Genomic DNA, 57,547 nt, shown 5'->3' on the forward strand with positions numbered 1-57,547 from the left:
TGAAAGTAGAAAAGACCACACAACAGAGACCTCCTAGCCTTCATCTTAAAATGACTGCCATTTCAATAATACTGTAATAACTGTGTATGCTGCCAGGTGGGTACTAGACTTATCAGGGGGATCACTCTGTAATTTATATAAATGTCTAGCCACTCTGCTGTACACCTGAAACTAATATAATATTGAATGTCAATTGTAATTGGACAAAAATAAATAAGATTATGCCATGAGTATGATAATGTAAAAGAATAGTTGCATCCACACTGTGTTTCTGGCATATGAAATAAATTAAGTTTAACTATATAGATGGTAAAAGCTTTTTCTTATTAGTGTTTGTGGAGAAAAAAAATTAAGATTCGTATTTCTCCTTGGCAAGAGAGACTTGGAGTCAGAGAAGCTGTTTGTGCTTGGAAAAAAAAAAACCCTCTAGTTTCCCATTTTCTTCAGCCTTAGGAATTGGGGATGATAAAAATAGGTGGCCTTTGCATTGCTTCTAGAGCTATATTTCTGGTTTTGCAAAGATTTGTAAGAAAGGAATAATTGCTCTTAAAATTGGGATCTAACTTAAGTGACATCATAGGTCGATCTATTTGTCTAGCTCAGATTTTTAATTTGCATCTTTTCCTCTGAGTACATAGCTTTAGTTTAGCTTGAGGAGGAGGTTCAAAGACTCTACATACATGAGAAGTTTAGGGACAGAAAGTTAAAAGGAGGTATATATATGGCGTTCTGAGCTAAGGATGAGGTGAGGTGCCTTGGAGACTTCACAGGGTCATTGCAGGAAGGTAAGAAGAGCAGATGTTTAGAAACTAGAGGTTTGCTTGCCCCATAGGTAGGTCATAAAAAGTTATTTCTGGTAAAAATTCTTATTGTGGGCAAGGCCCCTAATATAAATTCTTCAAGGGAGAGGTAAAAGTTTCTCATGAGCCTGCAAGGTCTTGATTGCCTTCAGCGCAAAATAACTCACATGCCAAAGTGGCATATTTTGAGGCGGCCTATTCTAAACCCCTACACCAGGGCTCCTCAACCTTCAGGGCCTCAGACGGGTATAGGTTAGAGACCTGTTAGGAACTGAGCTGCATAATAGGTGAGTGGCAGACGAGCCAGTGAAGCTTCGTCTGTTCTGTTCGTAAGCTTCATCTGTATTTGTAGCTGTTCTCCAGGGCCATCATTACTGATCTCCATTCCCTTTCTCCAGTCCACAGTAATATTGTCTTTCACGAAACCAGTCACCAGTGCCAAAAAGCTTGGGGACTGCTGCCCTACACATGCTGGGCTCGGAAGGTACCTTAGAGATCATCCACTCATATAAGAAGAAATCAAAGCAAGAGAGGGGAAATGATTCCTCCAATCACATAGCATGGAAGTGACAAAACTGGGACTGGATCCCAGTCCATGTGACTAGCTATCAGTTTGCCCATGAAATTCCCATGATTGTGGACACTCTCAGTTCCAGATGTGCCTGTGTACCTTTAATCTGTGTAATATCAACGTTAAATCTGCTCAAGTTGTATTTTTGGCAGAGTTCACATACTCCCTTGGGTCCTTAAGTATGCTTAGGTCTGCCTGTGTGTTCTTGTGTGTGTGTTACAGTCATCTCTGAGTTATGAGAAGCGTGTGCTTAAGGGCGGTTGAGTATCTGTGTTTGTTATGGCTCCGTGGGCTGCTGTGTGCTCATAAGTGTGTCTGTGTTTATGCTGAAGGATGTATGTTGACCTGTGGTTGTTGGTTTTGTGTCTATGTACCTATTATGCCTAATTGTAATTGTGATTCTGTATGTGCTTGAGTATATGTTGGGATTATGGGTCTATGGGCTGCCGTGTACCTCTCTGTGTACCTTTTTTTTCATGCTGACAGTTGTGTGTTTGCTAGCTACCACTGTGTGTCTATCTCGATGCGTTTGTACACAGTGAAGGTTGTAGGTCTACCTATGTCCTTGTGGACCGCATTCTTACAGGCTGAAGGAAACCTGTCTTTGCCTTTTATACTAGGTTATGAGAAAATGTGTGTAGCCGTGTGTTCAGGAAAGGAATGTCTGTCTCTCAAGCAGTCTCGGTCCTCACCCAGGGAATGGCATTACGATCACTTTCTGGGATGCTTTGGCATTGCTTTCCCTAGAGGCCCGGCCTTTCGCCCCCTAGGAGCAGAAGCTCCTGCGGCCTGGCGGGCGTTTCCAGCAGTCCCCGCCTCCCCATTCCAGCCCGCTCATTGGCTGTGTCTGCGGTGACGTCGTGGGGAATCGCAGAAAGAACCCCCGGCGCCCGGCGCGCGGGAGGTATCGTTGGTCATCCCCGGCTTTGTTACGTCGTCGCATTCTCACCTAACCGCAGGCGCGTCCTGGCAGCTGCAGCCGGGAGAGGGGTACCAGTTGCGGTCGCTGCCACCGTCGCCGCCATGGTGTCCCCGGTCACCGTGGTGAGTGAACGAACAAGCGACCGAGCCAGTGTCCGGCGCGGCCCGAGCCCACCGGCCTGGGGACTGGGCTGCGGCAGGCCAAACTACTGGGGGCCGAGGAAGGGCAGGGATCCCGCAGTGGCCGGCGTCCCTGGGCGGGAGGCGGTTGCTGTCAAGCCCCCTGTTCCTCAGACTCGCGGCGCCCTTCTTCCGCGCGCCCCAGCTCGCTCGCGGGAGGGAGGGGCACAGTGGGCACGTGACTCGGAAGCGTGACTTTGTTGATCTCCGTGCGTCTGGCGCGCGGGTCGGCGGGGTCGCTGCTGGGGACTAGGACAGCAGCGGCCCGCCGGGTTCAGCGTGAGCAGACCATCGGGAGGCGTGAGAGAGGGCGAGGGAGGGCAGGAGGGTGACTGGGACCTCCTGAGACTTATGTCCCAAATTCGTTTCCTCCCTTTCCTCTTTTTATAAACAAGTCTGGGGCGGGGTAGGGGATGCTCCTACTTCCAAGCATCACTGATAACACGCTGGAAAGAAAAGGGTCTTTCTCTATTGACACTTCTTCCTATTCAGACTTTCTCAACTCGAACCTTTGTCTCTTTTCCATCCTTCCTCTAGTGCTTGGTTCTCTTTGACTGTCAAAGGCTCCCCAACTACTTACTGCCTATTTTTCCTTCTAAGAATTAGGAGACTAGGGGAGAGGTATAGAGCAGACGTTAATGCTTCCAAGGGCTGGCAGGTGGATGCTGGGGAGATCTGGGGACTGTGGGGGATGCATGTCTCCTTCAGTCTCCTCTTATGCCCCCTGCTCAGCCCTGATGAGATCATCTCTGGACAAGGGGCTTAGTCATCTCTTCTCCCTGCTCTCACCCTGGCTGAGCAGGGGCAGGGTTGGACCCCGGAGCCACCCATCTTCCTCTTCCCAACCTGCTGCATCACAGCCTGATCAGTCCCCAGGTAACTGGTGGCCTGGGAGTCAGAGTATGTCCCCAGAGCCTTGTGCTAGACAGCTCACCCAGTCAGATGTACAATCACTTTGAGCAGTGAGTACACAGGGCATCGCGGTTGTTCTGAATAGCTCTCAGAGACCCTGTATCAGAAGCCCAAGGAAAACAGTTTCAGGGGATTATATATTCAAAATATTTGCAGCAGTCCTCTCTCTCAACGTGGAGGATGCCCACAGTGACCTTGGACACAACCTTTCTTTAGCTGCCCTCCACCCTAATCTGGCTGAGACCAAGTCAGTTGCTCTAACTTCCCTCTCTCAGTTCCCCATCTCCTCCCAGCCTGTCTGCTGGCTTCAGATAAAAAGCTAGGAAGAGAACCCCCACCCCTTCCTGCCTCTCTTTCTGATGTGCCCTGAATTGTTCTTATTCTCTAGGAAATGAGACTGACTGACCCGCCCTCCCCCCGAACCCCCAGATCCCTGAAATCATTGGTGTTTCAGGGACAGTTTTCCTTCTCCCAACTCATGGGTCCATTTCTCTAGACAGCATCCATATCTCCTCTCCTTGCCCTCCATGGTTACCTTTAGGTTGGGGCAGCTGAAGTGGAAGCTGAAGAGCAGACTGGCTGAGGAGAGAGCCTGTGGGGGCAGAGGTGGTTGGCAGTGCCCCACCTCATGCGTTCCTGGCACTCACCTGGTGTTACCAGGGCCTTAAGCCTGCCTGTTCCCTGGCCTCACAGCTAAGGATCACGAGTTGGCCAGTTGTGGCATCTCTGTGGTTTCCTGCTGTGGTTCCATTCCAGACAGCCGGGGGCTGATGCTGGCAGAGAGGGGCTAAAGGGACTTTGGGGAGGGAGAGGAAGGGAGCAGGAAGGGAAAAGCATTGGGCTGCAGGAGGGGACACTATCCCAAGGTCTGTTTTCTACCCAGTGAGTGACCATTCTGGTCCTGTTCCAGGGCTAAGAATGGACATGGCCGGCAGGAATGGTGCAGCCCTTCCCCTTCCTAATTAATTAAGCCTCTGGGTGGTGATGGGCTTGTTCACATTCTGCTGGCTGGTTGGGGCAGACCAAACTGGTTTGTGTGTGTCAATCATCCCGACCTGGGAGATGGGCCTATCCCTGGGGTGGATGTGTGGGCTGAGGGTGCTGGCTCTGAGCTCTCTTACGGGCTCTGATTTCCCAAGCTCTGAGTGCTGCCCTTGTCCTATGTCCTCCAGGTGAAGAGTGAGGGACCCAAGCTGGTGCCCTTCTTCAAGGCCACCTGTGTGTATTTTGTGCTCTGGCTGCCCTCGTCCAGCCCATCGTGGGTCAGCGCCCTCATCAAGTGCCTGCCCATCTTCTGCCTCTGGCTCTTCCTTCTGGCCCATGGCCTAGGATTCCTGCTTGCCCACCCCAGTGCCATTTGCATCTTTGTGGGGCTCGTCTTCTCCGCCCTGGGTGATGCCTTCCTCATCTGGCAGGACCAGGGCTACTTTGTGCACGGTCAGTTGCTGTAGTCGCTACCTGGGAAGAATCCTAGGGTTGGAGGCTAGAGGGTGTTAGGGGCCAAGGATTTGGGAGCTTATGAACAAGAATGTGGGGAATCTGAGGGGTTCTGAGACCAAGAACTGTGGGGGCCCTGTTCGAGGATGACCTTGCAGGTGATCTGGTGATCAGTTCTGGAGTTCCTCAGGGTAGTGGAGGGGGGTGTCTTTACCTGTGTGGATTTCTTCTCACTCCTGTGACTCCCAAAATGAAGCTCCTGGGTCATCCCAAGCACTCCATACCTACTCCCACCCCATTACGCGTTACTCACCTGAGCCTGCCCTCAGCATCCCCTCATTCTCTCACTCCCAGGTCTACTGATGTTTGCTGTGACTCACATGCTCTACGCATCCGCCTTTGGCATGCGGCCACTGGCTCTTCGGACAGGTCTGGTGATGACAGTGCTGTCGGGCCTGTTCTATGCCTATCTCTACCCGGGCCTCTCAGGTGCCTTCACCTACTTGGTGGGTGTCTATGCGGCCCTTATCAGCTTCATGGGCTGGCGGGCAATGGCAGGGCTGCGGCTGGCCGGGGCAACCTGGCGCTGGACTGAGCTGGCAGCGGGCGGTGGTGCACTGCTCTTTATCGTCTCAGACATGGCCATCGCCCTCAACAAGTTCTGCTTCCCCATTCCCTACTCACGGGCACTCATCATGTCCACCTATTATGCTGCCCAGATGCTCATTGCCCTGTCAGCTGTCGAGAGCCGGGAGCCGGCGGAAGACTACAGACTGAGCAAAGCCAACTGAGAGGCTAGGGTCTGGTAACCCCTCTGTCCTCCTGGGGCTGGGGTCCAGAACCTGGGACCTACAAGAGCTGGTTCAGGATGGTTGAAGTACCAGCCTGGGGCAGCAGGGACCACCTGGAAAATGTACAAGTTTGGGGAGGGGGGTGAGCAGGAATGATCTCTCTAGCAAAGCTAGTGGTCCAGAACAATGCTGAGAGCTAAAAAGAGCTGAACTAATGCTCCTTGCCAGAGCCAGAAGTAGACATCTCCCCACCTCTACCCCATCAGGACTGTCAAAGCCCTTCTTTGACAGGAGGGCGATGGTGCTTGGCTTCTTGACCTCCCTGTACTTCTACTAGATGGAAGAGTCTGACTCACCCATTCTACTCTCTGATCTATGTAGAGTTGAAGGGGAGGGGAGAAATCTGTGCCAGGGCTTTAAGCCCCTTTTACAGGCCCCTAATTGGGAAGATTGGATGAGGGTGGGGTCTCTCTTTCCCTCATCTATCCTTGTTACTTGAACAATTTTAATCTCTATGTGGTGGGTGGGAAGATGAAGTGGTGTCTGTGCCAGTAGGCAAGAGAGGGGACTTCTTTGGCCTGGGAGTTTGGGGTCTCAAGGATTCAAGTTGGTCCCATCTCTTTCTAAGGCCAACCCAGAGCTCGGGCTCTACATCACTACCCTCAGACCCTAGCCCCAGGGCTAAGGTGAACCATACCAAAGGAAGGGGCTAGCCTGTGTGTCTGTGTGTGTGAGTCTGTGTACAATCTGTCTGCCAGCCTATGTCTTTCTCTGCCATCTGTCTCCGTTCTGCTGTCTGTTAAAGTCTTATGGAGAGACCTCAGGGAGCTGCTCTAGGGGTGCTGAGCCTGGCTCAGAGGGCTGGGAGCCCCCACATCCCCCTCAGTGCTTTCCTTCATGCCACTCCTATATTGGGAGCAAGAAGAGAGGGCTCCAATGATACTCTAGGGTCATAAGACCCAAGGCACATTCAATGCAAGGGGAACAAGGATGGGACAACTCCATCCTTTACTGCTCATGTGAAAAAAAAATAAAAACCGAGGGCTTTTGGCTGCCCCACTTGTCTGTCTGTGTGGCACGTGCCTGTCCTGGAAAGGAGGGGATGGGGACATGGAGCCAGGGGCCCTGGATGTCCTCACAGCCTGGGTCACAGTCTTGGCCAGTACGTCTTCACGCCTGACGGGCTCCCTGGCTCTCTGGTAACACTGTGCTGGTCAAAGTGGGTCTCACTTCCCTGGTCATATGTGAGTGAGAATGTAGTTCAGGAGGATGGAGGATGGGTAATATTTGCCACCATCCAAATTTGTCCTTGATGCACTCACCTGTACACTTAGTTACCCAGTCCTCCTGCTCCCCACCTCCTCCCAGACCTGCTGTCTGCTTCAAAATGATCCAGAGCTCCTTCAAACATCTCCTCTCTCTTTGGACTCTGAGCTCAGTTGAATAGCTGGGAGGAATGGAATTAGACTGGTGATTCAAATTTTTTATGTGAAACTCTGGCAGAATAACACATACCCTGACTCCAGGGACATCTGCATCTTAATGGGCAGGGCCCTGACCCAGAATTTGAAAGGGAAGCCTTGGGCGGTATTGAATATGCCATTAGAGGGGTTGTACAGTTGTGAGGATGTGATTGGAAACTCAAGTCCCACGTGGGTATTGGATGACTCGGTGATTTTCAAACAAGGGTTTTTGCAGAAATCCCTGGTGGAAAATAGCAAAATAATAAGTAGTGGAGGGAGGCTCAAAGACCCCTATCCTTTGTTTCAAGTCCAGTAGCTTCTTACAATTTTTTTAAAAGGAAGGATTCTGCTGCAAAACATAAGTTGAAACTGGATGACTAATCCTTTCTGGTTCTGAGATGCTCTAGCTCTTAAACAGTGGGAACCCTGGACCCTGAAGAGGCAGGGTCCTGATCCCTTCAAGCACTGGAACTCTGATGACAGACCGACTTGATATAAAGAAATGGGAGAGAGCAGGATGGGGAGAAGGACGAATCTGGCAACACTTGCCCACCCATGCCCCAAGAGGAAGGGGGGGTACAGTGTGGTTGTGGAGGAGAGGAAGGCAAGTCAAGGCCCAGTCAAAAGGGAGCTGGTCACTTCCCATGCGAGTTAGTTTGGACCAGGCTCTCGGAGGTCTAGGTTTTGTGTAACCCCATCCCTCTCCCATTTTCACCTCCTTCGTCCCTGCTGTATACCACCCTCAGGAACAGGCAAGAGTGAGCTTGTTCAGTTTATTGTCCCATCCCTTCACTGCATGTTTACATTGACAAGTACCAGAGAGCAGACTGGGCTTCCCTCACTGGGACCATGCAGAAGACAGGCCAAGAAGCCCACATCACAACATCCTCCTGATGCCTGGGCTGCGCCAAAGCTCACATAAGGTACTTTGATTTCTTCTGCAGATTCTCCATGATTGATGCTAGAATTGACTTGTCATCTTTGTCTGAAAGAGCAAAACAAGTATTAGTGTTAATGATGCTAGGGGCAAGGGAAACTCCATATTGCTGGATTCATAGTCACCAGGAACCAGGTGCTGTACCCTGCCTGGGACTCTCAGTCCTCGCCTGGGGCTGAGCCTGGGCCCGGGCCTGCGCCCCAGTCCCAGTCCCCCAAGATCAGCTTAGTGTGTGGAGACCAAGAGCACTTAATATTTGCTAGGCATTGTGCTAGGCGCTTCCGTGCACTATCTCATCTAAGCCTCACAGCAGCCTTAAGAATTAGATGAGAAAACAGTCTTGCCAAGGTCACATGGCTGGTCAGTGATAGAACCAGGATCCTGGGCCCATGTGTTTACAACCAGAATTAAGTTGTCAGGGATCTCCTGCTGAAGACTAAAAGCTGATGTGTCCCCATAATGCCTTCCCTAGCCTAGTTTTGCCACATAGTTCAGCAGCCACTCTGAAGGTGTCATCACTTATTTGAGTACTTGAGAGACAGAGCAACAGTACATGGTCCTTTCCCCAAGGAAAGGCATCTATAAAGGTATGAAAATGGTCTGTAACCATGGTGACCATGGACCCCAATGGAGTCCCATGGAGAGTTCAGGGAGTGGCAGAGGATGAGGCTAGAGAGGTAGTTGGGGTGGGGGAGGGCCCTTGTTGGTTGGGATTTTCTCAAGAGTGTTATCGGAAAGCAAGAGGGAGTAAGGCAGGTCAGCCTTGCATTTAGTGAGTTCATGCTCCTGGCTGTGTAGCTGTGGAGACAGTAGACTCTGTAGGAAGGAATAAAATATTTCCCTTACATGTGCACACATGAGCAAAAACGTGGCACAAGTGTGAAGAGGGAGGGCCTCCACTAGGTTCTCTTCGGTCCTCCCCCCATTTGTGCCTCCCATCTGTCCTTAAGCTAACCAGTAGTTTGCAATCTTAAATCACTTGCACAAATTTGTAAACAGATTCCTTCCAGGGCCCTTCCAGAGAGATTGTGATTGGTGAGTCTGATTTAGGCCTGATCACCAGTATCTTTTTCAAGGTGAGTCTGGGCCAACCAAGGGTTGCAAACTACAGTCTGCCAAGGGTTTGCAGACTCCCACGTTCGCCAATGTTTACACCATCTGATGACAGATTAAATAAAAAACGTTGCCAGCCACATAGAGAGAGTCAACAGCCCCTAAGACTGCTATTTTGTGCCTCTACCCCAGATGGGAAGCAGCCGACCTCCTGCCCTCACCCCGACCCCAGGCCCCAACCCCCACGGCACCCTCACCGTAGACCGTGAGTGTGCAGCTGCTGCGGTCCTTGCCCAGCTCATTCTCCACCAGCACGCTGTACTCTCCGCTGTCCTTCAGTGTACAGGTGGGGATGACGATTGTGCACACACCACTGGTGGAGTTGTACCAGAACTTGGAGTTGGCTGTGATGTTGACATCACCCTTGTAGAGGGTCACAGTGGGCCGCGGATTCCCGAGGAAGGCACAGGTCATGGTGCAGTCCTGGCCGCGCAGCACCGTGTGTGGCTTGAGCGGGGTCATGAAGCGAGGTGCGTGGCGCCAGTCCTTCTGCTGGTACGGCTTTAGCTTGGTGCTCAGGTCTTCGACTGCGCAGGTGGGATGCGGAAGTCGTGAACACCCCCAGGTCCCCACCAGCTTAGAGCTGGGAAGGTGCCTAGCCCCTGACCTTGAGATGCAGCTCATGGAACCCCGATAACCTGGGTTAGATTCCCAGATACCATCAATTCTGAGGCTTTTCTACTAGTTCCTAAAGTTCCCTTTCCACCACCCTCCCACCCCTTTGCCACTTCAGGGTTCCACGACCTAAGCCAAGTCTGTGGGTTTTACACTTTTCCAGACCTTGGAGTTCTAGATTTCTTTCCAGCCACCAGTTTCCCAGACTTGAGATGTTATCCTGCTTTTAACGCCCCCTCCAAGCTTCCCTGTGTCATCCCGGCCGCCCTGGTCTCAGCTGTCTCCTATTTAACCCTGTATTTCATGTTTCCTGCTGCTATCCCCACCCTTAATCCCTTCCCTCCAGGGTTTCTGGACAGCAAACCTGCTCCGGCTCCTTGGAGACCCTTCCCAGTCCTCAGCACCTTCAGCCCCCTTGGCACAGCACTACATCCCTCGCCCCTCCCTTCCACCCTCCGTCATCACCTCACCCCCAAGGGTACCTCCCCAGCTCCACCTTAGTCCCACCCATCAGGGTACCCTGAAAGTATCTTCTCCCCTAGGCTTCCTGATCCCTACTTTTCTCCCCAGCATCCCTGACCTCAAATCTTGGGTACACCTTGCAACTCTGATGTCATTCCTAGCATTGGGGATCCCAGATGTAACGTGAATCCTCAAATACCCTGACTCACTCTTGTCCTTGTTGACCAGCCAAGTATTCTTGGAGTCGAGCGGGTCGCTGTCACCGACTTCATTCCGGGCCACCACTCGGAAGTAGTACTTCCTGCCAGGGAGCAACCCAGTCACTGTGTACTTGTTGCTGAAGACACGCTCTGCCGCCGTGAACCAGGTGGCAGTGCTGGCATCCCGTTTCAAGATGACGTAGTGGGCCTCACCGTCGTCCTGCACATCAGGGCTGTGGTTCCAGGTCAGAGTCACCGTGTTGGGGACCTCCTCAAACAGCCGTAGGTTTGTAGGTGGCCGCGGAAAATCTGACACAGACAGAAGGCCCATCAGCCACCCTGGGAGGCCTGAAGTATGGTGTCCCCATGCCAGCCACCTGCCAAGCCCTTTGAGTTTCAGGCAGCTGGTGTCTTGGAGTCATGAAGAGCTGTTTCTGAAGTACATCTATGCTATTTACCAGCCCTGAACTTGGGCAAGTTACTTATCTTTTCTGAGACCCAATTCCTCATTTGCGAAATAGGGCTAATAATTACTATCATAGAAATGGTGGATAAAGTACCTGGAATGCAGTAACTGTTTAATAAAAGTTATCCCTTTATCTCTTGGGAGTTTAGGGCTTTTTAAAAAAACTTCTAGCCCTCTCTAAGAGGTCACCCCAATTTTTAATGGATTTTTAATTTTTAATGGATTCATCTCCATCTGTTCCTCCTGTTTATCACCCATTCTCTGCTTGCTTTTTCCGACCTCCTCCGTATATGTCCCGAAGCTCACCAGGTGTAACTGCAGAAACTGAAACCAGGACTTCATCCTAGTTCAATGTCCCTGAGGCTTCATGATGGTGAGAAAAAGTGGAAACAACCCTCCCCATTAAGGCAAAGGCTGATAAACTCTTATTCTGTGGTGCCAAAGAAGCCTTCACTACCTTAAAGCATGGCTTTATAGCGGTAGGAGTTCAAGCAGCAGCGGGGAGCTATATTTTGGAGAGTGTATAGGGATGTTCCTTGAGGCCTCTGCCCACTGTCATACCTGCCACTCGCACATGGATGTCATAGTGTGCCTCGCCAAACTCATTCTGCAGCAAGATGCGGTACACCCCGGAGTCGGAGCGCTTGGTGCTGTTGATCAGGAACTGCGAGTGGTTTTTGCCCTTCGTGATGGTTTCCCTGCCCTTGGTGGGGATACCATCTTTCTGCCAGGTCACGTTGGGTGGTGGTGAGCCCTGGTCATGACAGGAGATGGCACCAGTGGTTACCCAGGTGATATTTGGGGGCAGCCCCTCCCCCAATGTTGAGGAGTCACCCACCAGGCTGTAGTGCCAGGTGTCTGGGGGGGGGGGGCGGGACAGAGTCAGAGGCAGAGACTATGATAGCTACAGTAGTCATCTTGGTTAAGTGGTGGGCATCTAGGGTCAGGATCAGGAAGGACTCACAGAGAAGGCAGCATGGATGAAGAGGGCTGTCCCAGCACGAACCACCATGTGACTCTTCAGCCGGGCACTGAGGTCAAACTTGGGGGCAGCTGAAGTGGAGGAGATAGAGGTGGGGGTAGGGACCTCTCTCTCCAGAAGATATAGCTTTAAGTCTCCTGTGCAAAGCCTTTCCCAACTTCTCCTCTTTCATGCCCCTGCTATAGGACAAACAGACATCTAACAGCCCTGCATCACTGTAAAGCATTTATTTGTTTCTCATCTCTCTCCCTCTACTAGCACATAAGACACTTGAGGGCAAGTCTAGTATCTTATTTCTTTCTATATCCCTCACATCTCCCTTGGCACACAATAGATACTATGTTTTATGAGCATAATGGGTTTTTTCTTTTAAAGGAATGGGCTCTGTATAGGCACGAGTATGGATGACTTTTTCTTTGATCACAGCATCATCCAATTTCCCCCTGTGGGATAAGGTTCCACAGAGGAAGGTTTGGAAGCTATGATTCTGAGGCCTAAATCCCCAGCCCTGTCTGTGTCCTCACCTGGTGGCGGCATGGCACGGACCCCCTCGTCCAACTCCACAGGTTCTCCAACCCCAGCCTCGTTCACAGCCCGGATTCGGAAGAAGTATTTCTGTCTCTCGGTGAGGCCTCCCACCGTGTAGCAGGTGCCTGAGATGGGAATCTTTGTGCACTTGGACCACTCCTTGGTGTCTTCGGCTCGCATCTCGAGGATGTAGCCGGAGGGTGGGTCTCCCTCTGCAGGTTCCCGCCAGGCCAGGGAGATGCTCGAGTTGGAGGAATCAGACACATGCAAGCCCTGGACCAGGCCTGGAGGTTCTGGGGTATGACACACATCCAGTTAGCCCCCAAACTCATCTTCACTCAACCCTTTGCCAATTCCCACACTCAATACCCCTGAAACCTAGCTCACCACTTCTACCTCCAACTCCCACAGTTAACATCCTCAACACCCAACCTTGTACACTCAACACCCTCTCAAACATTTATCCGGCTCCCTCAAACATGCTTCTGCTACCTCAACGAATACCAGAAATCCTCTAAGTTTGATAAAACAAAACAAAACAAAACAAAACTTTTTTCTGCCCTGCCTCCTCATTGTCCCTGACTGACTCTCAATCTTTATTTGCTGGCTTTCTCAGGTGTCTGAATCCTCTGCCTCTGGCAGGCTGGCAGCTCTCAAGAAAGTGAAGACTCTTTGACCCCTCCTGTTAGACTTCCCCCGAGAAGAAATCTTCTCTCTACCTTGAATGGGCTAATTCCACTATGTGTTGGGCCTGGCAACCCCAAACTCACTGACAGGGTCTTTGGCCACCACAGAGCTGGATGGCATACTGGGATGTCCGGGGCCTGACTTATTCACAGCTATAACTCGGAATTCATATTCTGTATCTTCCAGAAGACCATCCACGGTGTACTTGGTGCCTGAAATGGGAATTTGAGGGGTCATGAGGCCAGGAGGCACACAGGGTGGGAGACCACAGACTGAGAGGACACAGAGGAGGGGATCATGGGATACTGTTGAAATCTCCAAAGGAATTGGGAGAGAGAGTATATTCAGAACAGCAGGGGATACATGGGTCCACCCAGCAAAGCCTACCTTGGTCCCTTCTGGGCCTCTGTTCCTAAGAACTCACCCTGGATGGGGTCCTTGTTGACTGGCACCCACAGGTTACTGCCTTTCTTCCTCCGCTCCACAATGTAGCCAAGCACTGGGGCTCCCCCATCCTGGGTTGGGGCATTCCATGTGATGGTCACGGCCTCTTTGGTCACGTCAGTCACTTGAGGCTGGGAGGCAAGACCAGGGGGCTCTATAGGGGTTGGAGAAGGCAGAGGTTAGAAGAGGTAGCATGTAGACAGTTGCCCACTCCATGCTGACCTCTGGCCCCTCCTTAAAAAAAAAAAAACTTAAACACATGATTCTTAACTCTGGTTGTTGCACATTAATATGAAGTGTGAAGTAACGAAACAAAACAAAAAACAAAAAAAACAACAATAACTATTAGTGTCTAGGTCCTACATCCAGAAAATTTAATTGGCCTGGGGTGGAGCCCAGGCGCTAGCATTTTAAAAAAGACATCAGGTGATTTTAATGTGTAGCCAAGATTGAGAATTACCATCTTAAACCTTCCAACATGAATCACCCCCAATATTCCAGTTCTTAATTTACTGTCTTCATACATTGGGACATGGAGATCAGTTGGGAGGAGTGTAGCAATTAACTAGTGATCATAATTAAAATACTGATATTACCAAGGGTTTTCTTTGAAAAAAAAAAATAGCATGGAATCAAGGTTATCCCTAGAATAACATCACTCTCACTTGGACTTGGGATGATTTCTGGACTGGAGGAACAAGTGCAGTCAGTTTCCTGGAGTTGTGCACAGTTCAGGATATACACACAGGAGTATGTCGTGCATGTGATCTGACTGAAAAAAGTTGAGAATTCCTGCCGAAAACGATGTTCTGCTCTTGCTCTGGAATGCATCTATCTCGTGAGGTGGCTAGAGAAGTGACCCCCATGTAGTTGCCCACAAACAAGTATTCCTCCCTGGCTGAAGGCCCACACCCTGACCCCAGGATTCCCCATTGAACACAGGGCTGTCTCACTGACCGATAGGATTTCCTGCAAACACTTCGTCTGTCTCCAGTGGGTCACTCACTCCTTCTGAATTGACTGCCAGGATACGAAACTGGTAGGCTTTTCCCTCTTCCACTTTGTTGGTGGAGAAGTTGGTGACTTTGCTGTCCACTTCACCTATTTTAATCCAGGCCTTCTTGCCAACTGCCCTCCGTTCCACTATGAACTGTGTCACTGGACGCCCACCATTGTCCTTTGGGGCTTTCCACTTCATGTGCACACAATTACCCGAGAGCTCCAGGAACTCAACCCGGCCCTGGGGAGGCTTGGGACGGTCTGAGGATAGAAAATAGCATCAAAATGGGGGCTTTGGAGCAAAAGATCAGAGGCCCTTATCTCACTTGCTGGACATCTAGCCAGACTCAGATATACCTAGATTCTGAGCTTTCTGTATCTCGCTCTTCCCTGTGTGCACTGCCCCTCCTAAGATTGTCCAAAGAGTTTGATCCTTTCCCCTCTGAGACTCCTGCCTGCCTAGGAATGGGTGGACTGGACACCCAAGGGGCCCCTGACTCAGCTGATCCCTCCTTTTCCCCTTACAGACAAGCTCTTCCCCATTTCTGAGCTTCCAAAACTCCAGTGCTTTCTGGTATAGTCACTCTATGTTATAATTACCTGTCTACCAGTTTCCATCTCTTTTGGGTTAAGGGACTGTTCAGGATACTTCATCTCTGTGTCTCTAGTACTGAGAACACAGAAAAGGTACTTAGTCTAGGTGCCGAATTGAACTGAAACACAAACCTTCCCACCCCACAGCTTGATGGAGATTCAGGTGGAGGTGGTGATAGTGTCTGTGTTGGAAGTTGAATATGAGTTTACTAAGGACAGCTTCTCATCTCTTTTCTTAACCTTATGTTCAAACCCATCCCAAATCCCATCTTACCTTTATACCATCTTTTTCTCCAACCTCATTTTATCCTTTACCCTATCTTACCTCCCCTCACTCCATTCCACTTTAAACCCCAATACTCTTACCAATAAATCTCACTTCCATTCTTAAATTCCACTTCTCTTTCACCCTCATTTTCACCTCTTTCACCCTCATTTTCACCTCTTTCCACCTCCAAGTCAATAACAATACTAAAGTAGCATTTGAAGGTCCGTTATATGCTATGACTCTATGTGCTGCTTTAAATTCACTTGAAACAGGTACTAAGAAATAAAAACACCCTGTTCCACAAGAGAAACTGAGGCTTAGGAAGGTTAATTGACTTGCTGACAAGTCCACCTAGTTAAGAAGTGGGGTTCTGGCTACAAAGCCAGCACCCCAATCCTAGTCTCAACCCAAACTCCTACTCTGACCCCAGCCTGCCTCCTAACCGGAGTGCTGGGCAGTAGGTGGCCTCAGCCCAGCTCAGCCAGGGTCTTGACCTCACCTAGCACGTTGAGGTGCACAGTGGCCGTGACTGAGCCGTGGTCATTCTTAAGCTTGAGCAGAACAAGGCCGCTGTCCTCACGCACGCATTTGGAAATGGTGAGCTGGGCCTGGTCTTCCCTGCGCTCCATGGACACACGTTCCTCCTCGGTCACCTCCACTCCATCCTTATACCATGTCACTTTGGGCAGAGGTTTTGCCTTGAATGGCACCTTGATGTGCGCCGTGTGGCCCACCTTCACAGTCACGGGGTGTGCAGCCAGTGCTTCCAGTATGGACGGGTCGATGGCAGGAGGATCTGCAGGGCGGGGCGGTAGGCAAATCTCTCCCAGCTGGCATGGGGGAGGTGCCAAGGGGGTGGAGGAGGAGCCCATGCAGGTAGGGGAGGGGCTATGACCATCTGGGCGGGGCAGGCGTGGTTAAGATTTGTCTACAGTGGGCGGTGACCTTACCTGCAATGAATACAGAGGCTTCGCTCTCTGCGCCTTTGGCCCGGAATGTGTACTTGCCCTCGTGCTCGGGGCCCATATTGGGGAAGATGAGCTTGTGCACCGCACCCTGCTTCACGATCTGCACCCCGGGCAAGTCCGTGATCTAGGGCGCGAAGGGTGGGCGTGAGCAAGAGTGTACGCCCGATGGAACCCTTCCTCCTTTGTCCCCTTCCGTAGCTCCGGCCTCTGACCTCCTTGCCGTCCTTCAGCCACACGCCCTCCACCTTCTCATCGTTCAGCACTACGCACAGCTCAGCTGGGCTCCCGGTGGCGGCGTGCACGTCAGACATCCCGCTCTTCACCGTGGCCAGACGCTCTGGGGAGGAAAGGAGCAGGGGCTCTGGGAAGGGGCAGGTGTGCTGTGTCTATCAAAATTATTTATGATGAGCAGGACGTTTGGAAATGTTCAATGGGCGGTTCAGGAATGGTCCTTGTAAGGATTGGAGCAAGTAGGAGAGGTGTTGGGGGAAAGTCAGTGGCATTGAGAAATGGTGACCAGGAAGACTGGGAGATGGCTAATGGGGGGAGGGGACCGTTGATCATCAGAGGAAGGTCAGTGGTGACTGGAAGATGTTCAGTCAAAGAAGGGGAATAGATGCAGATAGTTAGTAGAGCTGAGATGTTTAGTTGTGGTTATGCTGGTCTGTGGGATGCCCAGGGTTATCAGGAGTCGAGGGTGGTTAGGGTCAGTGGGGAATGGTCAGGGCTAGTGAGTAGGGGCTGGTCATGGTCAAGGGGAGTGTGGGATGATCAGGGTTGCTGGGGATAGTCAGAGGCTGGAAGCGAAAGATAGATGAAGTCAAGGGATTTTTGACAGAGTTTGAGAGATGGGAGATAGGGTCTAGGAAGCAGAGATATTCAGAGCATGGGAGGTCAGAGATGGTCAGAATTTGAGAGATGGGGCTTGTCAGAGTGGGGAGGTAGAAACTGATCATGGTCTAAGGGAGGACTGGAGTCAGTAGGAGGGCTGATCAGTGTCCAGGGTAGGGGACTGTTAGGGTCAGGGGGTTGGTCAGTGGGGACTGACAAGGTGGTATGTACCCTCCACGGTGACCATGGCAGTACTGTAGTATTCAGTGGGGTCCCCGTTCTGCTTGGCCACCACGGTGTACTCGCCACCATCACTGAGCTGTGCATCCTCAATGATAAGCTCTGCTCGCTTGCCCTCATGGTTCATGCTGTACTTGGTGCCACGCTCCAGCAGCTTCCCATCCTTCTTCCAGTACAGTGTCACATCCTTGGATGTCAGCTCACACTCAAGGCACGCACGGCTCTTCTCTTTCACACGTACATTCTTGAGGGTACTCACAAACTTGATGGGGATACCTGTGGACAGATAAACACTTGGACATGCTCCCATCCTCCTATATCCCTTTTCTGCAGTGACCTGTTCCTCTTTTTGGCCCCAGAAAGCACAGGGACTTGTGATATGGAGTATGTTTGTGTGCGAGTGTGACCCATGGAGGTATCCACAAAGGTGTGCAAGTGTGAGCCACGGAGGTACCTGGCAGGGAGAGTGCCAGCTCTGCCCCTTACTTGCTAGCTAACTGTATGCAGTGCATTCACTGAATCTCAGTTTCCTCATATGTAAAGTGAGATAAATGTCCCCCTTGGAACTCTGGCCATAATTGCATTGTCTCTCTGGTGCCTTGGTCTTTACACATGCTGTTCGTTCCCTCTGCTGAGAGTGTCTTTTCTTCTTCCCATTTCTCTGAAGCTGAACTGCTTCTTGTTCTTGGTAAAGCTGGGTCATCGACTCATCATATCCTTTCTGACATAACCAGGTGGTGCCCCTTTTTTGGGCTCCCACAGCTTCTGTGTCTCTATCACAGCAATGATGATTCCATGTCACATGTATGACATGCTTCTTGGTGTACCCACCATCATGTGCAATTCTCCCAGCCAGCTATAATATAAGAAAGTGAGTAGTCTAGAGTGATGTACTGTAATATATGATATGAGAACCAGAAAGGCTAATAATTTTTTGCCTCATGATCTCTTAGCTAATAAAATAATAATAAAATTCCAGTGTTTCTTGACCCCTTGCTTGAGAACTTCTGTTCCAATGTCATTTCCATAACTGCCTCTCCCATTAGACTAGGAGTCAGTGGAAAGGAGAACCTCTTTCTCTTTCTAGTACCCATTACAGGGCCTTGCAAAGAGGAGATGGACTGACAGATAGATGGGTGGATAGATGGATGGAAGCCTGGCTGGCTGGCTGGCTGGATGACTGCTCACATGGAAGTTGCTATAGTATGAAGCCCACCCCTCAGGCTCTGGCCCAACCACTCACGGTCAATAGTGAGCTGGGCCTTCTGTACCAGGTCCCCCGCCTCAGCAGAGAACTCGCCGCTGTCACTGAGTCTGGCATCCTTAATCTTAAGTGTGTGGGTCAGACCATCCTCAGACACTGTGATTTCATACTTGTCGTCCCTCTTCAGCTCTTTCCCATTGAACTTCCACACAAAGTCAGGTACTTTCTTGGAAAGACGGATCTCAAACACAGCTGTCTGACGCTCTGTCACCTTCACTGGCTTCATTTCTCCCAAGAACCTCACTGGCTCATCTGCAGCAAAAAGTAGGAGGAGGCAATCACTGGGCTGCAGCTCCGGTCCCTCTAGGGCTGGTGTGGTGAAGGGGGCATGGAGACTCAGGTGTTATTGGCCTCTCGTAGCCCACAGCTGGAGAGAGTATCCTTCCTTTCATTCCCCTTGTTAATCATGGAGGGCCTTCCCATGCTGTTCATATGGTCTCCTCCACAGTAATGTTAACAACAATTAGAAAGGACTTATGTAGTTTTAGATATGTGCCAGGCACAATTCTAGCCAATTTTCACATATTAATGTATCCAATTCTCACACAGGTGGATTCTACTCTTATTCTCCATTTTATAATGGGGGAATGGAGGAAAAAGAAGATAAATAACTTGCTGCAAATCACACAGCTCATAAGGGACAGAAACTGGGATTTGAACCCCAGTGGTTAGCTCTGAAGATGATGCTTTTAACCACTATACTACATTGCCCACGGCACTTATCTCACAGTCCTCTCCTTTACAACCCATATCTCCTTCCTCCATGAATTCCCATCCCATGCAGTTCTTTCCTGCATACTCCCATATTCCTTTCTCCCATATCCCATGGACCCTATCCCTGGCTATTACTCCCCCCAGACTCTGACTATGTGCCCCTGATGCCCACACTCATACCCAGCACTGTGAGCTGTGCACTCATCCGCTTGTCACCCACGATCAGGCTGTAGGTGCCTGCATCGTTCATATTCACGTTGGTAATAACCAGCATATGCTTGGTGCCCATCTGTTTCACATCATACTTTCCCAGGGAGTACTGGATCCTCAGTGGTTCATTATCCTGCCCCATGAAACAGGCAGAAAAGCTGATGAAGCAGGTTAGCAGGAGACTTCCAGAAGTCCCCATTCCCCAAGGCCAATTAGAGCTGGAGGTTCCATGTCCACCTCTACAGATCCTCAAACACACCCAGTAACCCCTAAAATCTCTCTGACTTCATTATCTGGCTTGGCGAGATCCAGGGTCCCCACCTCCCCCAATGACTGAACTCTTAATATAAATGAGTTTATAAGATGCTTTCTCTTAGAGACCCAGGTCTTCGGTGACCTTCAGGACTAACCCAGCCTTTTCAGGTTGATAGACTGAGGTACAGAGAGAGGAAAGTAATTGTCCCAAATCAAACAGCAAAGTGGCGGAACAGCTAAGAATAGAAGCCAGCTCCCAGCCAGTTTCAACCATACCAGGAGGCATCTTCTCGATGGGATCAAAGAGAGGACACAGCTGATGGATGAGAGGGTCTGGGAAGGGAGGGGGTTCAGAAAGGAAATAATATTGCCATTGTGGGTCCTGCCTAGGTACTCTCCCACCTTGATCCATGTCATCTTGATATTGGGGTCCTTCAGCTCCATGATGCAGTCAAAGACCACGGTGGTGTCAATCTTGGTCTTTATATCTTCCAGAGGCTTCAGAATCCGGATGGTCTAAGAGATTATGATAATGAAACAGCAGGTGTCAGGGGCCCCTGAAGTTTGTGCAGTCTGTGTCCCCAATGCTGGAGGAGACAACCAAGAGTCTGGGGAGAAATGACTAGGCTGATTAGATAGTCGTGTTTCCCCTACCTCCTGCCACTGGTTAACTGGCAGATTTAGGGGGAGATAAATATGATGGGAGATGAGAAAAGCACCGTCATTTGTGGGACGCTCACTATGGCCCTGAACTCATTACATATGTTCTCTAGTTCCAGTGTAGATGCTTAAAAATGATGAGTTGGTTGGGTCAATGAATGACGACAACATGACAGCAAATGAAAGAGGAAGTATAATTTTCATTCTTCAGATGAGGAAAATGAGGTTCAAACAGATGCCCAAGTTCACACAGTTAATAAGGCATTAGAACTAGGATTCGAACCCAGGGCTTTCTGACTCCAAAGCCTATATGTAAATAAATTAGGGAATGGTGAAGAGAGGAGAGGTAGTAGGAAGGTGGCTTGAGTTCCTTTCCTGTTTTCGCGGTAGAGAGTATGCCTTTGAATATGTGTGTGCAGGGCGGGGAGACCTTGCTGTGGGGGGACACACAGACACTAGCGCTTTCGGTGAGACCCAGCCCCCATGCTGCAGACTCCTGCCCCCACAATGGACACTGACCTCCACCTCCACTTTCTTCATCGATTTGAGCTTCTTGAGCAGCCCCCGGAAGTCAGTGAAACCATACTCCATGCAAACCTTCTCAAAGTCCTTTTTGGGCACCTTAGACAAAATCTCCAGCATCTCTTTCTCATCTGTCACCTTCTTCTGCTTCTTCTTGGGAGCAGGGGGAGCCCTGGGAGGAAGGGGGTGCCAAGCTTGGACTGAGCAACTCCCTTTGAAGACAAAGGGAACCTCTCCTAACCTTGAGATGCCCATGGATTCTTGGAGCCTGGGCCATTAAGTCAGCGCCCTGCTGAAAGGCCTTCAAGAAGCTCTAGCCTAGAGGGTTGGGGGATAGCACCCTGGGCAGAGGAAACTTGCTGCCTTACCTCTTCTTCAACATCTTTTTGAAATCCATTTTATCTTGACCTGAGGGCAGAGAGAGGGACAGGGTCAGACAGGAGGCGTTGATCCTTAGGAAGAAAGGCCCTGGGAGGAGGGGGCTGGCTCACCCTCTGTCACCATCAAAGACACAGTGTAGATGGCATCTGCATGGTCATTGCTTGCAATGCACTTGTAGTTGTCAGAGTCATCCGAGGTCAGCGGCTCCAGCTGGATCAGAGTCAGGCCATTAGTAGGGGAGGGGAGAGGGGTTCACTGGGAGACTTTCTGCAGGATGGGAAAGGAAGGCATTTGGGTGTGGGGAGCGGGGAGGAGCTGAGTATGTGTGGAAGTTTGAACAGCCTCTATGATTTGGAGGTACCAGGTAGCAATTGGTGTGAGTGTCTGTGTTTGTAGCCTCATTCTGCATCAATCTCTTCCCCTCAGCTGCCTTCCTGGAAGATAGGGACTTCCTCCTCTGAGTTGTAACTCTATCTACAGTCTCAGGCACTCAGCTGAGCACTCCTTTCTTTAATACATATTTACTTCCTCCTACCAGGCACTGGGCTGAGGCTCTGAACAAACAGTTGTAAATAAGGCTGCCTTGGTGCCTGTAGGATGGTACTTACATCCCAGCAGGTTCTCAGAAAATACTTGCTGAAATAATGAGTTTGTGTAAGGGGTGGCCAGTAGGAGGCTTCTGGGGAAGTTTGTGTGTGCTGGGGGTGGGGCAGGGGAGAGGGAGGGAGGGCTGAGGTCCAATAACATTTCTTTGTGAATAGAAGGAACCAATTTCAGTCTGTAGGGGAGAGGGGAGGCCCTTTGTCTTCCTTTCACAAGGGAAGTTGGGGCAGGATCAATGGGGTCGGGAGTAATTATAGGCCCAAGTCTTCCAGGGCCCCATCCTTCCTTTTCCTCCAAGGGTCTGGAGCCAGAGGTTGCAGAAGCTGGTTACACCTAAGGATTGTAGGTGGTCGGCAAGACTCGTTTTGGAAGGCTCCCCTGAAGAGCCCCAGTACCCTAACTCTTGCCACTGCTGTAAGACCCAGCCCCGCCCTCCCTCCTGGTCCACCCCATCTCATCCTCGCTCCACCCGCTATAGTTCCTGCTCCCTTCTAGCTCCGCCCATAACTTTGGTCTCAGTGTCCCTTGATTCACTCACTTTCAGGTACGCTAGTTCCCTTCCATTTGCTCCTGTCCCCTCCTTGTTCTGCCCCAGCTCTGCCTTGCCTCGCCCCTAATTTTGGTCCCCTGCTCACTCTGGGAAAGCCTCAGCTTCTGACTGGACTCTCTTATTCTGTCCCTTTAGGGCAATGACAGCCTTTCCTCCGCCACACCCCACCATCTCCCAGTTCTTGGGTCTCTGCTACCCCGCTCTTCGATGAGAGGGCCCGTGGCATGCCCCAAGGCCCCTGCCCCTGGCCTCATCTGTAACTGGACCGCGGGCCCCCACCCGGCACCTTCAGCACGTGCTCCTTGTTAATACTGTCGTAGAACATCTTGGCGGACTCCTTGATGGGGAGGCCACTTTCCCTCTTCCAGGAGATGTTGGGTTTGGGGTTCCCCTGCACCCGGGCTCGGAACACGGCTTTATCCCCTGCAGTGGGCACAGGATACATGTTCAGGCTGTGCCTTCTGCCTGCTCCCTGCCTCCTCCCAGGGTCCCTGCCCCAGCCCAGGCACTAGAGGAACCACTGGCCTGGTTCTGACAGTGTTTGTGTATTGGGGGACAGCAGTAGAGGTGGTGGTATCTGGGACAGTGGGGAAGAAAGGGGAGCACCCAAGGATCTGGGGACACACAGGGTGGGGGCGGGGGGCGTGACGCACCCTCAGGCGCAGTGACCGGGCAAGGCTTCTCTACGAACTCCGGAACGCTCTCGCCCGCAGGGATGTTGGAACTCCGGGTCACCAAACTGAAGAACTCTACAGTGCTTGAGGATTTCCTTGTTGTGACTTCCTCTGTGGCAGCAGACAAGAGGTCAGAATGGGCTCCAGGCAGAGCTCGGCTCAGAACTGGAGGGCTGGCCTTTTCTTGAAGGGATGGGGGAGCACTTGAGGCCAGCACCACAGGATCGGCTTTGGCCAAGAAAGGAGACCCTTAGGAAAAAGGAACCCTGGTACACTGCTAGTGGGAATGTCAACTGGTGCAGCCACTATGGAAAACAGTGTGGAGTGTCCTCAAAAAATTAAGAATAAAATTACCATATGACCCAACAGTCCCTCTTCTGGATATCTACTCAAAAAATTTGAAAACATTTATTTGTAAAGATACGTGTACCCTTATGCTCATTCACGGTGGCCAAGACAAAGAAACAACCACTTTGGTAGATGATTGGATAAGGAAGCTGTAGTACATATATACAATGGAATATTTCTCAGCCATAAGAAGAGATGAAATACTACCATTTGCGACAACATGGATGGGTCTTGAAAATATCATGCTGAGCGAAAAAAAGTCAGAAAAAGTTGAGAATCATTTGATTGCACTCACACGAGAGATATAAAACTGAAAGCAACAAACAAGACAAAGAAAAAAACTCAGATGCGAACAACAGTGTAGTGGTTACCAGAGGGAAAGGGGGAAATGGGGAGGTAGATAAGGGTGAAGGGGGTCAAATGTATGGTGACCGAAGGAGTTTTGACGCTGGGTGGTAAACACGATGCAATATACAGATGCTGTATTATAGAATTGTACACTCGAAACCTACATAATTTTGTTAGCCAATGTCGCCCCTAATAAATTTAATTTAAAAATAAAACCTAAACAAAAAAGAAATAAAAAAGGAGGGCTTTAGAGTCCATGGGTCATTCATTACGGCAAGTTTCAACCACCAGGAAGAGCCAACTGCTCTCCCATCCCTTAATGGTCTATCACCCTTATTGAGCCTTGGCCCTGAGTCCTAACTTTTTTTTTTAAGAAGAAACTTCTCTTCGGGGATTTTCTTGATTTCTTGTGCTTCTCTCCTGGTCCCCCAGTAGCATTAGGAGGGGGCTGGGCCTGTCCCTGCTCAGGAAGCCTGGAAGCTTAGCTGAGCTCTGCCTTGGGCCTCTTCCCCATCCTTTGGTGGGTTCAGCGTTCACTGCCATGGGAGTAGTGATTCCTGAGCGACAGGAAACATACCACTTCATTGGGATAATATATGGGAACCTTATTATCAAATAGCATATTCAGTGTGGTAACATCAATTTATATCCGGGAAATAAAAAGTTGTTTGTGTCAATCTAACCTAGACTTCACAAAATCGTCTTGGCTAGTGAGTTAATAACAATTGTTCTGAATCGGGAAAGCACAGAGATTCCTTTTTGAATCCTCACAATGCCCCAGTGAAGTGGGTACATTTATTATCCCCACCAATCTGACTGAGAAGAGGAAAGTGGGTTAAGAAGGCTCGTGGCCTGCTGTTAAACAGTGGTCAGAGGGCTCCAACGAGCAGTCCGGCCTGCCCACATGCTTTACTCGACCTCAACCACGTTTAAACAAAAAGTAGCACTACATATACAAATTGAGAGGTTTCACATAAAAGTTCAGATTTCTGGATTCTCGTATTCCCATACGGTAACAGTTAGTGGCAGGTGAATGTGACTGCCCCCTTAGACAGGCTATGTCATCTCTGGTTCACTTCAGGCTTTTTCCTGCATTTATGTTCCCTGTTGGACCCTATTGGCCAGTGGTTTTAAACTTTGGCTGCATATTAGAATTGCTGGAGAGCTTTAAAAACAAACAAACAAACAAAACAAATATGTATACATACCTGATTTAACAGTTGGGTGAAATTCGGGTATTGCTATTTTTTTCACCCCTCCCCCTCTCCCCTGCCACACTAAGACGACTCTAACATGCATGCAGCCAGCACTGAGAATTGCTGCTATAATTTGAGTTCTCAACTTCTGGTCTCAAGTCCCAGTTCTTTGTTCTGCCTTGCTGACCAGGAGGGATTGGTAGAGTGTGTCTATCTGGCCTTGACCTCTGTGCACAGAGAACATTGAGTGACTGTCCCTTCAGGACTCTGAGGGAGGGGCAGCGACTGAGAGGATGGGTATTCAATATCCTGGCCCCTGGCCATCTTTTAATCACTTTTCTCTAGAGACATGCTTAAAACAATTTGTTTTGCTCTGAGGCCATTTCTCAGCTTTCCCTTGGATCTGCCCTCCCCCAGGTCTGGTCCCAGGGGCTGAGAGCCTGAAAGCTTAGGTCACTTGTTTACATGTTCATCCTCTCTCCAGTGGCAGTTCAAAGCTTCTAATTTATTCTTAAGCGGAGCAGAGTCAGCATTACTCATGCGTAGACCTCCCTAACTTCCTCCATACTGAAATTCTACCATCGAAGATAACACGCTTTTGCCTATGCTCTTCTCCTTAAGCAATCAAGAATTCATTAATTACTCACACCCAGACATGTGACTGATTTTTCCTAAGCTGTTTTTCTGGGGATCTAATCTGTGGGTGAACATCCAGCTGGCTGAAGCTTTATCAAAGCAAAGATTAGAAGCACGGGTCGAGAGAGGGTTGTTCTTGGTATCTTGGGCTCCTGAGGGGTCCAGTAGTCACAAAGACTGAGGCCACCCAGGAGGTGGATGTGGAGGAAGAAAGTCTGTCCCTTTCTGATTCCCCTTCTCCCCCCATTCTACTTGCCTCCCACGATCTTGGTTGTCTGGGAGAAGGTCTGCACGTGGGTGGTGGAGCTGGAGAACTCCATGGACACGTGCTCCTGTAGCATCTGCTTGTGGTGAATGGTCGTCATGGTGACAGCAGGCGTGGGCACTCACCTGGGAGGATAAAGAGAAGATGAGGCCATGAAGGAAAAGGAAGAGAATAGGAGGGAGATTCAGAGATGCGTGTGTGTGTGTGTGTGTGTGTGTGTGTGTGTGTGTGTGTGTGTGAGGGGATGGGTCGGGTGGACACAAGGGAAGATGGCTGTGCAACGGAGAGGGTGAGGAGAGGTCGGGCAGCAAGCCTCTTCTCTCTGGCCTCTGTCTTTCCCTTTATATCTCGCTTTCCCAGGCTGGTTACAAAGACCAATGGGCCTGTCCCCCAGCAAGTAATCCTAAACCGTTCCAAGTTCTGGGAAGGGGAGGATGTAGGGCTTAGGTTTACTCAGTAAACCAAGTAAGGTCCAGAGGGAGTTGAGGATGTCTATTAATAGCTACATGGCACTAGGGAGGCAGTACTGGAGGTTTCATCAAAAGGAAGTGAAGTCAGACCTTAGAAGGAACTTCCTGACTAAGCCATATTGGAGCGGGCCTAGGGAGGAAGTTGCGGATTTTCTTCCTGGGCCCCGGGCCCCCGGCATTGGTGGAATGCTGACAGGTGACAACGCATTTCTTCAGCTCTTTCTTTTGTGACAGAGTAAAGACAGAAGCTGATTTTTTATTTCTTATACTTTTTTAAATTGGTAATTTAATCCCATAGTTAAAAATAAAAATATAAACATCTATATGAAGAGGATCCCTCCTACTCCTGAACCCCTCTATCACCCAACCCTTCCCCAACGGGTGACCACTGGCGGTCTCTAGGCTCCTTCTGGAGCTCCTTTCTGAAAATGTGAATATGTCTTTGTCCTCACCTTCTTTTTTAATATGTAAGGTAGCCTATTAAGACACTATATTAACCCTTCTTGTTCACTTAATATATCTTGGAGATCTCTCCATGCCAGTTCATAAAGTTTCCTCATTCTTGCTAACAGCTACACAATATTTTAGTGAATAGACATACTTACCATCTTTCCTCTAATCAGCATGGCAGTTAATAAACCTCTATTTTGTATACAAGGAAACTGATGTCTGAGAGAAATAACCTAAGGTCACTCGAACTGGAATCCTAGTCTCTTGTCCCCCAGTCCAGTGCCCTTCTAGGAATCCCAGGAAGCCCTGTTCTGAGCCACGCAGTTCGAGGCTGAACTTCATACCCCTCCATGATGAAGTTCTGCCTGGCCTGTTTCTCCCTCTGGGTTCTGAGACTACCCCATCCCAGCTCCTGCTGTTCCCTTCTGGGCTCAGAAGGCAGAAGGCTCTGCCCCTTCTTGAAGGAAGAAGGAAGTCTTACCTTTGTGTGACGAGTCCTTCCTAACCTGCAAATGCTGTGTTCACGGCGTTGGAGGTGCAGCTAGTGCCTGGGCTGTAGACTGGCCAGTCTCCTTCTTTCTTTACCCCGACAGTGGGGCCAACAGGAGTCATCAGTCTTTAAATGTTGGGCCCCCTGGGGGCGATCCCTTACTCAGGCTGCAGCTGCCCCAGCTGGATGGCTCACTGCTTTGGCAGGGTAGTGGGGGGCTTGCTGCAGGGGGGCGGGGCGGAGGTAGGGGGAAGTGAGGCTGGAGCCAAGGCTCGAGGAAATGCTGGGACATGGCAGGAACGCAAGTGGGAGGTTGAGGGTGGTGATCCAGGGGTACTTTACCTGTTCCTTGTAGCAGAGGTTCTGGTTCTCACTGCTGCTCGGTGGGAACTCTCGGCTGAGGGGCTCAGGGTAATGTGTGTGTGTGTTTGTGCGCACATATGCGCATGTGTGTGCAGGCACACACTCATGTGCATGTGCATGTACAGTCCAATGGGAAAGTCTATGGGTCTGCCATTTTGCATAAATATAGGGAGGCACCATTCATGCCGCATTCTATGGGGAGATGAGGGAAACGTTAGCTTTCCATCCCTGCCACTCCTACAACCCAATCCCCCAACCTGGGTAGAAGGGTAGGAGGACCCATCCTCCTGTCGGGAGGGTGGCTGGAGAGCATGCCCCCCTTCCTTCTGGGACCTCCAGCTGTCTGTGGCATATTTGCATGCCTCGCCCCTCATCCAGCCAACACAAGGTTCTGGTACCTGTAAGGACCTGCTGATTGGTCAGCAGGCTTGCCCTGGGCCCCACTCCTGACCTGAAGTGACTTCTGCCTGCTGGTAGTGGCATCACAGCTACTCTAGCTGTATCCCTGGGGGCAGGAGCAAGTATAGAACAGGAGTGTCCAGGACCTGGGCCCACGGGCAGATTCCTTGGGCCCCCTGGGAGGGGCTGCTCTCAGCCCAGGCCTTAAAAGGGAATTTACTGGGTTGCAGCTGCTGTTGGGACCTGAAGGGCTACCATGGGATAAGTGTGCTGGCCAACGGGGAGGGGCTGGTGGTGACCTGAATGTCCCTCTGCCCCAGCCTTGGCTTGCTCTGGTCTGTCAGAGCTGGTGGCTTGGCAGCCACTCGCTTTCTGTACAAGCCTTCCACACCTGTCCTGGAGGCTCTCCATGGTCCAGGGCTCTTGGCTGGATTGGAGTCAGGGTGTGTGAGAATCCTGTCCAATGAATTTCCATTGGCTTTTCAAATCTGGATTCGATCCATACTCCCAATATCCACATGGGGGTGTTAAGGAGCTTGAGGGCCAGGCTCTGAGTGTGTGACTGTGAGTGTGTGTGTGTGTGTGTGTGTGTGTGTGTGTATACACTAGGAGGAGAATGAAGACTGTGGTACAGGGGGGTGGGGATGGAGGGGAGAGGCAATCACACAAACCCAGGAGGCTGGTTTTGCTCAAAATGCTCTGTTTATTGCTCTATTCAATGACCATGAGCAAATTATAAAAAGACACCAAGTGTCTCTGTCTGCCGTGGAATAAATATTTAAAGTCAGCAATAAAAACACGTGGCTCCAAGATAACACATGTTGCCAAAGAGTCATGCATGCCCTGATGACGGGCTCTCAACACGCATGAACACGGGAACACACGCAGAGCTACACGCAGCAAGACTTCTGGGAAGGCTTTCCCACAGTAACACAGAAAAATGTTTCACACAGATCTGGGGCCGAGTCCCCACCCCACTCTCGGTGCTCCCCCTCTCCCTCCCGCCCCTCCAGGGCCCAGGTCCTCCAGGTTCACGGCCCCCATTCGTCCCCTTCCTCCCCAATGCCTCATAGGCTAATCACTGCTTCTTGAGGGCATCTGACACTCAGAGGCCATACAGGCTGTGATACTCCTCTCCCCCACCCCAACCCAGAGAGCTCTCCGGCCGCCGAGATCTCCCTCCCCTCTCAGAAGCACCCCAGGCTCCTCTCCCCACCCTGGTCCCAATAACTGGAGGCAAAATGCAATCCGTCTGTTGGGAGAAGTGGGGTGGGGGCCTGAGGCAGGCACCTCTGCCTGGGCTACTTAGGGGCTGGAGCTCATTACCCCTTTCCCGGGCTGAGGAGACACAGTGTCCGGTACAGACAGCAGAGATGGATGGATGGACAGACAGAATACGCTGTGGTAGAACGCTTGGGAGTGCGACACAGAAACATTTTGGGTCAAGTAGCAATGACCTGTCATTAAAAACTGCGGCCCCAGGTCTGAATGGTGTGTGTCAGGTCCTGGGGCCCCAGGCCTGGCCTGGCACATTCCTCCCCCGCCCTGCCCTACTCCCCAGTATATACAGTAGGAAGAGCTATGTTGGGGGGGCAAGGGCCAGGCTGAAGAGAAGGAAGCGGGAGAGGCAGGGCAGGGAGCAGGGGTGGCTGGGGTGAGGGCCCAGATTCAGGCTGGGTGGTACCCAGAGGACCTCAGAGGAGGAGTGAGGTCACTCTGGGGACTGGCGGGACAGCTGCTTCTCATAGAGGCTCATGACATGGTGCACAAACTGGTACTGCTCGCAGGTCTGGATCATGCCGCCCCTGCCCAGCAGAGACACACAGTGGGGATGGGGATGTCGAGGGATGGGCTGTGGGAGGGTGCCCCCCCCAACCCCGTGGAGTACCAATCATTCACGAGTGGCCTTGTCTTTATTCAGCTTGGAGCGGCCAACCCTTGCCAGCCACTTCCCTCTGCTCCTCCTTGTCCCTCCCCACTCTGGCACAGAGAGCAGAACAGAGACGACAGGACCCGCCTTTCTCAGCCTCTGGCCTTCCGGCCACTAGCTATTTCTCTTCCCTCTTTATCCAGCCACCAGCTGCCCGGAACCAGTGCCTGTTCCCATCAGTCTTCCCCACCTCCAGCCAGCCAGTCCATACCTGGCGTGTCCACCTGCCCCTCACCCCGTGCATGTGTCGGTCTCTCCCTTCTGCCCCTAAGGCTCTAGCTCTTCACGTGCCCCTGCCCCGCCTGTGGGCTGACCTGTCCTGACGGAGCTGGCACGTGGTCTTCAGGATGTCCACCACACCCTCCTGCCGCAGCTGCTGGCAGCAGATGCTGGTGGCAATGAAGCAGCCAGTCCTCCCAATCCCTGCGCTGAGGGCCGAGGGGATGCGTGGGGTGAGGGGGCGAGGCAGCTGTCGGGGGTGCTGCCCGGCCCTGGCTGGTGGCTAGGAGGACCCACCTGCAGTGGACGATGATGGGGGCGCAGTGAGGCCCCTCCTGCTGGGTGGCCTCCTCCACCTCTCGAACCAGGTGCAGGAGTGGGGGGGCCCGGTCTGGGGTCTTCTGGTCAGGCCAGGATGTGAACCAGTAATGCTTCAGGCCTCGCTCTTCAGTCCCGCTCTGCCCAGGAGACAGAGGCCCACCCCAGATACATTTGAGCTCTCTGGGCGCACAAACCAGCCCAGAGATGGAGATGGGATTGGAGGAGGGAGAACATAAGAGGGAGGACACAGGGTGCGGGACCTCTGGCCTCTGCCATCTACAGCACATCGCCCGGTGGTCCCAGACAAGAGACCCAACACCAGCTTGGCAGCGGGGGCTGATCAGAGGGGTTAGCGTTGGTCCTCACATCGGTTCGGCCCCAGCAACTCCAGCGGCATCCAAGAGAGGCAAAGAGATCCTCTCCGATTCATTCTTGTCTCCCAGGCCCTTATCTTAACAAACAGCCCAGTCACCCCTTCGTCATGTAACCAGAGCTCTGGGATCTTTCCTGTTGCCTCACTATGCTTGGCCAGCTGACCCCCACCCCTGGCAAGTGCTGTCATTTCCCTCCCTCTCCTCTATGCCCCCCTCCCTATCACTATCATCTCTCCCCTGTGCAGATCTCTCCCTCCCACTGACAGCCACATCTTCACACCAGTCATAACGGTCTGTCTACAGCACAAATCTGGACATGCTGCTCTGCTGCTCAGAAGCCTTCCATGGTTCTTAACTGCGCTACGAACAGACCCATCTCCTGCCTCTGCGTACTGGTACTTGATGCTCCTGCACTCCTAATGGTTTGTAGATAAAACCTCTGCACCCCCCACCCTCACCCCGGACACACACATGCATGTACAGCCGTTCTATCATCTTTGCCCTTACTTTCACATTTTTCTCTGCCTGGAATGGTCTCCCCATTTGTTTGCTCCTTGGTCAACTCTCACTCATCCTTCAAAACCCCATACAGCATCACCACTTTCAGGAAGCCCTCCCTGAGCACCCCAGCTGGAGGAGTGTCCTTCTTCTGTGATCTTAACCTATCCCTAGCTCAGTACTTACCATTCTATGGGTGTTCCTTGAGGAAAGTCCAGGCTTCAAACAGCTCTGTGTTCCTAGCACCCAACCCAGAACTAGGGCAGTTTCTTGCAAAGTTTTATGGAAAGAAGTAAATACCTCCCAACCCCAACTGGCCCCACAGTTCTTCCCTAACCAGTCCTATTGGCACTGAGATGAGACAGCCCCCACCTCCCCTCAGCCTCTCTTTCTAGGCAAAAAGGAAGCTGATTCCTTGAAGCCCTTGGTTATCTGGCTCTGACAGCTACCACAGCCTCTGGTCTCCCCACCTCCTGGCCCTTTCTGCCCTCTAGCCAGGCTTGTATCTCAGAGCTGCCCAGGCGGAGACGGAACAGCTCAGAGGAACAAGTCTCAGACTTTGAGCTAGACCCTGTGGACTTCTCAAGCTGTTTTTGGGTTGGGGGTCAGCTTCCAGGTACCTGATTCACCGCTTTCAGCTTTCGGGGTTATTACAGTGGCTCCATGTTCCCCAAATGTGGCTCATATCACTTCTCAAAAACAGAACACACTGATCCTCCAAAGGTACAGTCTCTTCTATTATGCCGCTCTTGGAAGAAGCACAACTTCAGGGTGGGAGGATGCCCCCAACCCCCTCTTCTGGGCTGTTTTGTATTGCTCATATTTTGTGTTTTCCTTTTTTCCCTTTTCTGTAATCACAACCTCCTTATGCAACCCAAATGCAGCAAGGAGTGCCTGTCCTCTGGTGGACAGATTTGGTACTACTGGCCAGATGCTCAGTATCCGAGGTGAAGGGGATGCTTTCAGTTGGGATCTAAATGTCTCCATGGTCCTGTTATAAGAACACTGCTGGAGGCAGTTGGAGACCCCTTATCTAGACAGTCCTAGATTTGGGTGCATTTGAGGCAGAGGTGGAAGGCATTATGAATGACAGTGCATACACACAGAGAGCCTAATAGCATGAAATACAATTGAGGTTTGTCCTGTTTCTGGCCTCCAACCCCATTTACCCCTCCCTCATCCAGGCTCGTCAGGCCCGGATGACACAGGCCTTCGTTTCAGCTGGAGTGGACTTTGGAGCCCTGTGCTCTGTGGAGTCCTCAGGCAAGCTCCCGCCCCCATCCTCCCTGCCCAGCCCGGCCCACTCCCAGGCCTCACCCTGAGGGAGATGAGTCGCAGCCGGTAATCCTCAGTGTGAATGACCTTCCGCACGGTGATCTCGACACCGTCATACACCACCTGCTCCTCTGGCCAGTACTCGGTGCACTTCTGTAGGGGCGCAGATCAGGATGCGATACCCTCCCAGTTCCCCGACCACATGCTCCCCAGCGCCCCTCCAGGGTCGGCAAGGAGGGATATGAAAGGGCAACAGGTTTGCAGTCAGAGAGTATTGGGTTCAAATCTCAGCTTCAGAACCTGTGAGTTTCTTCCCTTTTCTGAGCCTCGGTTTCCTCATCTGGAAAATGGGAGTAACAGCCATTTCAGAGGACATTTCTGGGGGTTCAATTAAATGGGCTGTTACAGGTACAGAAGTAGCCAGCGTCAGCCCTGGGAGGCTGGCAGGCAGCAGAGCATCCTGCTTAAGATCCACCTGAAGGTAGAGAGGCCACAGGCTCTGCCTCTGACTATCTGTGTGGCCCTGAGCAAACGACTTAACCTCACTGAGTCTCATACTTCCTCACCTTGACAGGGGAGTGAACACTACCAACATCACAAGATTGTTGCAGGCATTAATAGGGAAACAAGACGTTTAGCATGGGCACAAAACAGCCGACATCTGGTAATGATACAGGGGTGCCTACCTCGTTCATCTCCTCGATGTTGGTGATCATGACAATGATAGGCGTGTGCTCCTGCCACACCATGCGCCAGAAGTCACCGACGGTGCTGACGATGGGTCCCTGAGTGGCGATATACACCTTCTCCTCCCCACCGTAGCCCTGTGGCCAGCCAAGTCCAGGCTGTCAGGGTCAGGTGCAATGTTCCCAGGGCCCGGTCCCTATACTCGGGTTCTTCCCTGGGGCTGGCAGCAGCCACACTGGCTTAGGGACAGCCGGGAAAATGGATCCCATCGGGTTGGGTCTCCTTTTCAGGGAGAGGCCGTCAGGATGTGACTACGTACCCGGATGTAGTTGGCGTTGATGTAGGAATTCAGAGGGTCGTCAGGGTCTGGTGAGGTCAGACACACTCTGCTGTGAGGGTCTGGGGTAGGGGAGACAGGTGAGGCTGGGATCTGACATGTGTAATCCCTACAGGGCAGGGCCCACCTTGTCTGGTCCATTCACAGCACCCACGTTTCTTCTGTGACTCCTGAAGTTCCTTCTTCCCCTGCTCAGTAGCAAAACACTGATCCAACCCGTGGCCCACTGAGGCAGGTGAGGGCCCAGGATGAAGAGGAGGGCAGAATGCGAGACCTTGTGTCTCTACCTCTGTGGCATCAATGCCTGCCCCTTGCCTGTCCTTGTCCCTGAACCTCCCTGTACTCTCTGTGCCTTATGTTTTGGAGAAAAGTAATGGAAGGAATTACCTAGGGTTCACATCCTGGATGGCAGAGTCAGCAAGAGTTTGAGTATACACTCATCGACATGCTGTGCACATTTGTAAAGCACATGGCCTTTCTCAGCCTCACTTTTCCTGTCTGTAGGATGAGGGTAAAGATCCCTACTTCCTAGGAGTGTTGGGAAGATAAATGAGAAAACAGCTGTGAAAGTGCTATGTAAACCGTAAAGTACTTTATAACTACAAAGACTTTTAAGATATTGAGGATAAAAGCTGAGGGAGAATATGAGGATAAAAGGAGTAAAGCCTTCCACATCTCAGATGAGACTGTAGGGTCTTAGCAACAGACACATGTGGTTTTCTTCTTCTTTTTTTCCTGTTCGATCTACTCACATGTCAAACCTTATAACATCCTGCTCTTCCTCCTGGCGTAGGATCTGTTCTGTGTCAGCTAGAGCCTTTCTGTATCGACTGTTCTGTCAGACTCCAGAAATTGGGACTCAGATGGGGATGGTGTGTGGGGTGGGCAGGAAGGTGGCTGGGGATCCGGGTTACTGGTTGTGGTCTAGCTTTGTCACCAGCTGTCTTATTCCTTCCCTGAGTCTCAGCTTCTCTCCTACCAAGGGAGGGCTGGACTAAAGGCACTTCCAGCATGCACAACGTGGGACTCTCAAATGTGGCACAGGGGAGTGGTTGAGAGTCTACACCCCTGAGCCAGAGAGCCTGGGTTTGAGTCCTGGCTCTGACTTACTAGCAGTGCCACGGTGCCATTTACTCTCCTTGTGCCTTATCTATAAACATTGTGTTGCAAGGGAACATTCCTTGCAAGACAATCTCATCCTCATGTAAAGGGTAAAGGAATGACCTTTACCAAGTCCTTAGACTGGTGACTTGGCCCAGCATACAGAAATACTACACAGCAGTTCACCGCTGTTATCATCACCATAATTACAAGTTTTACCATGAGTTAACAAGTAAAAAGAATAATCCCAAACCCAGCAGGAGAAACAGCACAAGCTCTCGCTCTCCAGCTGTTATGCCCAGCCCTAGTGCCTGAGGTTTTGGCAGGTAGTTTTGGGGTGGGGGTAGGTGGGGGTGGAACAGTTCTGTTGACAGGGGTATAGAGGGGTGTCAGCCGTGGACAGAATGAGGGTAAGAGCAGGGGTAAACAGAAGTGGGGCTCTGGGTGACCAGCAGAAAAGAGGAGCAGGGAGTGATGCATGGGCCACCTCCCTTTTCCTTGTCAGAGCCTGCCCAGATTAGGTGTTGGAAGTGGGCGCTGTCCCCTCTCGCAAGACACGAGGGTCTTTTAATATTAAAGAACCGCTGTGGGAACGGGAATGGTCCTACTGACCCTACTGAGCACCGCTTCTGTGCCTGGCACTGTGCATGAGAGTGGAAACTCTTACATCAACAAGGCACAGTCCCTGTCCCCAAGCACTGTGCAGGCTGACAAGTAGTGTGCAAGCACCGGAGATAAGGGGATAGAGGGGGCCCCTAGATTTGTCTAGGGTGGCAAGGCTTCCTGTGCTGGGTTTGAGGGACCAGTAGAAGTAGCAGGGAACACCGTTATGTCTGATTCAAGTACACAGGGTAAGGTGGGGCCTGGTGAGAGATGAGCCAGAGAGGAACCTATTGACGAAGGGTCTTATAAAACGCACTCAGAAGTCTGGACCTAAGCCCAAAGATTACAGAGTGACGCGAGTGTTTGAGGGGGAGAATGACACAATTGGGTGTCTGTTTTGCATAATTTTGGTGACATGGTGGAAAATGTACAGGAGAGAATGTGGGAGGCAGGAGACCAGTGAGAAGATTACTGCAATGATCCAAGTAGCAAGTGCCAGGGGTCAGAGGGCATATGTCATTGCAGTCTGTGTAAAAGGCACCCCTGGGAACTGGGCAACATAGAAAGCCCAACACCCAAAAAGTCATTTATTTGGCTGTGAGGATGGAGAGGGGGAGCCAGATGTGAGAGGTATTCATTCATTCATTCACACTCACTCATTCACCCATTCATTCACTCATTCAGATAGCTGCAGAATGTCTACTATGTGCCAGGCACTATTTCAGTGCTTGGAACACAGTGGCAAAGAGACAGAAACTGTTCTCTTGCATCTTCATGCTGCCTGCTGGGTTACTGGTGACTCTGTACTCTAACTGTCCACAGATCTGTCTCTCCCACTAGCCTGTGAGCTTCCTATGGGCAAAGTCTGTGTCTCATTCATGTCTGCATTTTCAGCCACAGGGACATGGGCTCAGGAAACATGTACAGAATGAAGGTGAGAACAAACCTCAGCGTGTCCTGGATCTGAAAGGGGGCCTCTGCCAAAACTGACCTGCCCTCTTGTCACCTGCCCCCCACTGCCTCTATCCCAGTCTCTGAGGACACGGGGTCAATTCTTCTTGGCTACAGAGAAAATTCTCTGTTGGGCTCAGAGGCCTGGAGGCTCAGGGCACCACTGGAGGTGGCTAGAGACCTCTTAGCAATCCTGTGCCACGTGGAGTAATGGCCTGGCTCCACCTTCTGCCAGGAGCCATTCTGAGTGACCAGCAGAGACCTAGGTTTTGGAGTACCTGAGCCACCCCCTCCAGGTGGGGCTAGGTGGGTGGTGCCGAGCGAGATGAAGGAAGACGTGAGCAGACCTGCATAATGCATCCTGGCCTTAAACGGTGCTTTGTTTAACCGGAACTACCTAGAGACCGTGTAACCATGGCAACCACAAGTCGCTATTTTAAAAGTTAAAAATAAGTCATGACATCTTACATGCTATTGGAGATGCTGATGGCAAAACTGCTTTTTTAAAGCCTCGTCACTCCATAAACTGAGAGGAGTACGTTTGTGGGGATTCACTTTCAACAAGTTACCCCGCAAGCTAGCCCTCCGGCCCAGGGCCAGAACCTGGCAGGGCGATAGGCACACAGGGGCTTGATTAAAGTTACCTGAAAATGACATGCCAGGGCTGAAAAAGAAACATTAGGTCAACTGTTCTAACCGCCCCCAAAGGGGCAAAATCCCTATCAGAACTTCCAGGAGACTGCTCACACAGCCTTGCTTGAACACTGACTGATGGGCGCCTACTATCCAACGGGCAGCTCATTTCCTTGTGGGCTGGCTCTGCCTCTTAGAGGATGCGCAATCTGGACAAACTAAACTCGAGACAGATAAAAGAGCCCAATCCTGGCATCCCAGAGGCCTGCTTTAAAACTCGGCTCTGTACTTCCCGGCTGTGTGACTGTGGATGAGCCACTTAACCTCTCGGAGCCTTAATCGTCTCTCCTCAAAAATCTGCCCACTCTGAAAAGCCAAAGAATGTGAAAACACTTCGGTCACCACGCGCTGTGTAGGAGCTGCTGTTATCGGCACTCTTTCTTTCTGAGTTTCCACAGAGCCCAGCATAATGCCTGTCCGGGGCAATAGTCTGGAGAGTGCTGTGTGAAGAAATGAACTAACCTCTGCCCTCACCAGGCGACTCCCGCCCTCTGTCCCTTCTCCTCATGACCCTGGAGGCAGCTCTGAGTTAAGGCCTTCCTCAGGGTGAGGATGCACCCAAGTGAGGGTGCGCCTGCGCCCGCCCCAGGGCAGTGAGTACTCACTGGGAAGGATGGTTTTGTATCGGTTCTTCCGCACCAGCCCAGGGATGTCGTACTCTTTTGGATCCACGAAGTTCATGGGGATTTCCTGCAGGGGGATATGGGGGTGTGAGGAGCTGTGGGCTGGCTCTCACAGATGTCTGAATCCAGGGGCTGCTGTGCCCCTAACATCTAGTACAGGGACTGGCTTAAGTGCATGTAGTCATTCAACAAACACTACCGTAAGATGAGTTAGTGTACATAAAAAGCATTTAGAACAGTGTCTGGCACACACTGAATGCATAATAAATGTTATAATGACTGTTGATTAAGGGCCAGTCTGGTCCATAGCAGACCTCAATAAAGGGTTGATGAACAAAGAACCAGAGAAAACGTGACCTGGCCAATCACCGCCTTCTTCCACACTCCCTGTGCTGCAGCCACAAAGCGGCTTTGTAGATTTGTGTTCCTGTCCTGGGTATTCCCACCTGAGGACCTTGGGTTGTACGGTTTGCTCTGTGGTAATATGCACCCCATTCTCATCGTCTCATGTCCTATCCGTCTTAAATGCCACCTCCTCCAAGAAGCCTTCGCTGATTCTCTAGCAAGAAAATCAGCCTCCTTCTGAGCTCCTAGGGCTGTATGTGCACCTCCTGATCACATTCTGTGTCAGGAGCCCTAAGTCCGAACTTCTCTGCCTAGAATGTGAGGTCTTCTGGGATCTGGCCTTTCTTTACCACCGGCTGCTCTCAAGAGACCCACTCTCCAGTAATGCTGGTCTCTTCCTATTGCTAATATGCCATTCTCCATCTTACCTCCAGGTCTGAGCTCATGCCATTCCATCTGCAGGGAACACCTCTCTTGAACTCTCCGGATCACTCCACCCTGTAAAGTTCCCCTCCGGCATCACCTTCCCCCATGTCCTCTGGGATGACTTCCCAGTGTCTCTCGCCCCTTCACTCCCTTTATCTGTCCACACAGTTTAGCACGTGACCACAAAATTTTATAGTGTTCACTGTGTTTGGACCTACTGAGTACATGCTTTGTAAAATGAAGATTGTAATACTCACTTTCTAGGGTTGTTGAGAATCAAAAGAATAAAAAACATGTGCAAAAACACCCATGGAGTGGATGTGCAGGCTGTGTTCCTCTTTCCCTGGGAAAAACTGGCGATCTAATGAACAGGAAATGATAGGAAGGATGTGACCCCTTTCTTCAAGGGGAGGTGATGGCAGTGGGAACTTAGAGCAGGAGCAAATGCTGGGCTGGTCCAGGAAGGCATCCAGGGTGTGGGATGATGTAGGGAAAGCCCCGGGACACGGCCCCTGGACACAGCGGTGCTGGCCCAGTTTGAAGAAGACAGTCCCTGAAGGGGTTGGGAGGCATAAGGCTGAAAAAAGGGGCTGGGGCTAGCCCCAATTTGGGTAGTGCAGGCCATGCCAAGTTCTGCAGAATCTGGAGCAGTGGATCACTGGGTGATGGAGTTCTTCTCAGAGGAAAGAGCCATTCAGTCCATACAGTATTCAGGGTAGCCTGGGGCGAAGGGAGTTAGCAGGGAGGCACAAAGGTTCCCCATCCTCTGGCTTCTTCCAGGAGGGACTTGCCCCAAATACTAATGACCTCTCACCCATCCTGCCCACAGAGGTGGGCGAGTAACCTGATAGAGGCATTTGACTGAGAAACAGGCTTTTGGGCTCAAGCCCCTTGCATCCTCCCTCCTCCTCTTGGGGCCCTCTTTCCAGAAAAAAATTATAGGAATGTCTCATGGGGCAAGACTAGGATGTGCCAACACTGCCTGGGGTGGGTGGAAAGTTTGTTAATTCTGGGAGTCAGTATTAGGAAGCTCACTATTGCTACATAAATAAGCCTCATTTTAAACCTAGCCTTTACCAACAAAAATAAAGGTGATCTTCTGATCTCCTAGGTCTTAGCTCTTAACTGGCTGAGTGCTCAGGCAGGTAAAACAGGGATGTCATTTATTGGACCCCTTAAAGTCCAACAGGAGGCACCTGGAGGCTGTTGCAGAGGTCTGGAGAGGAAGTAATTAGGAGTACCTTAAGCTAGAGCCACAGAGGTGGGGAATGGTGTTTGATGACGTCAGACAGGAGGGTGGGAAAATGTGAGTCAACAAGAAGGCATTCTACGGCTTTCAAAGTGTAGTTCTGTGCATTAAAGACTTGGGAACGCCACTGTACACCAATCACCCGGACAGGCGCTTTGCACATGTTAGTGAGCTCTTTGATTTTTGCAACATCCCTATTATTTTTATCTCCGTTTTCCAGTTGAGAAAACTGAGGCCCAGAGAACAAACAGCTTGCCCAAGATAGTAGGAGAGCTGGTAATGAAATGTTAGTCTATCAGGTGCTGAGTTCTAGGCACCTGTTTACTGCCTTGCTAGGTGGGTGACAGACATGAGTGGAGAGGTCTGACCACCGTGGGGTAGCCGGCTCAGGGGACTCACAAAGAATTCTGCCTGCAGCAGGAAGGGGTCCAGGGCCTTTTCATGAAGCTCCTCGGCCTGGAGGACACGAGAGGCGCTGAGCAGGTACTCGCGGGCCGACTCCTCGCGTGGAGACATGAGATAGCCGAAGCCCTCCTCATTGCAGCCCGGCGTGCACATGTCCAGGGTCAGGGAGACGTTGGAGCCCCTCCTGGAAGGACCGGGAGAGGGGGAGTGAGTCTCAGGGGCAGGGAGGGGCATCAGTTGGGGACCGTGGAGCTGGAAGATGAGGGAGGGAGAGATCAGGGGTGGGAAGAAGGTGGGCTCCAGACAGCATCCTTGATCTAAGAAGCACGAGTCTCAGCCCCAAGGCTTAGGCCTGACTCCCCACATCCTGCCTCCTGCAGTGGAGTAGCTAACTGAGTAGGGAGTTGGGACCCCTGTTCCAAAGGTTCCATCTGAGGCAACCTCCCCTGGAATCTCCTCTGTCACTTATTGGAGGTAGTGTCCAGCCCTGTGGCCCCTGGGAAGCTCTCCAAGAGAGGGCACCTGCCTAGAGCAGAGAAGCAGGGCTCGACCCTCTGTACCATGGTCCTAGCCCAGCAGTCTGGGCCCAGGCTGCCAATGCCAAGGAGAGGCCGGGCCCCTTGGCTGTCATGGAAAGAGGGAGTTCCAAGGGCGGCACCGCAGCGACAAGGATGTCCACCCTGGACAAACTACTGTGTTCAGTGTCTAAAGGCACAGAACAAGAAGGGCCCTCATTATACAGAAAGGCAAACTGAGTCTCAGCGAGGGGACAAAAATCGCCCAAGCTCACGCAGTAGAGGGGTGGCAGAGCTGAAACAAAAAGCTAGGTTTTCTGACTCCTCATCCAGTGCTCTTTTTATGACATCATGCAGGCAACTCAAACCTGGTGTGATCTGGCTTACCCAGCTGGGGTCTGAACACAGGGTGTCAATACCTCCCCAAGTGTGCTCTGTGGAACACTATGAGAAACTCTATAAAGAAAGTAGAGTTCTGTGGTCAGGTGACATGGAGGAATGCCACACACTATCCCTTTGTTGATTTACAACTAACACAAGCATGTTAAAGGCTCTGACAAGTCTTGCAGTAAAAAAAACCTACCCAAACTTACTTGAGCACAGGAATATATGTGTGTGTGCCTATGTGCACACTTGTGTATGCCTATGTGTTTGTGTGCAGCAATAGTATTTCTTAGCATTCACCTTGGGGCATTCTTATCTGAGTTCATCAGACCTGAAGAGCATGTGTCTACACTGGCTAAGCTATGAGGTCAGCTCAGTACTGGGCACAGGGAGTTACAGTCAGGCACCTGCCCTTCTGATCGGGAGATGAGGGCTCCAGGGCCCATAGAACCCACCCCTCCTCCACCCCTCCCACCTCTCCTGCAGACCCATGGACTTGACGGTCAGTGAGGCGGGGTCAGTCTCAGGCTTGATGTCCATCACGCAGTCAAACACAGGAGTCTCGGGGACAGCATCCAGGTCCAGGAAGTCATCCTCGACCTTCTCCTCCATCCACTCGGAGTAGGTGAAGGAGGGCTGGCGGCTCACCGACTGGCGCCTGTCCTCGGGGGGCAGTGGGGTGGGTGGCTCTGGGGGAGCCCTCAGGAGGTGCCACACCTAGTTGGGGGTACACGGCATCATGGACTTGGGACCAAGCCGCCGGCCCCTGGCTGATGGGCTACCCATGGGATTGAGCTCCCTGCGCCTTGATGTGTCTAGAGCAGTCCTGCTCTTCTAGGAGCTATGTGCAAGGCACTGCCTCTCACCTAGGTGGAAGGCTGTGCTCCCCATCTTTCCTTCCTGCCCCCTCCCTCCTCCAAACCTCAGCTGCTTGTGGATTGAGGGCTTCTTGGTGGGGTGTGGGGGTTCCTACTCCACTCTTCTCTTTGACTCAGCTTCTTTCCCTAGCCTAGAACACTGCAAACCAATTTCAGGAAAGAAAGTTCCTCTCACTCCAGGCTGGACACACTAGTTGAAGCAGACAGATACCCCATTCTCGGCCCTATCCAGAACGTCTAGTCTGTAGGTCACATGGGAGCTGGTGGGAATCAGCCTCGGCATCAGAGGAGGGGAGTACTGAGTTGGGGTCAGAAGGCACCTTACCAGGGCGGTAACGAGGACCACAGACAGAGAGACCAGCAGCAGACTGAGGACTTCCCAGGTCCCGCTGCCCAGCCAGGCCTGGGGGACATCAGACAAACAGGTCAAGGTGGTGGGAGGAAGAGATCTCACCTGTTTCAACAGGACAGAACCGAGTCTTAAAACTTTGGATCAGTCTGGGTGGGGAGCAGGGAGAAATACTTCAGGGGTGCGGTAGTATCTTCTGAACTCAGAGAAGCCCCAGCGGGGTTGATGGGACTGGACAAGGCCCCAAGTGCTCCCTCCTATCCTGGGGGGAGATCGCCAGAGCTTACTCACCATGGATCCCAGCTGTTCCAGAAGTGTGAGCAAGGAGGAGAAGAGGTCTGTGGCGTTCTGTGACCAGATGGGGCCATAGCCGCTGAGCCAGAGCATCCCGCAGGCAAGCTGAGACAAGCGGACTGAGTTCGGCTTGGGCTCCTCACCCCTATATTCCCACCCACAGAGTTTACCTTCTGCCTCAACCTGGCCCCCCAGAGAAGGCCTCAGGACTCTGCCTGGAGAAAAGTGGACTAAAGGGAACCAAGAGAAAGCCCTTCCTAGAGGGGACCCCTCAGCTACATACATGAAAAAGGAAGACTCCCAGAGTTGGCTTTATAGACAGGAAGTCCTCAGAGAGACGCCTGCAGAACTAGGGGGTTGGGAGGGGCTGTGTTCCTGCTTCTGGGGTTAGGGAGGGAAGGGTGTAAGGGGCTTAGCTATCGAGGCTGTAGCTCAGAACTCTAGGCTTCTCCTTATGCCGCCAGCCCAAAGGTTGGGAGTCACTGAGGAACACTAGGAAGGTCCCTCATCTCTCTGTACCCCAGGTAGCCATCTTGGGGAGGAAGTGGAAGGATGTCCCTCAGCCCACACTCTGCAGGCCCTCATGAAGCCTGCGATGTCCTTACCAGGAATTGGGAGGCAGCTAACAGGCAGAGGCTGCTCCTGACAGTGAGGGAGTGGCTCCCGGTGCCTTGAGGTGATGGCTTCTGAGCTGCCTCTGAGGGCGGTGAAGGAGGTGGGGGCAGTGGCATCTCTCTCTGCGAGTCCGTGAGCCCTTCGGCCTGGTCCAGCGCCTCCATCACTACCGGCTCGGGGAGACCTGTGGAAGGCGGACAGCAGGCCGATGACTTGGGCCCTGCCGACCCACGGTGGGCTGCTCCTTCTGGGGCTGCTGTGGTTTCCTCTCAATCCGGGATCAGTCAGCGTGGCTCCACTTCCAGCAGTCACCCTCGATTAGCAAAGCAATATTCACCTACCTTCGTCAGAAAGAGCTAAGTGTGGGTGGACAAATTATTTCTCTTTTATTTCTCCAGTAACAGAGTTAAAATGGCAGGAGGTTTTTCGGGGAGTTAACACCGTCGTGTTTACGCAGCTTCATTCTTTTCCATTTCTTAAGGAAACAAAAACCAACCACCTCAAACTCAATTAAAAGAGAGAGAACAAGACACGTATTACCAGGTCGTGAACCTGAACACCCCACCCACACCTGCCCTTGGCGTTTCTGACTCCCGTGCTCTATGCCCTGACTGGGGCTGGAGGCTGGACGCTTGACCAGATCACAGCCACATGCCCCTCTCCCATCATGAGACCCCATGCTGAAGGGGTATGGGGCAGTCAGGGTGGTGTGGAGGAAAATCCCGGCATAACAGAACTGATGATAACCAATGCCTGGGATTCAGTTCTGGGTCTGTCCCTAGTTGTGTGACCTTGGTAGTTAGCTCCTCTCCGGGCCTTAGTTTCCACACCTGGAAAATGGGGGTTAGGCTCAAGTCTTGGTTTTCTAACCGTGCTTTCCGGAGCCCTAGCATTCTCTCTGGCGCACCAGACATGACCAAGTGTTCTGCGTTCCTATGCCTGTGGCTCGACTGTGGAAGCTCTGTGTGTCCCCATTCCACATACCGGGTTTCCTCTAAGATTATTTCAACACAAACTTCCACTACTAAAGTAGTCTGAACACCACTGGCTTAGGTCTGAGGCCGTGACTGCAGCCACTTTGGTGAGCCCCAGGTGTTGAAGGTCCCCATCCAAACCCACATGTCTCAGTCTATTGCCAAAAAGAGAGGAGTCAGCAACATGGATGTGTACAGCTTGACAGTGGTGATGGGCCTGACCACCCATCACTACGTAATGGGAGAATGGACTCCTTTTCTGGTCAGGCGACAATGGAACGCCCACAGCCAAGACCATGTGAAGCCAATGTAGTTGTTTGTCCATGTGCTTGCTTGCTCAGGCTACGAACATTTACCGAGCATCTCCCATGGCCCGGATCAGTGTGGTGTAGAGCCCAGACCTTGCAGACAGCTGTATTTCTATCTCAGGCTCCTCCTTCCCAGATTCCAATCCCATATGACTCCCCATTTGCTGTGTGCCAGCCGCACTCCAGGTAGTTCCTCAGGTGAGCCCAATCTCTGTGCTTTGCACATGCTATTCCCTCTGCCTGGAACATCCCTTCAACACCCTGCTCCACCCTGTCACCCTGCCACACTTTGCCAGAGTAACTCCAATTCATCTTATAGAACCCAATCAGATGTCACTGGAAGTAGGTCCTGCCCTATCGTATATGTCCAGCGCCCGAAGCCTCTCCTTCATTCCACCAGCAGCAACGGTACACCTGGAACGTAGGAGACCCTGCTTTGAGGGCTTTATATATGCTAATTCACTCACTCTTCCTAGCATCCCTATAAAGTTGGTAGTTACTATTATCCTCTTTTTACAGAAGTGTATGAGGTTTAGAGACTTGTCCAAGGTCAGCTAGCTAATAAATGGTCAACACAGGTTCGCATCGAGGCAGCTGAGCAGGTTCTAGGCTACATTACACCAGCTGAATATTTGCTGAATATCATCTCCCCCACTCATCTGTTAGTTCATAAGGGCAGGAGTGGTATCAGTTTTGTTCGTCATGATTGCATCCAACACAAGCCCTGGCACGTAAACCCGCAGTAAATACTTACCAAATGAGTGAACGATGATGGGTAAGTGATCATATTTTACTCAGTTTTCTCACTGATAAATGGGGATAATTATATATACTTTGAAAACCTGTGCTAAAGACTAATACTATAAATGAAACACCAAGCATGGCACTTGGCATCTCATAGGTATTCAATAAATATTAGATTTTAATAATGATTACACATCATTCCTGTGTGGTCTGTAAAACAGACCAGTGGATTCATGTTTACAGTAAAGTTCATGAAGTGAAAAAAATCTAAGCGCTGGTGGAGTCAAAGGGGGATAGAGGAGGGCATCTGCCTTTGCCCGTAAAGGCTACAGTTACTAAACACATGAGCACACAGCTCAGATCCTGGCCAGAAAGGTGAAAAAGGAAAACCTGCTACCAAGATAGATCATGTAGGAAGCCAAAAGTTTCCACTATTGACAAGCAGAGGGAAGGTTGGTTACTCAGGTGGCAAGGTTTCCACCCTCACCCTCTCCAAAAGCAGTCCATGGGTGGAAGCCGCCAAATATGGAAGGCTGGGAGGGACACACGCCCAGGAGCCACGCGGCCTGGCTCTGCGACACACACGCTGTCTCCCTGGGTCTCGGCTGCCTGATCCGTAAAGAGAGGGGCTTGAACCAGAACTCAGCGCTTCTCAGATGTTCCTTTCATCCTTAGAGGACAGGGAACATGGGTCTTTGGGGAATAAACAATAAGCTCACCCCATCTTGAACTTGGCTGCTTTATTTTAAAATTCATGGGTGCTCTTTGTTCTAGACTATGGTATGTCTGTACTTGTTTTGATATTAAAATAATATGTTTTTTTCCCCTCCCAAAGCTTTGAATCAAATTTATGCTTCAGGAAAATATGCTATATTTATACTGTGGCTTTGCCCTCAGGGGTACACACACTCCAGTCTGAGAAGCACGGAACCTGCCTGCAATAAAACATCAAGCCACTGTTATAAATGACTCTGTAGATGAATACTGAATAACACAGCAAGAAATTTTGATGCTATGGATGAGAAAGACAAGGTTAGAAAACAGTATGATCTTCCTGGCCTTATAAATTAAGAAAGAATAAGTGCGCACATACAAAGGTGGAGAGGATTTGATGTACGAGGAGAGGTTACCAGGAGAACATGCAGCGCAGTGAATGCGCAGCACACAGCGAGTGCTCCATAAAGGTTGCACATGGTAAATGGGAAGAACGGAAGCCAGGTATTACCAACAGTTCTCTGGAGGAGGGTGAGATTAGAGGCGTTTCTTTTTCATTGTTTATATATTCTAGATTTCCTTCAATACACATATACACAAACATATATGTATACGCACACATACACATATTTGTCGTGGGAAAAAGGTATTTTAAGAAAGAGATCACCATTCTAAGTTTAGATACTGTCAGGCCTAGTTAATATTCCCAGGTTTTGGGTCCTGACTCCCACCTGTCACATCTAAATGCACATGGTGAGACATAAGAGATTGAGAAAGTGTGCATGGCTCTGTGAGACCCACCTGGCTCTGTGAGACCCACCCAGTCACAGAAGAGCAGCTCAGAAGACAGTCCCCTGATAATGCATGATCACCATATTTGCCTATGAAAGATGGCAGGTTAATTAACTTTCAGGAAAGAAAAACTGCAGGCTGGCGGGGCCCCTATGCACATCTCAGAGACAAAGCTGGAGGCTGTTTTTTGCTTTTTTCTTTTAAAACCATAGCTCTGGGGGCCAGATAAATCCAACTGGCAGAGTCTTACTGAGCACCTGATAGATGCCCACCTTTCAGAGCCGGGTTTATTTAAAAGCTTTTCTGGGCAGAAATCTAACATTTCTTTACTCAGGAAGATATATGTTCAAACACACACTATATTCTGCATTAAATTTTGAAGGGGTTCTTGGTTAAGAACCCCTGGTCTTGGTGGTGGGGAGTAGAGGACTATGACAGGAAGTGGTGGAAGTAGGGGAGGTGGAGAACTGGGCTGATTTCAGTCTCTGCTCATTAATGTGTGAGTCCAACACACAACATGTATCGAGCACCAATCATATACTTTGCAAAGCACTGGGCCAGGCTCAGTTCCTGCCTGCATGGACCATTGTGATCCTGGACCCACTTGTCCCGCCGGCCTCCGGTCCTGCTCCTAGAGATGACGTCAGCTCTTCTCCTTGCCCTGCCCACCCTTCCACTCACTATCTTGTTTTGGGGATTACAATGAAACCTTGCTGGGCAGGCTCTGTGCAGTTCCCAAAGTCCTTCTGCACGCGCAGCTGCATTTGCTCCTCAGCAGCCCTGTGAGGTAGATATCATCATCATCAGCCCGTTTTATCGGTGAGAGGCGGCTGCTTGTGTCAAGGGCTGGCTTTTCAACAGTTCACAGCGAGGTAGCTGCTTTGCCACGCATGAAACCCTGACTCAGAGGCGGCCTGCTGACAGTGATTTAACGTCGCACCAGCTCCTCATGCGCTTGCCTCTTGTGCAGGGTGAAGGGGATTTTCCAGGCATGGAAATTGAAGCTTAGTGGGTTAAGTAGCTTGCCCAACTGAGTACAGACCTGACATTCGAACCCAGGGCTTCCTGACACCAAGTGACCTTTCCATTTTGCCACAGTGCTTTTCAGGAAAGGGTAACTGCAACAAAGTCAGGAAGGTGGTAGGAGTCTGGGAGGGAGGGAGTCCCTGTATCTGTGGGAACCTTGAACCCCAACCAGCTGCATGAGGGTAGGGAGGGAGTGGTATAGATTTTATACCTGATCTGGCTGATGGCTCCTCATAGGCTATACAGTATGGAGAAGAGAGGTCCTGGAAGGCTCCTAGGAGCTCAGTATCCCAGGACAAGTCTTTAGGGACCCTGGGTAGAGCCTGCAGGCAAATGGTCTTTAGATTTACCTGGGGCATATGGAAACACTATGATCCCTGTTCTGTCACCTAGCACTGGATTCTCACCATTAAACTCTGCAGCTACTGCGTGCCCCGCGGCTGGTACCGCCTGAGCTGGAGAACCCGTGGCTGCTCCTGTCAGTGACTCATGCTTGGAGCTCCCAGCTGCCAGCTCACCGGAACTGGAGCAAAGGCTGGTTCAGCCTGTTCCTGTTTACGTGAGGAGGGAGGTTGGTTCTGTCCCATTCAGCTTTTCTTCCCTTCCCAAACATGGCCAGGGGGACCTCCCAGCCATGCCCACCTAATCACGGGGGGCTCTGGCCAAAAGAATATCACACTCAATCCTGCCCACGCTTCTAGAACCACTGTCAGTCAGAGCTTGACAGGCCCTGAAGGATATCTGGTCTAGGCTGCTAATTTCTCAGACAGGAAAACAGGCCCAGAGACGAGAAGCGGCTTGTTCAAGGTCAACAGGTAGCCAACAGCAGAGCCAGGATGTTGGCTGCTACCATCACCACTATAAGCCTATGCATACTGCGTGTCTACCACATGCCGGGCGTTGCCCTAAATGCTTTATATATATATTAACATATTTAGTCCTCACAACAATCCTAGAAGGTAAGTGCTACTCTTACTCCCATTTTACAGATGAAGAAACTGAGGCACAGGGAAGTCGAGTCTCTTGACCAAGGTCAGCTAATGTATGAATAAGCTAAGACTAGAACTCAGGCAGTCTGTCTTCAGTGCCTAACACACTAACCAACATTACCCAACACACTAGATGAAAACTAATTCAGGTATTCTGCTCTCCACATCATGTTAGAGAAATCTCCAACACTCCTACCCCTCAATGTTTCAGAAGTGTGGCCTCACCTATCTGGGAGGTGGTGCTGGGTTCCATAGCCTATCACTGTGTCTTAAATCCCACCATGAGACATGGACGCTGGCGTACAGGATGACTGCTTTTATCTTAATTTTGGGATAGAGGGGAGTGTGGGTGGGATAAGGGGAAAACCTAAGCGGTTTTCTACTAGCTTTCACCTGTGGAAGGGTTTAACCAATAAGACTCACCCTCCTCATGCTCTTACTCTGCTAGCTCTGAGCTAGGCCCATCATGAGCCTTATGCTCATTAGCAATGCCCAGAACCATGCTGAGGGTTAACGTTATTGTCCAGTCTTGCATGTGGAGCTACAGAAGCACAGAGAGAGGTAGAGGCACTTGTTCAGGGTCACAGAGTCAGAAACTGGCAGAAGTGGGAGTTGAACACAGATCTGTGGGATTCCACTGTCCATGATCTTTCTGCTAGTCCAGAGAAAGGTCTAGAAACCCACAAGGAGACAGGGTAGGGCAGACTGGCCAGACCTGCTTTGAAGTTCTACTTGGGTAGGCCCTAAATGCAGAACGGAGGGAGTTGCAGCCAGGGGAACTGAGAAGGGGTAGAAAAGTGTAGAAAGAACGGGCCCAATCAGCCACTTCTGCCTCCGCAGTCGCCACACCCTCAGCACTGCCCTGGGTTCTGAGGGACGGCTGGGCCTCGCTGGGCAAGGGCACTGCTGTGGTCTCTGTCCTCACTGGGAGAAACTGGAATGGTGGTCTCATTTTCTGTTTCCTTTAGCAGCAAACTAGGAGTCAGAGGAGATGTGTTGGGGTGAGGGAAAATTCCCCCAAAACGTTTTCATCTGGCAAACATTTGCTGAGTACCTGCTCTATGCGCTCAGGATGTCTGGTGTCTTGTACTAACGCTGACCAGCTGGACCCCTAAGAGTGAGAATGCTATAGAGAAGAAGCATGAGAACTACGTAAATTGACTAAATGTTAAACCAGAGCCTATAATGTGCTGCTGCCTGACCACAGGAAACCTACAGACGGAGGAAGGTTTCTGCTGGGATTATCACCTAACTATTCACCCACACCATGAAAGGAAAACAGGAAAACAGAGTCTTTAAGTCACACCCTACACAAAATAAACCCAATCAACCATTCATTCCCTACACCAGGCCACCTGGAACCTATAGAACAAAGGCCGAGATTGCTAGCACCCTTTTCACTCTGCGTATCCATACCTTTAGTGCTGCATACTCACACCATCAAAAGAAAACAGGTAAACAAAGCCTTTAAACTGTAATTCATAGAAACTAAGAATCACATATAAATCGGATTTATTTTAACACGTGGAGTCTCATTCTCCGTCTTTGAAAGGAGACCATGCTCTGTCTATGGAGTGTTATTCCTTCTCTAATAAACTTTCCGTCTGTCCCTCTCATTCTGTCTTTGAGAAGAGACCACAATGTCTGTGGCATGTTATTCCTTCTCTAATAAACTTTCCTTTTGTCTCTAATTCTGGCGTGTGTTTGATTCTTTCCTTTGTGCAATCAAGATCTCTCTCTCTCTCTCTCTCTTTCTCTCTCTGTGCAAGACTCAAGTTCCCACTCAGGGGGATCTGCCCTGCATCAAGAACAGCCCTGGTGAAAAATTTCCAGTCCCTCCAGGCTCCGGCCAAAGCCAAACTGATGGTGGGTGTGGGGTCTTGGGAATCTGCACTGGCTTCCCACAAACCCCTACAGATACTCAGTCCAGCTGCCAAATCCGCAGATGGAGGTAGCAAGACCACAAGGACCTGGGCCAGCAGTGAGTGTTTGATCCCTTTGGATGGTAAGCTAGCCGAGGGCAGGGCCCAAGTTCTTATCATCTCTACATTCCCCAGGGAGGCAGAATGGCATGGGGGAAAGGAAACCCATTTTGGCATAGGAGGATTCTGGAAATAAAACATGTATGCTCACCATTTATTAGCTACATGACTTGGGCAAGCTGTTTAACCTCTCTGTAACTTGATTCCCGTGGTAGTCTTCAGACGTGTCTGTGAATTCTTCAACATTCCTCCCATCAGTAGGTGGAGTCTGTGTCCCCTCCCCTTGAACTGGGTGACTGCCTTAAGGATGGGGATGTGGCAGAAGTGATGCTGTATGACTGTTGAGGCTAGGTTTGAAAAGTCCACGTGGCTTCTGCTGGTTCTCTCAGGACACTTGCTCTAGAAACCTTCAGCAGCCCCGTAAGAAATCTGGGTACCCTGAGGCTGCCTTGTGGAGGGAGAAAGAGAGAGAAAAGAGAGAGCAAGAATGAGAGAGAGCAAGTATATTAGACCCGGTGGGTGCTCAGGAAATTCTGAATGCTGAATGGAGTGGTCAGTCCCGACACTGAGCAGGCAGGCAGTGAAGCAGGAGGGTACCTGCAACTTTGCCCAAGTGGACAGTCAGAAAATCACATGTATGGGAATTCTGTGTGTTGTGTTGAAAGCCAATGTTTTGGGAACTCACCTCAAACAAGGTGAGGAAGCTATACCACAAAGGAGCGGGGTGGGCAGCTGTACTGTTCTCCCCATACTTCCCCCTCCACCTTCTAAGGCTGACACACAATGCAAGCCAGTGGGTCTGAGGTTTGGGCTAAGCAAGCTCTGCCTCCTCCAAGCCATAGAAGTCTACAGTGTCCTTTCTCTTAACAAGCCTGGCAAGGCACGGTGCTAAGTGCCCAGTGACTACAAATATTGGCTCATTCAGTCCTTACAACCATCATATGTGACAGATGAGAGGACTGTCCTCCTTTTACAGAGAGGAAATCAGAAGTCCAAGAGGTTAAGTGATTGCCCGTTCCGGCTTGTGAAGAGAAGAGCCAGGACTCAAACCCAGGCAATTGAATCTCTCCTCTTAAACCAGACTCCATGCTGTCCACCAAGGGTGGGCCTCCGCTGCTTCTTCCTCTTCCTTGTTGGGGGAAGTCAGCCTGAGAAGGAGCTTCAGCCTATTTCAGGACAGAAGTCACTGGCCTTCTCCCCTTGGCACAGTCTATCACACCCTGGCATACAGAGGTGGGGGTGGCTCGGAGAAAAGGAAGATTGAGACCAAGATGATGGGAAGAGGTCTGGGGACCAAGGGTGTCTGACGTTTAGTCTGGAGAAGGGGAGTCTGGGGCGTGGGAGGGGGGCTGACCACTGTTTGCAGCCATGTGAGAGGCTGTGCTAGGGAAATGGGGGGGGGACATCAAGAGGCAGGAGTGGGACCTGTATGTGGACGCTCTACATAGGCAGATTTTCCAAGTAACAAGAAATATCTCTAGGACCTGACCCTGCAAGTCTGTTCTGCAGCTCTTCCTGTCCTCACAAGTGGCTTTGTTTCTAGGGAGGTAGCTTTTCGCAGTCTCTGGAAGCAAAAGCTTTGGAGTCACACAGGTGTGAGGCCCGTGTTTGCCATTTACTGCCTATATGACCTTGGGTGAGTGACTTAATCTCTCCACTGGGCAGTAGATATACTACGATTTGCCTCTTGGATTCTGAGGATACCTTAAGGTAAAACATAAAAAGTACTTAGCCTGGTGTCCCACACAAGATGAAAGCTCAATAAATAGTAGCCAGAATTTAGAGAGGAGGGGGATGAGCAGAAGGGGGTGGGAAGGGAAGGGAAGGGATGGGGAGGACAGCAGGAGGGAGAGGCAGCAGTAAGGACTTCCCTTTCATCTGCCAGGTGGGCCCTCCAGAAGGACAATGGTCCCCGCCCGGATGTGGGTAGGGGCTTTGAAGCTGCGGGCTGGCAAATGGGGTCTTGGATTGTACGGGCACGGACTGGGGGTGGTGGAAATGGGGCAGCTTTGTCTCTGCCAGTTAATTAAATCCGGAATGCTAACGAGCTTTCAAAACAAAATGCAACTCAAGTACTCTCTGGATGGGACATAATCAAATGGTTCTATTTGAAATAGAACCAAACGGCTTTGTTGCTGCAAACAAAGGCCCAGTTCTTTGTGCCTCTCTGGAGCGGAGGCCCAGAAGTACAAGGGTGAAAGGGTCAATGAAACTGTGAGGGTGCAGCATCCCCGCCCCCATGATGAGAACTGAAAGAAACGACAGAGAAGCCCTGGGGTGATGAGATGCAAGAGTTCCCAAGTGCTTGAGACTTAAACGCAAATGCATGGGAAGGAAGGAACAGACTTGTGAGAGCATCTTGTTCCCCACTCCCATTTCACTGATGAAGAAACTGGGATCCAGAGAGTAAGAACCAGGATTGGCACACAGGTCTTTAACCCTCGGTTTGGGTCTCGCCTCTAAAGGTAGCATGGGAAGTTTCACAGCAGGGATCTGAAGGTCAAAGGCCCCATGGCGGCAGAAGCCTGGGTCTTGGCTTGGGGTTCCTTGGTGAGTCCTAGTAAGTACCCTTGGTGGTCTAGGGGAGTCCAGATGATAGGAGGTGAGCAAGAGCGACCAGAGACCCCCCAGGACAGTAGCACTGACAAACCCCAAGCACTCAGAGGCTGCCACCCCTAGACAACCCTCTACAACTGAGAGCCTCACAATATCGGCAAAGTGTCAGGCCTGAGCAGCAGTCCAGCTCTGCCTCTAGCAGGCAGTGTGATCCTGGGCATCTCACTGCCTCCGCAGGCCTCAAAATGTGCAACACGGGGTCTTTAAGTGCCCTTCTAGTGCTCAAGACCCACAGTTACCATAACAAAAAAATTCTGAGTCCTGGCTTTAGCTTTATTCAGTGGCTTCCACCTTGTTCTTAGGATAAAAACTAAAATCTTTGCCATGGCCAACAATAAAGGCCCAGCATGCTCTGAGACCCTCTTATCTCCCCAGCCTCTGCCCACACCACCTTCTTTCTGGTTCCTTCTGCTCCTGCTTCTTCCAGATCTTCTGCTGGAACCGGTCTGGGAAGTAGAAAAGTTTGGAAATAGGTGATGCTACTCAAAGAAATTCTCACAGTCCCTAAGAGGAAATGAAAGCTGAGGTTCCCTTCCATGCTATTTGTGGTAGGGGAGGGGGGAGCAGAGGCATCTGCAGGTCCATCGCTTGGGGGAAGCTGATAGGCCAAGTGTCCAGGGACGCATTGGGGAGCACCATGCAGCCCTTAGATCAGAGTCCATATGGCACTACGGAAGGAACTCAGGAACAGAGTGCCAAGTGAAAAGTATGAGCTATAACACAACACAATTTTATAAGTTAAAAGTATAGGCACACAAAATATCATAGCAAATATAACTAATATAAAATATAAACTATAACAAGTAGTTTTACCCGTTCCCCAGGTAGCGTGGACTTTCACAACAGGCCGAGACTCCCGCTGGGGTGAGGCAGGCCTGAGAGGCTGGGTGTGGCCGAGGGTTGACCCTGGTGCTGGATGCCAGGACCAACCGTGTGGGTGGCTCAGGCTGGCAGAGGGTGACCTGGGCTGGTGGAGGACAGCAGCACACTTTTTTATGATGGAGAAATGGTCTGTCTTAAGCTAAGTGATGTTCAGCAGGGATGTGGGCACAAAGATGGCTGAAAAGGATGTAATGGCCAACGCCATGGACCAAAGGAGCTAGGATGGAGTCATCGGCTCTGGGAACTACCTCCACGCTTTAGTGCTGGTAGCTGAGAAAAGCCAGACCGAGAAGGGAGACTGAGGGGAGGGGAGGTCAAGGCTTGATCCTTAGAAGCGGGGTGCTATATGCAAAGCCTTGTTTTTGTTTAGGAAGACTGCATGGAATGGGTGCTCCTATGAGAATCTAATGCCTGACAATGAAGTGGAGCTGAGGCAGTGATGCTACTGCTGGGGAGCGGCTGCAAAGACAGGTGAAGCTTTGCTCCCTTGCCCACCACTCACCTCGGCTGTGCGGCCAGGTTCCTAACAGGCCATGGACCAGTACTGGTCTGTGGCCCGGGGGGTTAGGGACTCCTGTCTTAGAACCTTCAGGTTTAATCACTCAGGATTAAAAGAGACAGCACTGGGGTCGTAATAAGCAGCTCCATTTGTCCCATGGCATTATTTTCTCCACGTGTCTGAAATCCCAAAGTTTAGAGACGTCAAGTGATGTGTGCAAGACTTTAGCTCAGAAGGAACAGAGCCTGAATTCATTCACATCCAGCGCCTCTGAATTCAACAATGACATGTGAGTAAGACAGCATGGTGTACGAACCCCCATTCACATTCTTTACCTCACTGGCTTTCTCACAACTACTGTGAGAAGACTGCTCTTCCCATTTCACAGGGGAGATGTAGATGGGACACTGGGCGGGGGTGGGGTGGAGCAGTATCAGGGCTCCTCCAAGCCCATCTGTGACAGACACACCCAATGCTGGGGCCGACACACCCAGCTCCGCACTGTCCTCAGCCCCAGGGAAACGTCCCTGGCCCTGGCCTCACACTTTGGAGGGGCCCTGCTTCAATCCTTCATGGGCATGCTCCTCCTCAAGGTAAGGAGTCCATGAAGCCAAAGGGATGGCCCCTTCTTTAGACCACATACTGGGAAACACAAACCCCAGGTTTTCCTGCCCAAACAGTCCTGAGCCTGACTCCTGGGCCCGTGTAGCCCTCTTCCCCGACTACTGTGCTGTGGTGTGCATCCCTAGGATTGGCCACGAAGTGACTGTTTGCAGAAGGTGTGTTCCGAGTTTGGATGTGTGGGCTGGGGTATCCATCCACAAAAATGTGCATGAGGGCCCTTTGTGATGGTGGACAGAGCCTGGGAACTGGCTTTATTAGGCTCCATATTTTGGTGCAGAGGTCTGAGGAGTCAGAATTCTAAATCTGAACCTTGCTTTCAAGCTCCTTACAAAGGAATATCTGTTAAGGGAGAAGGACAGAATATATTTCATTTCAAAGTTTGTTAGCTTGATTTCTAACTCTTAACTGTTTGGACACAGACATAGTAGACACAGGCCACACACATGTTGGGCGTGGGCCTGCATACAGCTGTGTTCACTGAAGATTAAATTGCAAAGGGTGAGTAGCTGAAATAATGGAAGGCTGTGAGTGGGGGGAAGAATGGGACATGAGATGGAGGCTGAAGGAAGATTTAGGGGAGGAAGTAGTTAGTATTCAGAGGAATGTGAAAACTTATAAAGAGGATGCTTTGGTGGATTAAAGATGGCCACAGATCCTCCGGACTCCTGTTGAAAGGTAAAATGGATTTCCCTCCCCTTGAATCTGGGCTGGCCCTACGATGGGCTTTATTTAGTCAATAAACTGTGAAGTGACGCCATGTAACTTTTGAGGCTGGGCCTTCAGAGATCTGAAGCGTCTGTTTTAGCCCCTCTTGGAACATACCTTCTTGGAAAAAAGCTGCTGGATAAGAAGTTTGACTACCTTGAGATCGCCATGCTGTGAGGGAGTCCAAGTTAGCTACACGGAGAGAAAGGCCAAATGGAGGAGCACTGAGGTGGAAGGAAACCTTTTCTGGATCTCATCCTAGCCCAGCGCCAGGTGACTACAGCTGAATGAATGACCTCAGCTAATGCTACCCGGAATGAAAGAATCACCCAGCTGAGCCCTGCATGACCTTCTGAATCATGAGAAAATAAAATTATTGCTATTTCAAGCCACTAAGTTTTGAGAGTCTGTTAGGTAGCAAATAGATAGCTCAAACAGGTGGTGAGATCTGAGAAGGAGAAATGAGCTTAAATGGAAGGATGAGATTTTTTTTTAAGGTATAAAGAACTTCCTGAAAGCTGGGGTGATTCATTCCTGGCCGGGCCAAAGAGAAAGGTGACAGCATCTGTCACTGCGTGTCTCAGGAACACAAAGGATGCCCATTTGCCTGAAAGGGCTTTAGCATGAACCTGTGTAGAGGCAGGGGACTTTCTTCCAGTTGCGAAGACTTCCTTTCTAGTCTCCTCGCACATCCAGATATGAGAAGCATTTCTATCCTGGTGAAGGAAAATGGATGGTTGTCTTCTCCTGCAACTCCAGCCCCTCTCTCGGCTTGACTTTGCAAGCAGGCACACTCCTGTGTGTGTCTGTGCTGGGTCTGTGAGGTCCCAGGCCTGTGGTGTGGATCCCAGATCCACAAAGCTATATGGTCCACTCCACTGCTGAAGGATTAGCCTGGGACTTGATGCTCAGGCTCTGGGAACATGCAAAGGATTTTCAGTTCACACTCCATATCCTGGAACACTCGTCATCGTCATTATGACCTACCATTTATCAAGCACTGGGTAATAAGCACTTTACATGCTTCAACTTATTAAATCCTTGCAAAATCTCTGTGCAGATCTTATATTATCATCCTCATTTCAGAGTGAAGAGTTCGGAGCTCAAAGCGTTCAGGTAATGTACCCAAAGTTATGCTGCTGGTCTGCGGCAGAGCTGGGATTTGAACTCAGGTCTGTATGCCTCCCTGTAGCACCCCAAGACGCAGCCACTTGGGCTCCTGCTTTCATATCTGTCCTAATGTTTGAGAATACTTAACTTATACCGTCATTGACCAGTGGGTATCTTGCTTGGTACTTCTCAATACAATGGTATTGTTACCGAATGCCATCCAACCAGGGTTCTTAGCATAGCCAAATGGTGTTTTGTTTTTCTTTAATTTCTATCCCAAAGACTCAAGTCAAAGACAATTCA

General features: G+C 50.8%; 3 protein-coding genes across 3 annotated transcripts; 1 reads left to right on the forward strand and 2 right to left on the reverse strand.

Moving 5' to 3' along the window:
• Nucleotides 1–2,238: 2,238 nt before the first annotated feature.
• On the forward strand, nt 2,239–13,759 carry TMEM86A (transmembrane protein 86A). Its single transcript, XM_016164944.2, has 4 exons — nt 2,239–2,415; nt 4,557–4,821; nt 5,176–9,595; nt 10,431–13,759. Exons 1-3 carry the CDS (start codon nt 2,395–2,397, stop codon nt 5,610–5,612), a joined length of 723 nt encoding a protein of 240 aa, XP_016020430.1. The 5' UTR covers nt 2,239–2,394; the 3' UTR covers nt 5,613–9,595; nt 10,431–13,759.
• IGSF22 (immunoglobulin superfamily member 22) lies at nt 7,961–27,295 on the reverse strand. Its single transcript, XM_016164945.2, has 23 exons — nt 26,596–27,295; nt 26,027–26,160; nt 23,222–23,353; nt 22,855–22,991; nt 21,526–21,625; nt 21,403–21,442; nt 21,032–21,206; nt 20,255–20,368; nt 19,568–19,730; nt 18,653–18,925; nt 17,401–17,685; nt 16,551–16,675; nt 16,321–16,462; nt 15,870–16,166; nt 14,467–14,769; nt 13,490–13,663; nt 13,149–13,277; nt 12,375–12,671; nt 11,833–11,921; nt 11,430–11,622; nt 10,412–10,711; nt 9,323–9,652; nt 7,961–8,060 (listed from the first exon to the last, which is right to left on the reverse strand). The coding sequence occupies exons 2-23, from the start codon at nt 26,133–26,135 to the stop codon at nt 7,990–7,992; spliced, it is 3,978 nt and encodes a 1,325-aa protein (XP_016020431.2). The 5' UTR covers nt 26,136–26,160; nt 26,596–27,295; the 3' UTR covers nt 7,961–7,989.
• Nucleotides 27,296–28,890: 1,595 nt separating this feature from the next.
• On the reverse strand, nt 28,891–50,947 carry PTPN5 (protein tyrosine phosphatase non-receptor type 5). Its single transcript, XM_016164946.2, is given in 14 exon segments — nt 28,891–30,012; nt 30,452–30,565; nt 30,654–30,814; nt 32,867–32,977; nt 33,511–33,648; nt 33,831–33,910; nt 37,802–37,886; nt 40,239–40,428; nt 41,619–41,860; nt 42,347–42,475; nt 42,662–42,769; nt 43,270–43,463; nt 48,245–48,370; nt 48,373–50,947. Coding segments are annotated over 14 exon segments (1,824 nt in total). The 5' UTR covers nt 48,425–50,947; the 3' UTR covers nt 28,891–29,918.
• Between the last annotated feature and the right edge of the window lie 6,600 nt (nt 50,948–57,547).

Source organism: Rousettus aegyptiacus, unplaced genomic scaffold (assembly GCF_014176215.1).
Source record: "Rousettus aegyptiacus isolate mRouAeg1 unplaced genomic scaffold, mRouAeg1.p scaffold_m13_p_5, whole genome shotgun sequence".
In the NCBI taxonomy this organism is placed as follows: Eukaryota; Metazoa; Chordata; class Mammalia; order Chiroptera; family Pteropodidae; genus Rousettus; species Rousettus aegyptiacus.

Bases quoted from the DNA above. Each gene is read 5' to 3' on its own strand.
- TMEM86A (XM_016164944.2), top strand. From the start codon at position 2,395: ATGGTGTCCCCGGTCACCGTG. The intron at 2,416-4,556 runs GTGAGTGAACGA...TATGTCCTCCAG, and splicing joins TGGTGTCCCCGGTCACCGTG to GTGAAGAGTGAGGGACCCAA. The intron at 4,822-5,175 runs GTCAGTTGCTGT...TCTCACTCCCAG, and splicing joins CCAGGGCTACTTTGTGCACG to GTCTACTGATGTTTGCTGTG.
- IGSF22 (XM_016164945.2), bottom strand. From the start codon at position 26,135: ATGACGACCATTCACCACAAGCAGATGCTACAGGAGCACGTGTCCATG. The intron at 18,926-19,567 runs GTATGAGTGTGG...TTTTTGCTGCAG, and splicing joins TGCACAGCTCACAGTGCTGG to ATGAGCCAGTGAGGTTCTTG. The intron at 12,672-13,148 runs GTGAGTTTGGGG...GTCATACCCCAG, and splicing joins GGTGGCCAAAGACCCTGTCA to AACCTCCAGGCCTGGTCCAG.